The sequence below is a fragment of the Protopterus annectens genome, chromosome 3.part0 (genome assembly GCF_019279795.1).
Source record: "Protopterus annectens isolate FY-2018-M chromosome 3.part0, PAN1.0, whole genome shotgun sequence".
NCBI lineage: Eukaryota > Metazoa > Chordata > Ceratodontiformes > Protopteridae > Protopterus > Protopterus annectens.
In genome coordinates, this window is record NC_056731.1 from 192,500,705 (window position 1) to 192,572,793 (window position 72,089).

The window sequence follows — 72,089 nt, forward strand, 5'->3', positions numbered from 1 at the left end:
ATCTGACCAGTTATTTTTGGCCTTTTCTGGATCTAGATTAGGACTGGCTGTTGCTAAGGTCACATTAGCTAGATGGTTGAAGGAATGTGTGACCTGTATTTACACACAACGTACTATCTCATTGCCTACTACCATAAAAGCTCATTCAACAAGGTCGGTGGCAACTTCTGCTGCCTTCCATGCCAGAGCTTCTTTACATGACATCTGTGCAACTGCAACTTGGGCTACGCCTCATACCTTCATCAATCATTACAAATTGGATTTGTCCTCCAGGGGAAGAGCATCTTTCGGTTCTATGGTGCTCAGGAATGTCCTTCCATGAGAGCCTCCCAGGAATAGAGGTAGCTGGCGACTGTCCCATGCGTAAGGAATGAACGAGGATTAACAGTATCAGATAAAGAAGTTATGTCTTACCATAATGTTCCATCTGTATTGTTGATCCTCGTTCAGTCATTACGACCCTGCCTCCTTCGGTTTCTAGTGTATCTCACCATCCAGTTCTCTTAGGTTATTTGACCAGAGGTAGCCTCTACCTTCTTTAACTTGCAAACTCAATCTGAGGTAACAGGGAGAGGGGAATTGTGGGTAAGAGTTTAGCTCAAGAGTTTGAAGCTGATGCGAGCTTGGAAAATGGCCGGCTCGGTTCCAAGCTCGGAACTGATACCCATGTGTAATGACTGAACGAGGATCAACAATACAGATGGAACGTTCTGGTAAGACATAACTTCTTTTTCCTGCCTTTCCTGTAACTAGTCTAGTCCAGATACAGACTTGCTGTATCCAGAACTGTTGGTAAGCGTCTGAGCCCCCCAATCCTTTCTGTGTTGGAGGGAAGCCTTCTAGCTTATCAGTGGGAGTGGTAAGCACAAGGTAGCCTATCTACCATGGGAAGAGTGGGTTTTGGCCCAGAAATTGTAGTTCATTGGCCGTTTGGGAAGATTTTCCATCTCTTTCAACCTTCTGATTTAAAAGCATGTGTTTGCGCTTGTTTCCTGCCTTTCCTGTTACTAGTCTAGTCCAGGTACAGATTTGCTGTATCCAGGACTTTTTGTAAGCTTCTGAGCCCCCAAGCCTTTCCGTGTTGGAGGGAAGCCTTCTAGAGTATCAGTGGGAGTGGTAAGCATTAGGTAGCCTATCTACCACAAGAGGAGTGGTCTCTGGCCCAGAAATTGTAGCTACTGGCTGTTTGAGCAGTTTTTTGTCCATATCTTTCAACTTTCTGGTTTGAAAGCCACACTTCCGCCTTTCCTATAACTAGCCTAGTCTGGTTACAGAGTTGCTGTAGCCAGGATTGTTAGTAAGCTTCTGAGCCCCCCAAGCCTTTCTGTGTTGGAGGGAAGCCTTCTAGCTTATCAGTGGGAGTGGTAAGCATTAGGTAGCCTATCTACCACAAGAGGAGTTGTTCCTAGCCCAGAAATTGTAGCTATTGGCCTTTTGGCAGTTTTTTTCCATCTCTTTCAACTTTCTGGTTTAAAAGCCACACTTGTGTCCCACCTTTCCTGTAACTAGCCTAGTCCAAATGCAGAGTTGCTGTATCCAGGATTGTTGGTAAGCTTTTGAGCCCCGCAAGCTTTTCTGTGTTTAAGGAAAGCCACCTAGCTTATCACTGGGAGTGGTAAGCATTAGGTAGCCTGTCTACCTCAAGAGGAGTGGTTCTTGGCCCAGAAATTGAAGTTTATTGACCATTTGGACAGTTTGTCCATCTCTTTCAACTTTCTGGTTTAAAAGACCACATCTGCGCTTGTTTCCCATCTTTCCTGTAACTAACCTACTGAGAAGCACTAGAAAGCCATAAACTGATACAAGCCTTCTAGCTTAGAAGAGAGATTTTGGAGTTATTAAGTATCAGTTTTCTGTACTTTCTTGCTGTACTTAACTGTTTTCTGCCTAAATGGCATTTTTCCAGCATTTATTGTGATTCAAAAGCTTGTTTTTTTCACATATTGTACTTATTTGACTGCCTGCACTTTGAAAAAGTCATTTTTTGTTTAAATAATTTAACTGTTGTAGGCTACACACTAAAGTGCAATAGCCTTTTCTGATAGTTTGTAGTCGTTTAAAGCTGTTTTAAGTGTATTTTTCACTGTTTTGCCTTATCTTTTCACAAAACAAACAAAAAAATTCCTTGTTTCCTGCCTTCCTAAGCTAGTATTGTCCAGTTTTCAGGCTAGTGCTGAATTCAGGGCTGTGTTACAAGTTTCCGAGCTGCCCATACCTTACTTGGATAGAAGGAAGTTTCTCTGTTCACCTGTGAGAGAGCAGAGCTTTGAACAGCCTATCTGTCCCTGGAGGAGTGGTTCCAGCACAGAAGTTAGTAGTTTATTGGCCATTTTGGGCTAATTTCTGTCCCTTTCATTACACTGCTATAAAAAACGCAATGACATGGTTTTGTGTGCCGGCAGTGGCGGCTGGTGACTTCAAATCAAAGAGGGGCTGCAGGAGACAACTGAATGGGTGAGGTCAATGGGAAGGGGTGCGGCCAACTAGAAAGGGGGAGGAGCTATGCTCAAAACCACAAAAAACTAACTAAATACACTGCCGTGGGTGCCAAAGCATCATTATGAGAGTCCAATCAAGACAAAATGAAGTGTAGAAGAATAAAAATATTTCAGTGCATTGGCTGCATAACAGCTTACTTAATATCTAGATAGAAACAAAAAGGTTGTGAGGCATGAAAAAATAAATTACTTTTTTAAATACATTAATGGAATGCCAGTCAAAATCAAGTATAAGAAAAACAAGCAGCACTCAACTCAAACCACTTCTTGCACTGCAGTTCTAATTATAATTTATATTCAGCTTTATTAAAGTACCAAGTATCATGCTGAAAGTAGAAATCCCTGATGCCCCCACTTGTAAAAATGTTCCTTATACAAAAAAAGACCTGCTGCCTGACAACTATCTACTTGCTTCATGCGGAAAACATGATCAAAGTAAAAAATTAAAAGCAAACAAGAAATAAGCTCAAGATACATTGCTTAAAAGGATTACTGTACAGGTTATGGACCACACAATTGGCATTCTGTTTAGTTTATGGGTAAAGCCTGCAGAGATGACTGGAAGTCTCCAAGTGTAATGAGCTTCTTAAAATAATGTAATCCTGTCCTTTATTACAAATACTGTCATATGCATTTCAATACCCAAGGCTTATACATTATCTAGTTAAGTATTCTCTACATGGCAACAACAGAAAGGCTTTCAATGTTGGCAGTTATTTAACACTATGCTTATTAAAGCTTACTTGCATCTTACAATCTCATCCAAGCTTACCTGATGGTCATTAAAGTATTGGTACTTAAACACAGAGCAACAGGCACTTTGAGTAATAAGCATAAATCAACAGTACAAAAAATATGACAGAAACCAGACCATTCTGCAAAAATCAAGGACAGATGAAAAGCCACTCTAGTACTTGTGTCTACCTTGGATGGGGGGATACCCTGCACATTTACACTGCATAACTACTCCTTGCCTTGCTTTGACACATCCAGAGTCACTACATGGGGGAGTGGGGTGCAACAAGTATGTCACAATTTGAAATGTCTCTGGCTGACTGATGACCCTGACACATTTGTCATACCTCTCAACCTCAGAGCAAGAAATCTGGACAAAGCCATACAAAGAAGTGGGACAAAGGCCCAAAAACAAGGACAATTTTTAAAAATATTGCTGTTATAAACTTAGAAAGATAATAGAATAGGTCTTGCATTAGTATGAATTTTCTGAATGGTATGAAATCTGAAACTCAAATGTCTGTCATTATTTTCTAACTTCAGTATTTAATGATTTGTCACTAATTTGCCAAAAAAACACAATTTTATGAAAAATGGACCAAAAATGTGATGTCAAAATATAAAATAGCCACACAATACAGCTGGGAACTTGTCAAAGAAGGGACACTTTAATATTAGTACTGCTAACTTGAGCAGCTGACAAAATAAAAGAATCTACATGCATTTCTGAAATAAAAGTAATCTATAACTATGATTACAGTTATTTCTTAATTGTAAACCCTCCATGTTTTCTTCCAAAATTGCTATTTTTCAGAGGGATTATTAGGGGAAGAACAACATTTTAAGCCAAAAATCAGATTTGGCTATGCCTAATTCTATAAAGCAATTTATTTGCATGTACCTCTCAACCTGTTAATGCAATAAATCTGGACAAGGCCAAATATATTGGGGGAACATATAAACAGTACTAAAAATTGCTCTTGTATAAACTGAGACAGTTGATAAAACAAGTCTTACTTTAGCATGCATTGGTTATGAAGTCTGAAACTCAGTGTGTCATTATTTAGTGACTTAATTCCTAAATGATTTGCCACAAACTTTATGAGGAACAAACCAAAAATAAGAAGCAAAAATCTACTCATTCTTTGAAAATCTGGACAGTTGGGAGGTATAGTTCAGCTGGGGCTGTCTAAGTTTGCCACCCTTCCCCCTCACAAAAATCATGGTCGAATGGAGCCTCCTCCTGGAGCCATTCCAATAAACCATTACTTGGCTATTTCACTCCATTTACCATAAACACTAATGTGCATACTGATTTACTTCTATGATGATTTGGACTTCATTTGAAAGTTTTATTTTGCATTTTACAGCACAAACACTAAGACATCTGCTAAACAAACATAGCATTAAAACTCACATTCATTGAAACAGCATTGAAACCCACATTCAAAAAAAATGCATTTTACCAGTGGCAGATAAAGATTAATTATGGGCTGTTTTCAAATAATAGGCCCCTTGCATATGAAACATATATATGCTCTTTGATATATTGTTTTGAACATTTTTCCAGTAAACAATGAAACAAAATGCATGCGCCAATAATGGCAAAACTGCCCAATTCAGAACATTTCCATCATAAAAGTCTACTCAAACTTCTACAGCCAACCATTATCAGTAAATATGCACAAGTCTACAGTCCACCATTATCAGTAAATATGCACAATCTCTGAAGTATAAAAAAGTCATCTAAATAATTCCACATTAAATAAATCTGTAACTAATGAAGAGGTTGCTGCTAGCAAAAACCTTTATATTTCATGGTTTCATCGAAAAATAGTGTCTGATGCCCCTGAGGAAAAAATTTGCCTATATTACATTAAAAATGATAAGCTAGTAATATTGCAATAGGAAATGGATGGCAAATAGATAACAGGCTGATAGTATCTTAACTTTTTCAGTACAGCAGCATTCACCCCTTGTGGGAGTAGAACCAACAACCTTCTGCATCAGAAGCAAATACACAACCTGTTGTGCTATTAACATTGCAAGCTGACTTTCCATAAGCAGCACTAAACTTCTCTTCCCCTGCAGCCTTGTAAAATCTACTCAATACTCAACTGCATCTCAACTTCGCAGCACAAGAAATCTGGAAAAAGCCAAATTTATTGGGGGGGGGCTCAATGGCCAAAAAACAGGGACACATTAAACATTGCTTGTATAATCTTGGAAAGTTGTAGAAAATGCTGTGTTACCGCCATACATTTTACTGCCAAGGTCCATGTGCAAAAGAGTCGGAGCAACATACCACTATGCCAAATCACCTGCTTTGTGAAAGAAAAATGCTGTGTTACCACCATACATTTTACTGCCAAGGTCCCTGTGCAAAACAGTCAGAGCAATATACTACGCCATATCAGCTGCTTTGTGAAAGAGAGGAAAATTGAAACTTAAATGGCTATCATTTAATGAATTCAGTTCTCACCATAGCTGTCAACCTCTTAGCACAAAACACCTGGACAAACCCAGTAATGAGGGAATACAGCCCTCAGACATATTCAGTGAATTCAGTTCTTGCCATAGTTGTCAACCTTAGCACAAAAAACCTGGACAAAGCCAATAAGGGGGTAATACATTCCCAAAAATAAAGACAAATTTCAAATATTCATCTTATAAACTTAGAAAATTGCTAGAATAAAAGGTTGTGTTACTATGTATTTTCTGAAGAATATGAAGTCTGAAATTCAAATGCCTGTCAATTTTATTTAACATTTGTTAATCAGGACAATCTGACTTGGAACAAAAAAACAATTTTCAGCAGAGGCCCAGGAAGAAATAATGCAGACATGTCTTTATAACATGGGAGGACACAAAAGCAAACCCACACAAACACAGGGAGAAGATGCAGACCCCACACAGAAGGCACCCCAGCCAAGAATCAAACCCGAGAACCTGCAGCCATAAAGCAACAATACTACCACTGCACCATCAAATATCAAGCATTGTAGTATTTAGAAACCACAGATGATATGAGGAACAGATCAGATCAAATATGAGGCAAAAATCTGCAATTTTTTTTACAAATGGTGGTGGGTAGGGAATTCAGGTCCTTAACACCTGCATACAAGGTACAGGGTTCAAGCCTGAGTATCTCTACCCAACACCATTTGTTCTCTAGCCACCAGTATATAGTAACTGGGGCATTTTACACACACACACACACACAGCTCCATCCACCCGATGATGCTCTAAATAAATACATGCACACCTGAAATACCTAGCCCTTACACAAATGTTATGAGGAACGTATAAAAATATGATGCAAAATCAGAGACAGTCTGCAAATGTGTGTACAGCTCAACACACACGATCTGACCATCATACATCTGAATCTCTTTGCATTAAAAATCATAGCACTGACCTTTAAGAATTATTGTAGGCTATCAGAAAGAGTAGTACTTTCTTAGTTTTCACAATACAAGTTCTTCCTGTAGAGGATCCTATATAGAAAGTGATGGGGAATCTGTGTATAGGCTAGATTTATTTATTTAATAGGGTATATCCTCATAATCAGGTCTAACTTTAGAAGAAAATCAGTGAATCTAGCAAGAGCAAGCCTCAATATGAGGGCCAAAATCATAGCACTATGCCTAAATCTAAGCACTTGAGAGGTATGTTGACCACCAATCAACAATTACATCAAGAGGTGCAGCCAGCTAGTCTTGTGTCTGGTACCATCCTCTTATCTGGCAACCCTTAACTATCTCAACCAAAAAAAAAAGATATCTTCTCCTTTTAAACTGCTTCGGTTTATGCATGCACAGAGTGCGACAGTCTTTCAATTAGGACTGCGAATGCTGTATCAGTATTTGATTCCGGTAATGTACTGCAGACTGATTAGGATCTGCTGATTGTGCCCTCTAACACTTTGTGCCTGGAGTGGCTCCCCCTTTACCCCACCTTAGCTACACCTCTGATTACAGCTGTCTGAATGGCAAAAACTGTACACTTCAGAAGTTTTACTCCATTCAAATGAATGCATAAATACATAAACAACTTCCACACAGGAATGTATCTTCTCAGCTATACCTCATATCAATTGTTAAGAACTACTTGGAATATTATGTTTTACTGAATGCTAAGATTTTTCTGGTAGAGTTTCAAAATAAAGTATGGTCAACCAATTAATGGAAAGTTTTTAGCATTACATTCAGTAGGTGTTACAGACATTAAAGTACAAAATTATGGTGAGAGGGTGCATGCACAGTGTGTTCAGGAGTTACACTGAGTTAAAAATGTTAAAAAACATGAAAAAGGCTAGTTTTGGTGGTGTTTACATTATGTTAAGAGAAAAAATCAAGTACTGTGGAGATTATATGGCAACCACAGCAGTGGCTGGTGAAGGGTGGCTAAATATCCAGTATTTGTAGAGCTTGAGTATTTCAATGAATTTAGAGCACTGAATGCAATTAATTGAAGCAAAGAGGGAGTATATATAAAGAAAGAAAAATTAAATTAAAGCTTTCCTTTCCTATGATGTTAAAAAGGGTACTAGAATGGCAAAATGATGACTTTGATAATCCAGATAAGGCTATCCAGCAAACTGAGAAATCAAATTTGGGACAATAAAAAATAAAATGTATAAACATACCACCAAGAAGAAAACTCTCAGTACTGTACTCTGTTCTTCTTCTTCTAATAACTTATTGTTCTACTTTCTTTCTTCACTTTTCTTCTTCAGCAATCACTCAGCACACAGCTGTCAAAAATTAATATAGTTTAGGCCGCCCAAATATATAAAAATAGGTAAATCCTCCTTATACTTTTTGAGTTTGACCTTCCGACTCAGTCACGATCACGAATCACAACTGAAACTGCTTGATTCTCACTCTTTTCCCAGCAAATAAAGCCCGGGAAGGGAGCGACAACCAATCAGCAGCATTTAGCCCAAGCACGTCATGTACGTGCCTGCGGACGTCGCAGTCCGAACCCCTTCCAATTCTATGCGGTTTGGAACGGCATAGACTGCTGGGCAGCACACTGATGCCTTAATTAGTTCACCGGGCTGCAACAAAAACAAAAAAAAAAGTCTTTATTTAAAACCACAGCAACCCAAGGCGGTTAAAGTGCACATGCGCGCACTTGCCGAGGCAGGAAGGAATTTGCCGAGTCGCGGACTCGGAGACAAAGTAAACAAAAAAAAAATACTGTCACTACTTCTACACAACAAAACACAAGGTACTTTTTCTTTTTTTTGCTGAGGGGGCTGCAGTCAGGCAGTCCGATGCCACGAGCTGCCCCTGTGTGCCGGGCAGTACCAGTTAGCCAGAGTTAAATTATTCCCAGCGCCACTAAGTCTCCTCTTCAGTTTTTCCCTTGAAACTAGTCTAACTCTCAACCTAAGCACTCAGAAAACATCCTACAGCCCAGCACTTGCTCAGACCTAATAGCAAGCACTAATATACGCTGACACTTGATTTCACCCCTCACCCACCAAGCAGCTCACCCTACTATTCAGGCATCACCAAAGGGCAATTTTAGGTGTACTCTCCAGTCCAGTTGGTGAATCTGGGTATCCTGAGGCAATGTTACAACTGCCTCATGTACACAGACAACCCTCTCCTCCTACCACAAAGCACTAACATATGCGAGAGATGCAATTATATAGCCAAACTGGAGGCTAAGCTGTCTCCACCCAAGACTGGAACAGACAGTCAAGAGGAGAAGGTTAACACTTGCAGCACATCTCCAGCCACACGCAGACCTACTAAACCAGCACTGGCAAAAAAATACACAAAATCATACTCAGCTCTAAATAAAAACCTGCAAAAGCAAACATCCTGCACCTCCTGTCACAAACCAGACAACACACAAAACACAAAATCAGTGTGCCACACAATCACAGCCCTTAAGGCAAAATAACATACCTAACACACTAGTAATAGTTGACTCTATAGTCATGCACACTGACGTCCCACTCACTAGGCTGGACAAGCAGAAGGTTACTGTTAGCTGCCTGTTGGGAGCCAGAATCTGCCACATAACACAAGCACTCAGGTCACTCCAGAACAAGTACAAATATGACTGTCATTGTTCATGTTGGTGTGAATGACCTGAGATGTACCTCCCTGGACTACATGAAAGGAGACATGGAAGAGCTCTCTGATCATGTAGCCCAGGCTGGTATGACCCTGAGCAACATCATGCCCTCACCAAGAATGATACCTCAGTATAAAGAAAAAAATATCAATTTCAACAATTATCTAAGCTTCTGGTATCATTCAAAGGGGATCCAGTGTCTGTCAGCCTGGGATGACATGCTCGACAAGCCACATTGCTTCGCAAGAGATGGCTTGCAGCTGTCACCCCTAGGCTTTTGAATACTGGCCAAGGATCTCGCTCCCCCCATAGTGCCTTTTTTAGGCAAGGCTCAAAAGTTAAACCCACCTCCGTAAACAGCACAATTAACAAAAAAACTGAGGGTTATGCTATTCAATGCCAGGAGTTAAATCTCAAAATGCACACACACGAAGCACTCCTCAGTATGGAGAACGTCAACATCTATGCAGTAACTGAAACCTGGTTCAGGACCCCAGAGAGCACCCCAGCACTACCGGGCTACAACTCGTACCACACGTTTTGGCCACAGAACATGGACCGAAACACAAAAGGAGGCGGTGTATCCATATTCATCAAGGATACCTACACCTCCAGGTTAGTGGCGCAGCATGATACCTCTGAGATCATCCATGTGCAACTAACATCAGGCAAATCTGCAGTGCAAATTGTGGCCTGCTACAGACCACCCTCCATGACCCAGGACCACCATTCCATCTTTCTGGAGACACTGGAAAACATGAAGGTCCTATCGAATACACTTTTATTGGGCGATTTCAATTACTCTGCCATTAACTGGGAAAACTACTCGAGTACAAACTCCCAGGCCCTGCGCTTCCTGGAATTCATCAACTCAAATGCCCTGGATCAGCTAGTAAACTCCCCTACCAGAGCTGAAAACATATTGGACCTGGTCATCACAAACATGGGCAACAGGTGTTCCACACTGGAGGTCAACCCGTCACTAGTCAGATCAGACCATAAACTAATCACTCTGGATGTCCACACCCCACCACCGCCCCCAACTAAGGAAACCACAGTAAAAACCTTTTCTAAAGCAAACTTTGCCTTACTTAAGACAGAGGCAGTAAAATTTGCAGCCCCCACGCTAAAGGATAACATTGCCCAAGATGCAGAAACCTTTAAAAATGCACTCTATGAGCACCTACAAGCATGCATGGATCGTGCCATCCCTAGCACAACCAAGACTCATTCCTCTAAGAGAAGGAAACCAATCTGGTGGACCCCTGCCATAAACAGGCTATACAATCGAAGGAGGAAACTAGTTCAGGAAAAAAAGCAAATCTCAAGAAGGAAAGACATCCCTGATCAGTATCAGTAAGAAGCTCAGGTCCCTCCTAAAATCATCCAAGGCTAACTTTGAAAGAATAATAGCCAAGAATTCAAAAGATAACCACAAAGACTTCTTTAGCTATGTTAAGAGTCTAAGTGGCCATTCGCAGATATACACTGAACTAGTGCAAAATAGCACAAAATGTACTGAACCTACTGATATTGCCAACATCCTGGCAGATAGATTCAGTGCAAACTTCACCCCCAAAAGAGCCCACAACAATACCGGAAAAGTGTAGTGTCCCAAAAATCACAGACGCATCAGTGAAAATAGCCCTTTCAAAAGCCAAAAACACAGTGTCAGTGGGGCCAGATGGTGTCCCTGGCTGCTTCTTGCATGAACTACAGAATGAACTAACCCCCCACCTTAACACGCTGTTCAACCTCAGCCTCACCACAGGCTACATGCCCATAGAATGGCCCACAGCAACGGTTATTCCACTCCACAAAGGAGGGGCCACAACTGACCCTGGTAACTATCGCCCCATAAGGCTGACTAGCCTGGTCTGTAAGGCTATGGAGCGCATCATCATGGAACTCATTAACAAAGACATTGGGAACCTCCAAATGCTTGACCCGACCCAGTTTGGCTTTGTTAAGGGCAGATCATGCCTACTAAACCTGGTTGTTTTCTTCGAGGCAGTCACCAAGGCCATAGACGAGGGAAAGGTTGTTCACACAGCCAACCTTGACCTCCCCAAGGCTTTCAACACCATTCCCCACTCATGTATTACAGAAAAGTTCACCAGCCTGAACATAAACCCCTATGTCACGAGATGGGTTGCCAACTGGCTTACAGATAGAACTCACACGGTAAGAATAGCAGGCTTCAGGTCCAACTCTAAACCAGTCACAAGTAATCTTTCCTTTGACAATCATATTGCCAAAGTAGTTAGGAAATCCTTCTATGTGGCCCATCTAATTACTAAAGGGCTCGCATCTAGAAATAAAGAGGTTATAGTGCCCCTCTACTCGTCACTCATCAGACCCATCATAGACTACAATGCCCCATTTGGGTTGTACCTCACTAGATACTTCCAACAGCTGGAGAGACCAAAAAAGTACCTTACCAAGAGGATTACTGGCCTCAAACATATGTCCTATGCAGCCCGACTGAAAAAACTCCGGCTATACTCAGTGGCATATTGCTTACTCAGAGGTGATCTCTGCCTGACTTACAAAGCCATGTCCAACTCAGAATTGATGGACATGCTCCACCTAAAGAAATCCAAGTCAATGCGAGCCACATGCTCTAGTGAGCTAAACCTCACCACAACAATAAATAGAACATTCTGGAGAGATAGATTCCTGTCACAGAGATGCCCCATACTCTGGAACAAAATTCCAAACTACATTAGGCAGAGCTCCTCACTAACACTCTTCAAGAGAAACCTTGACGAGTGGATGGGTAATAGAAAATACACCCTGGGATCACTTCATTGGCTTTGCTTGACAGAGGATCAGTTAATAAATCAATGGGGTGGCGAAAGCTGACCCACTCTGTCTAGGCTTATAAATGCCCTCGGGTAGATAGCCTAGTACCTACCTATGAACCTATATGGGAGAAATGGGGTCCAATATCATGTCCCATAGGCTATGCAAGGCATTCCTAAAAGGAACTACCCTCTTAACACCTCCAATAAGAGAACCTCTCCCCCCGGGATCTAAATTTAGATGCTCTGATTCTTGCCCCATTTGAACCATTTTCTTGTCATGTCAAATTTCTGACTTGGAAGACCCTTTTCTTGGTTGCATTTACCTCAGCCAGAGGATTTCAGAATTACAGACCTTATCTATTCGTCCCCCATAGTTGTTTTTCCATAAAGATTGGGTTTATTTCAGAAGCAACCCCTCTTTCTTACCCAGGGTATGTTCTGACTACAGTTTGAATCAATCCATAGAGCTCCCTGTTTTCTTCCCCAATCATGGCAACAAGGCAGAGTCTAAGCTTCATCAATCAGATGTTCATAGAGAGTTAAGTTTCTATTTTCACAGGACCAAGGACTTTAGAAAATCTGACCAATTGTTCTTATACTTTGCAGACAATAAGATAGGTTGTGCAGTCTCAAATGTGACTCTAAGTGGCTTTCAGACACTACAAAATATATCTACGATTTTCATAAACAAAAACTTCCAGGAAAAATTAAAGGACACTCAACAAGGGCTTTGGCTACCTCTACTGCTTTTAAACCCAGACTACCTTTGGATTCGATCTGTGCTGCAGCTATATGGGCTATCCATCATACCTTTATCACTCATTACAAAGTAGATGTGGCCTCCCGGAACAGGGCATCCCGTGGTTCCACGGTCCTGAAGAATTTTTCCAGTGAGCCACCCAAGAATCAGGTGCTGGGGACACTGGCCCAAACAGCAAGAATGAAGGCAAGATATGGACAACCATAACATAAAGAAGTTATGTACTCACCATAACGTTCCATGTTTGTTGTCCTTGATCTCGCCTTCATTCTTGCATCCCACCCTCCTTCCCCCTTCCTGGAAGATCGAGAGGAATCCCTTGTTTTTATTGGTTATACTGGCTGGGTTTCCTTTTTACCATACATTTTGGTTAGTCCTACTCTCCCCTTCTTACTCTTGTGGATGGGGTTACAGCTTTTTATGCAGGTGTCATCTGTTATGTAGAATCAAGAGTATATCTTTTTTTTATTTGTATGGTCTAGTACTGGGTTTTCACAAACGAGGTCTGGGTAACTACCGCTAGGCATGCTGGGATAGGGGCTAGCCTTAAGCCAGTAAAAGCTCTTGAGCTATAGTATACATCCGAGTCAGAGCCGAAGATCGGCCCTGAATTCAAACAGTAAGAAGAAAGGCGAGATCAAGGACAACAAACATGGAACATTATGGTGAGTACATAACTTCTTTTTTCCTGTCTGTTTTCTGTTTGGGACTGTGACGCCCATGCCCTGGCCCAGCAATCAAGGAGCCTCAATCCTCACCACTAACACCAGAGAGGGCATCTCATATGAGAGAAAAGAATAACAAATATGCACAGTAAAATGCAATTTCCCTTAAGAGCACACAGGGATCACAATCAGTCCGGGGCTTGTCACTCCCTTGCTCCCCAGGTCCCCAATTAGACTCCCCACTGGCACAGCTATAGGGTCAAGATCTCAGCCAGCTGGGCAAGCTAAAATCACCAGCACCCTCTCTGTCCAACCAGTGCTTCATGTCCCTACCCAAGTAGCTGACACACACACACACAGACACTTTGAGATGAGTTTATACAACCACACAGACACTTCTGGGGAAGGCTGGCACAGGTTCTCCAGCTGCACCCCTTTTACCCGGACTATATGGTAGAAATCACTGCCACCACCCAGCTAATAATTATCAGCTGCTCAAAGGCCCTTAAAAGGGTGTCCAATTATTACTGTGCAATATTATTATCCAATTGGTAGTCTTGCCCATGGCTAAAGCTATAGGAGTGGCTTTGTACAATTTTACCAAAGGCATACAAGTACTCTAAAGATCTTAAATTATCTCTACACAAACCAGCCACAGTTTAAAAGGTTTTAAAATATTTAATAAATAAAACCACAAGACAATACTTTCTACTACAGTGCTAGTCAAAAGAGTTCAGAGATCACACAGAAATACTTAAAATAGATCAGTAGTACAGTTCTGACATCACAGAAAAACAGTCTAATCTTTCTAATTTTCTAGCTATTGCTAAAAGAAAACGTACTTCTAAAATAACTTACTCACATAGAGTAACAAGCAGAGTGCTGAGTTGGATAGTCAAACAAAAATGCTTTCTGGTTCTCACTGTTTAAATTGAAACTGCAGTTCTGATAAACATTACATCATCTTTTACATTTTCCTGGTGTTCTCAGGCTGACACATTAACTACATTTACATTCTTAACATTTCCCTTTTGTTATCTTGCAGCTGGTCAGGAACAGAGCAATAAAAATACATTTGCATGTTTAAGTCTGGCAATTTAACTCTTGGTTAAAACATTAGAAATAATTTCTTCATCTAGACTTTTCGGCACCACTGTTTACTTGAAAGGGTCACCACAGGCTTTGCTTTGGTGAGTAGAGTGCACTGTTGTCACATTTATTTCCAGTTCCACATGTAACAGTATTTCTTTACATTTAAGACAACAAGCCTGTGATTCACATTCATATTTACAAATGATAGAATTATGTATAAAAGTCTATCTGGCTAGCCAAGCAGCATTCACCCATCTTTAACAGTCTTCACCCCCCCCTTGAAAACTCAAGCTAGTTTTTCAAGTGACCCTTGAGAAACGCCGCTTGAGAAGGTTAGGTCTATCTGAGTGTACCTCACCCCATTCCCTGTCTTGAGAGCCCATCTGCATTGGCATTGCTAATCCCACTGTGGTGCTGCACTGACATATATGCTTGCAACACCAGGCTCCATCTTAGCAACTTGGCATTTTGCTGACTGGCTCTGTTTAACCAGGTTATAGGGTTGTGATCTGTCATAACAGTGAATTTTCTTCATACAGATAAGGCTGAAGTTTCTGCAGTGCCCACACTATGGTTAGACATTCCTTTTCTACAGCTGCATAGCATTCCTCCCTGGGTTGGATCCTACGACTGAGATAAACAATTGGGTGCTCTTCCCCATCTGAAGAAATCTGGCTAAGTACAGCCCCCACCCCATGGTTTGAAGCATCCACCTGCACTACAAATGCTTTGCTGTAATCCGGACTGGCTAACACAGGGGGTGCTCCCAAAGCTTCTTTAAGCTTCTGGAATGCCTGCTCACATGCTGGGGTCCACACTACCTTATCTGGCCTGTTCTTCCTTGTCAGGCCTGTGAAGGGAGAAGCTATGGTACTATAACTGGGGACGAACTTTCTGTAGTACCCTGCTCTCCCTAAAAATGCCCTCACCTGCTTTTTAGTAACAGGTCCAGGCCATACCTGAATGGCTTCCACTTTGGCAGGTTCTGGCCTTATCTTACCACTCCCCACTCCATGTCCTAGGTAGGAGACCTCTGCCATACCCACGTGACATTTGCTCGGCTTAATGGTCAACCCTGCCCTCTGTAGTCTGCTCAGCATCTCCTTGGCATGCTGAAGGTGCTCTGGCCAGGAATGGCTGTAGATGGCAAAATCATCCAGATAAGCAAGGGCAAACCCTCCTGCTCCTGCTAGGATATGATCTACCAGCCTCTGGAAAGTCACTGGGGCATTCTTCATCCTAAAGGGCATCTTTGTGAACTCATACAAGCCAAAAGGAGTCACAATGGCCGACTTCTCTCTAGCTCTGGGAGTCAAGGTCAACTGGCAGTAACCCTTGGTAAGATCAATGGTTGTAAGATACTTAGCCCCACCCAGCTGCTCTATGGCCTCATCTGTCCTAGGCATGGGGTAAGCATCCAACTCCGTGTGACTATTTAATTTCCTATAGTCCACACAGAACCTGGCGCTGCCATCCTTCTTTGGGACTAGCACCACTGGGGAGGCCCAGGGACTGTTGGACTCTTGAGCCACCCCTAGTTCCAACATCTCCTGTACCTCCTCCCTCAGGGTCTGTCTGACTCTCTCATGCACCCTATAAGGGGCCTGCCTAATAGCCCTTTTGTGTCCTGTATCCACCTGGTGCTGCACTAAGTGAGTGCACCCTGGTTTCCCAGTGAACATGTCCCCAAATTCCTGCAACACTGCTCGGATTTCTCGAACCTGGGTAGGAGATAGCTGCTGGGACATTGCTATCCCTTCAGCCGAGGTGTCAGCCCAAGCCTCACTGAAGAGATCAGTTCCCAGATCTCCCTCAGACTCCTCCTGCAATCTACTGCAAATGCTCAGCACAAGGGCCTCCCTATCATGGTAAGATTTCATCATGTTAACATGGTACAATTTGTTCCCCTGCTGTCTGCCTAGCAGTTCCACTATGTAGTTAACATCACTTACCTTTTTTACCACCTTGTAGGGACCCTCCCAAGCTGCTTGCAGCTTGCTGTGTCTGACAGGAATGAGAACCATTACCTGCTGCCCCACAGCATACTCTCTAGCTCAAGCATTCCTGTCATACCACACCTTTTTCTGTTGTTGGGCTTCTGCCAGGTTCTCCTGGGCCAAGCCCATGATTTCCCTGAGCCTTTTCCTGAGGTTTAGGACGTATGCCACAACAGACTCCTTGTGACACTTGCACTCACCTTCCCACTCATATCAAATTAAATCTAGAAGTCCCCTAATCTTATGCCCATACAGCAACTCATAGGGTGAAAACCTGTAAATTCCTGGGGAACCTCTCTGTAAGCAAACAATAAATGGGGCAAATATTTGTCCCACTCCTTCTTAAACTGATCTGCAAATGTCTGTAGCATGGACTTAATTGTAGAGTTTAACCTCTCAACAAGACCATTAGTCTGGGGATGGTGGGGGGGGGGGTCTTCATGTGCTTCACTCCACAGGACTTCCACAGACAAGCCAGCAGGTCTGACATGAAATCGGCACCTCTGTCAGACAGTACTTCATTTATAAACCTACCCTGCTGAAAATCACTAACAAAGCATTTGCCATCTTCTCTCCCTCAATGGAGGACAAAGCTACTGCCTCAGGATATTGTGTAGCATAATTCACTACCACTAGGATATACTTTTTCCCTGTGGAACGTGAGGTACTCAGAGGATCCACAATATCCATAGCTACCCTCTGAAATGGCTCCTCAATCACAGGCAAAGGCATGAAAGGAGCTCTCACCTTGTCTACCTTTTGGCACTGCTCACAGGTCCTGCAGTACCCTGTTACATCTCTGGAAATTCCAGGCCAATTGAAGTTTCGCATAATATGCCTCTTTGTACATTTTATGCCCATATGACCTGCAAAGGGAATATCATGGACTATGGCTTGAAGCACCAGATGGTAGGTTCTAGGCACTACCAACTGCTGTACTCTCTAACCTTCTAGCTCTCTCTCAGGGGTCCACTGTTTGTATAATAATCCTTTGTCCCAGTATACAAATTCCCCCCTTTCCTTGAGAATCAGGTGCCCCCCCTAGCTACCTGCCTCAGGCCTTGCAATGTAGGGTCTGTGAGCTGAGCCTGTCTCAACTCCCTCCTTGTAACCCTTCCCAGCTCCCATTTCACAGGAATTCTGGCATCATCTGACAGTGGTGCCTCACTATCAGCCTGGGTACCACTACTCACCTCTACCTTTGCAGTCACTCTGTCCAAGGGACCATCAGTACCCCCAAGCAGCTGTGGCTCACCTTCAATTTCACTGTTAGAGAGTAGCTCCCTCCCTGAAGTAACCACCTCGCCAGTTTTGGCTGCAAGTATGCAGTCTGTCAGGGTCTCCCCAAGGCTACCAGACCCACATGCTTGTCTCCTAGCCTGACTGCGTGTAACTGCATAAGCACATGGTACTGCCTCATCCAAATTCTTCCCTCTCAGGACATCTGCAGGATGGTAGTTCGGTACCCCTGTTGTCTCAAGACAACTTACTGTTGGCATTTTGTCTTTCCCACTTACTGGCTCCCTCACCTTTTGTTCCCCACCTTGCCTCCATGGACAACTGTATGCCACATGGCCCCACTGGTTGCATTCAAAACATTTAACCCTAGCTCCTGGATGTGTACTTGGACTAGTGGCTTCCCCTGCTACTGGCAGATTTTGTTGGGGCAGTCTGTGCTGCCCACCGTGGGTTCCTTTAGACCCATGAGCAGTAATGGGGGTCCCCTTCCTGTGCAGGGCTGCCCTGCTTGCCAGGTATAGGTCTCTCTCCTTCCCCAACTCATCTGAAGTAGCACATTGTCTATCAGCTAACCAGATCCTCATGTCCTCAGGCAAAGTGCTAAGGGCTTGTTCCCCTCACCAAAAGGTCTGCCAGCCCTTCAAAAGTGGTGACCTGACATCCACTCACCCACCTATGGAAATAAGTGCTCAGTTCAGCAACATATTCACACACTTTCATCTGCCTTGTATCTATGCTCACAAAACTTTTTTCCTATACGTTTCAGGTGTTAGCTTAAACAGTTCTAAAAGACATTTCTTTACAGCAGTATAATCAAAACATGCAACGTCAGACATTTTGGAAAGAACCGTTACAGCTTTGGAGTAAGGGGGTCAGGAACCGTACCCAGAGCCGTTGGTCAACTTTATACTGTTTACATTACCCTCAAAATATGAATGAAACTATCAAAATTATCCCCCCCTTTAAACTGCAGAAGAAATTTACTGACCTTTTGTGCTTCTGGGGTCCAGTTACTCCCTTCCCCATTGCCTCCACGACTCTGGCGAAGAGTCAGCATCTCCTTCTCATGCTTCCTCTGCTTTTCTTGTTCTTCTGCTTGCAGACATAACAGTTTCTCATTCTCCTCAGCCTGCAAATGTCGCAGTCTCTCATTTGCTTCTAATTCCACACTCCTGGCCTCCAACTCAAGTATCTTTAGCTCAAGCTGGATTTTTAAGTCCACTGCAGAAAGGTTGAGCTGTCCATTTTCGAGGGAATTATATCTCCACTGCCAGTCTGATTGTCCTCCTGGTTGCTGTTTTCTGATGCAGATGTAACCAAGGCTGCAATCAGGTCTGCTTTAGTCAGGTTTCCATGCACCAGTCCCCTTGCTTGGCACCTCTGCCAGCTGGCTACTTGTCAGATTTTCATACTCATCTGCTGACATGCTGCCTGCTCACCCTGACTAACTAAGCTAGCAAAAGAAATAAAACAATTGTGATCTGAACTCTGAGTATTCAGTGCGTGGCTGTTTTAGAGTACAAAAACACCTTCAAAGTTCGCTGTACACAAGCTACAGGATTCACTCTACCCACACCACTACAGGTCAGTTAGTATTTGCCAACTAATTAATATGTAATGTGGATATCCCACCACTGCCAAACAATATGTGATGCCTGTGCCCTGACCTAGCAATCAAGGAGCCTCAATCCTCACCACTAACACCAGAGAGGGCGTCTCATATGAGAGGAAAGGATAACAAATACACACAGTAAAGTGCAATTTCACTTAAGAGCACACAGAGATCACAGTCAGTCCAGGGCTGGTCGCTGTCTTGCTCCCCAGGTCCCCAGTAAGACTCTCCACTGGCACAGCTATAGGGTCCAGATCTCAGCCAGCTGTGCAAGGTAAAATCTCCAGCACACTCTCTGTCCGAGTGCTTCGTGTCACTGCCCATGTAGCTGACACACACACACTTTGAGATAAGAGTTTATACAACCACACAGACACTTCTGAGGAAGGCTGGCATAGGTCCTCCAGCTGCGCCCCTTTTACCCAGACTATATGGTAGAAATCACTGCCACCACCCAGCTAATAATTATCAGCTACTCAAAGGCCCTTAAAAGGGTGTCCAATTATTACTGTACGATATTATTATCCAATTGGTAGTCTAGCCCACAGCTAAAGCTATAGGAGTGGCTTTGTACAATTTTACCAAAGGCATACAAGTACTCTAAAGAACTTAAATTATCTCTACACAAGCCAGCCACAGTTAAAAGGTTTTAAAATATTTAATAATAAATAATTAAAACCACAAGACAATACGTTCTACTACACAGTGCTAGTCAAAAGAGTTCAGAGATCGCACATAAATACTTAAAATAAATGAGTAGTACAGTTCTGACATCACAGAAAAACACAGTCTAATCTTTCTAATTTTCTAGCTATTGCTAAAAGAAAACACACTTCTAAAATAACTTATTCACATAGAGCAACAGGCAGAGTGCTGAGTTGGGTAGTCAGACAAAAATGCTTAATAACCTCTGGTTCTCACTGTTTAAATTGAAACTGCAATTCTGATAAACATTACATCATCTTTTAAACTTTCCTGGTGTTCCCAGGCTTAACCATTAACTACATTTGCATTCTTAACATCTCCCTTTTGTTATCTTGCAGCTGGTCAGGAACAGAGCAATAAAAATACATTTGCATGTTTAAGTCTAGCAATTTAACTCTTGGTTAAAACAATAGAAAGAATTTCTTCATCTAGACTTTTCGGCACAATTGTTTACTTGAAAGGGTCACCACAGGCTTTGCTTTGGTAAGTAGAGTGCACTGTTGTCACATTTATTTCCAGTTCCACATGTAGCAGTATTTCTTTACATTTAAGACAACAAGCCTGTGATTCACATTCTTATTTACAAATGATAGAATTATGTATAAAATTCTATCTGGCTAGGCTGGCAGCCTTCACCCATCTCTATCACTCTTCACAGGGACTGCTATTTTTTTAGTCCCAATTTAGGAGCTTACTTGATATAGAAATGTACTTGTGCAAACTTTTTATTTTATTTTTAATAAATGCTTGTGTACATCAGTGATTCATTTGGGCAGGGACAGCAGGACACGTAATGTTTGTGTTCCTGCTCTGACAACTTACCTGCCTTTTATTCTTACAGATACTACTACTTTAAAGGGGTTTCAGACAATGTATTAATGTAATGCTTGTGAATTCACAGGGCATATAGTGCTTGTGTTTGCATTGTGACAACTTACCTGATATTTATTTTGTCAAGACTAATGTTACTTCGAACTAGCTTCTGACAGGATTTTAATGTACTGCTTGTGCATTACTGTGTTTTGGGAACTTTGTATGAGTAAGTGTGCTGCTCTGCTTGTGTCTTCTTTTGAGAACTTACCTTCCAACCAACTAGCTCCAGAGATCCAAACAGTATCTGATGCATCCTCGGTCTCAGCATTGAAACGAACCCTGCTCCTGCTAGTTCATCTTTCTGCAGTTCTTAGAAAACAACTTAAGAGCACTTGTCTACTACACGGGCTCATTGTGTGCCTTAGCTGATGGGTGAACCTGCAATGGCCATCTCTTATTCCTCAGACTGTTCACTCACCTTTCCTGCTTGCACTGATGTAGTCCTTCTGGTCACCATGAACCGGGATCAACCATGTCCTCTTCCTGTGCCCAAACCTGGCATGGGAGAACCATCTTTACTAAGAGAGTTTCACCAGGGATGCTACTGGATGTGTCTGGAGAAGAGACCTTGAAGGGGCCACAGGTTCCTCTCCTATTTGGGCACAGAAGATAACTGTTAAGTAAAAACAAAAAGGTGAAACACTGTTCACCTAAAGACACAGTATCTATAAGTAAAGATGTTGTCTTTCTGTAACTAAGAAATTGTTAGTCACTCCTGATACACAACCTTGAGTACCCATTAAGCAGGTCAATTGTGAAATGTCACTAAGAAGACAGAGACTGGGCTTCATCTGCTATAGATTCTCAAGCCCATTATTCTGATGCTGAGGAAAACTGGTCTTCGCAATCCTCTTGGGAGGTGATTTCCTTTCTCTAATTGTTGCCAGGATGAGTGGTGTGCTTTTATGGGAACTAATGTATATTTTCACTGCACTGAGGAGATTTTGAATAAGTTGTAAGTGGATTTGTCTCGTTTTGCTCTGTTTTTCTCCTCTAGTGATAGCCTTGGAGGTATATTATGCTGTCTGTAATAACCCTGATTCACAATCTTTAGTCCGAATAAAAGCAATTATGCTTTACAAAAAAATGTCTCCATAGTTTATCCCCCTGTGAGCATAGAGGGGAAGGTTTTGGAACAGATTTGGTATTAGAATTTTTTTTATTCAGCAATTTGGTCATGTATCAGTCTCATAGGTCATGCTTATCTCAATATTATTGTTTTTCACATCTAAACTTTTTATTTTATTTATTTATTTTATTTATTTAACATTTGTTTATCCGGGAAAGTCCGACTGGACACACGTCCTTTTTCAGCAGAGGCCCGGGAAAAAAGGCTCCATGAGTAACAGTAAATTTTCATGCACACATTACAATAATCAAAAAAGTATAAAGTAAACAAAATGTAGTATACATAAGAACATACAAATTTGTTACACCTTGACAACAAAACCTAGCGTTTGAACATAGCTAGTACTATTTGTAGGTATGACTTATGTCAAGATATAAGGTTAAGACAGGTCAGTAGAAACAAAGGATTAAACACCTGGGGAGAAGTTGGATATGTTTTGGGTATAATGTGATGCATCAGAGCACTCATGAGGGGTTAGTACAGGAACATAGCCACTTATTTTTTTAGATAAACTTTAAGTAATGGCTTAAAGTGGTTGGTGGATGAGATTGAGAGAATGGAGTTAGGAAAGGAGTTCCATATACGAGATATATAGTTGGAAAATAAAGATTCTCCTGCAGTGTTGTTGACCTTAGTGACAGTGAGTAAGTTCTTGTTAGAGTGAAGTGGTCTGCTGGAACTGTAAGGAAGGATGAGATTTTGTAGTGCAGAGGTTCTAGTTGGCTGTGTTACAATTTTGTGAGTTAGAGAGTTGGTTGTAAAGCATAATGTTTGGAAGCTCAAGCCAGTCTAGTATTCTTAAAGCTGTACAATAATGTGTTGTATATGGGCACTCAGATGCAAACTTAGCAATTTTATTATAACATGCTTCTAGCTTAGATACATCAATAAGGAAAGAAAAATGAGTGCTATTCAGTCTGCTATAAGCTATGACTGGAGCTAGTATAAAAGTATGTATGATTATGCAAACACTGTGTCTAGGGCCTTTGCTTCTACTGTTGTTGGAAGAGATATGCCTGGGAATGAATTCAATAGTTTTCTGTTGAAAAAAATCAAATTTTTTTAATTCAACTTTAGCGAAAATGATTTTTAACTCATCTGCTAACTCCAGTCCGCAGACAATTTGATAAAAAAGGGAAATTAGGGAGTTTCTAATATTTTCCAGCCCCCCTTTAAAAATCACGCAAATCTTCTTTCACACATTGGAAACAGAGATAGCAGAAGGGTGAACAATAACAAATAAGAACCTTTCAAATTAAGGGACAGTATACAACTTCCGGATGGCTATGCTACCATGCCTCCCCCCGCCCTATTCTCTTAAAACATGTCCTATCTCTGTTCATTCCCCTTTAACAACAGATTGTGAAAGACTGAGTTACAGATGATTCATGATACAGTTGGCACTGTAGTAAAAAAAAAAAATTTTCAGGGTAGCTCCTCCTCACCCTGTAAACCAAACAGAATTCTTTGTTAGATTCTTCAGAAACCAAACAGAATTCTTTGTTAGAGTCTTCAGCTTTTATCCCCCTAGGAGTTATAGAACCAGTGCCATTTATTCAAGGGGCAAAGGCTTCCTTTCTAAAATGCTTCTCAAGACCAGTTTTAAATCTTTTCTTGCTATTTCAGTATGGGGAAGATCCATTTTTAAAAATGTTGACACTTCATAGTCTTGTTGCATCTTATTCCCCAGGGATGTTTTTTGATAACATGGAACCTAAAAGATCTCTGAACTTATGGATTTGGGTCAAATGTTCAGTTCTCTGCATTACCCTTTGGGTTATCTGCTGCTTCAAGCATGTTTACAAAGTTCTAGCTCCGGTCATAGCTTATAGCAGACTGAATAACACTCATTTTTCTTTCCTTATTTGGATGACTTTATCTTTGTAGAGTCTTCTCCCAGATGTCTAGAGTCCTTAACGTGGGATCTGATGTCATTTTCATTCATTCCTCAATGAATGGGTCTTAGATCTTACGCTGCTGCTTTTGCCTAGATTCTTGACTCCGACTCTTGAGTTTCTCCCTTTACCCATAATGCCACTACCTTCTGTATTACCTCAGATCTCATTTGCCACTCTAACAATTCAGTTGAGATTGCATTCTGTCATACTCAGGGATAGTTATTTTGTCAGATTTTGTGAGTAATAAGAATAGAATTTATTTTTCTTTACTACTATATTACTTCTGATAGTTAACCCTTTCTCTCTTTACTCGCTTATTGTTAGTCTTTTATGCTTTATTTTTCCTTACCCATTGTGAGTGTGTTAGTGTTACCATAGTTACCATAACCTCCTGTGTCTTTTACCTTATTTGTTAAGGTAACTTGTTTATCATTGTTGGTAAAGTTTTGTTTTCTGCTTCTCCTTAAAAAAGAAAATATATATATATATATATATATATATATATATATATATATATATATATATATATTTTTATTTATTTATTTAATATAGGATTTCTCCTTTCACTTGCTCTTGGTAGTGGCTGTTATGGCTGAAAACATTGCTGGTTTTAAGAAGTGCACTTCCTGTGGGCATATTCTTTTGCCCACAGAGAGTGCATTTGTTTAGGCCCCACTCATCTGGATTCTACCTGTGAGATTTGTGCTGGGTTCATTTCCAGAGCCATTAGTGACAGGCACAATAAATTATTACTCAAGGGCCTTCTTCCTGCTTCAACATCTTCTTCAGCTTCTGCTTCAGAGGCTCAAACGTTCTCAGAAAAGACTAAGCCTATGGATCCCAGGGAGCATAGGAAGCCACTCTCCAATTTCTCCAAGGCTCAAATATCCCTTTTTTTCAGGGGACTCCAAGAAAACCATCTCAACAGCCATCTATTTCTTTGGTCAGGTCCTCCCGAGGTCCTTCCATAGCAGATGTGAACAAGATGATGAGGAAATTTCTCAGAGCCCAAATCCAGATAGAGGTTTTACTGTCTCCATCTCCCATCAGATCTGTAAGCCTTAAACCTTCTTTATATCCTATCATCTCTCCTTCTCTGATCTGACCTATGGTTTCAGAGTCCTTGGATCCAAGAGCCCCGAAAGTCAAAGTGTCAGATCTAAAGATGCCTTATTCCTTGACTCCGACTGTCTCCCTGATCTTTTTCAGTGCAGTCCCACCTTGAGCAGGACGAATCTCAGAGCCAAAGCATCTGTGTCAAATCCAGAGGGATGAACTCAACTCCCAGACTTTCAGAACCATCACTTCCCCTCAGAGCCTCAGCACTAGACAGCTCAGGTCCAACCCCCACCTAGGAATGGAGGCCCAGAATGGACCGAGGCTTAACTGATCCAAGAGTTTTGGCTTCGTTGAGCTTGACTTCAATGTCTTCCAGTCTCTCTGCCTTTGAGGTGGTGGAGAGAGCTTTCTCCCATCCGAAAGCTATTTTGACTCTCACTTTCTCAGATCCTATCTCCGTTCCTCCCTTGGATCCAGTCTCTTAGCCTCATCAGCCTTGTCTATAGGGACAGGCAGCCCGTAAGAGTTTCCAGGCTGTTCCAGTTCAGGAGCTCCCCATTTCTTCCAACACCTCTCCAAAGCATCCCACTGAAGAGGTTCCCTGGAAGAGATTGTGCAAAAGGAGGCACCTAGATTTCCCTCAGGAGTCTTTGATTGAAGAGACAGGTTTTGTTGAAGGAGAAGAGGCCTCAAGATCACCACCAGAAGACATCTTCAGAGGTATTCTAGAGATCCTTCACCAAAAAGGTGATTGGTTCCCCCAAATCCCTCCCAGGAGGAATCAGTGTTCCTAGAAGCCTTTGGGTCTGGCCCATCTATGTCTTGAGTTACTCTTCCAGTGGGATGAGCTTATAGACCTTTTCTTCCACCAGGCTTAGGAGCAGCCGGATAACATAGAACCTATTCCCAGGCATCCATACCAAATCCTAGGTGCAGCAAACAATAGGCAGTTTTGGAGTAAGTGAATCCCTGTAGATGCCAAAAAGGAGCTGGCCGAACCGAGCTCCACTGTCCATTCCCCCTAACAGAGTCTAGGGTGTTAGAGATGCATGTAAAGTGTGTGTACACTTCAGAGATCTTTGCCTTACGGTCACTTAATTATTTGGCACACTTTACTTTGTTACTAAGGGACTTGATTAAGGAACTCTCTAAGTCTATCCCTGGGTCCTTGACAACAGAGGAAGAGAAGGCTTATTCCTTGCAACTGGCCACACTACAATTGATATTGAATGCATCCATGAGCCTAATCTCTCATGCAGCTGAAGGCTAATCACAGACTGCAGGTTCAGGCATAGCCATCAGGAGACATGCCTAGATGTAGTATGTGATTTTTGGGAAACCCTTTAAATTTTCATTCATCAATGGTCCCCTTTGATAGATCTTCTTTGTTTCGGCCAACAATTAGACACTTTCTCACAGTGAGCAAGATGGAAAGACCTTGTCTGCCATGAGAATCTGTTTTTCTACCCAGCATAGAACTTTTTCCAGGAATCAATAGGGTGGTAAGAAGATGTGGTTCCAAATGTCTCCAGGACTTTTTCAAGACTCGTGGGGAATTTTCTCCCAGAGGCAGAGGAAGAAATAGTGGAAGACACCATCTACTCAGCAGGTGGGTCCACAAAACCAAGGGTTCTGAGACTCCTCAGAGAGACACTTTCAGCATTCCTGAAAGTTTGCCAGACTTTTCTCTGGATGCAGTCAGGGGTGCTTGTCATTGCACCCAGATGCCTGGACAGTCATCACAAGAGATTCTTAGTTGTAAAAGATCGTATTCAGAGGATATCTCATTCCCTTTTTACAAATTCCCTCACAAAAAAGAAAACGCCTCCCCGATGTTCCATCTAATCAGCAGGAGTTAGGAGCTCTAGAAGTTCAAAAGCTGCTAGACTAAAGAGTCATCCAGGAGGTGCCACCAGACCAAAAAGGATCCAGAATTTACTCAAGGTTCTTTTTTGTGCCAAAGAAAACAGGGGACCGGAGACCTATTTTGGATCTCAGTTATCTAAATCAGTTTGTAAAGAACTCCAAGTTCCAGATGGTCATGGTTCAGTCCATTCTATCTTTTCTACTGAAGAATGACTGGATGAGCTCTATAGATCTCCTAGACATGTACAATCCCATCAAAATGAACTGGCACTCTTGAAGATTCTCATGCTTTCAGTTGGGAGCCAGTCATTACCAGTTCAGAGCCCTGTCCTTTGGTCTTACCACAGCCCCTATGGTGTTCACCAAATGGATAGTAATGGTAGCAGCTCATCTCAGACCATACAGATTCAGAGTGTTTCCTTATCTGGAGAACTGGCTTCTCACTGCACCAACCAGGCCTCTCCTAGAAAAAGCCAGGGATTACTTGCTCCAATTGTGTCTGCTCCTGGGGATCACAGACAGTCTTCCCAAGTCATATCGTCAACCAGTTTGAATCTTGGAGTTTATAAGGAAGCACCTAGGTACAGTCAATTGGCTAGCTCTTTTACCACAAATCAGGATTCAAATCTCAATTTCTTCCCTGTTCTCCAGCAAAATTGGTTCTTTAAGTTTTCGGTTTGATGGCTGAGCAAACAATTTGATACCTACTGCTCACCTTTACATGCAAATTCTCCAGCGGACTCCAGCAATACAATGGTCGATTCTTCGTCAACCCTTGAACCACCCTATAAAACTATCTAGAGCCTGCAGACACTCCCTGCTCTGGTGGATTCAATCCAATGAAGTTTGTCAGGGATGTTCCTTTATTCTTCCTCCTCCAAAGGCCACGTTGACTATGGATCCCTCCCAGTTGGGGTGGGGAGGAGCTTTTCCTGGTTTGTAAACGTCTTAGAGATGACAATGGTCCTTTTAGGGTTGCAGGCCTTTCAGAACTGTCTTCATCCAGGGTCAGTTGCTATCCAGACAGACAATATGTCAGTGGTTTGGTACATCAACAAACAAGGGGGACCCGGATCTTACCCCCTTTGCAGTGAAGCAGTGAGAATCTGGCAGTGGGTGATCTCTTCCAACTGCTTTCTTGTAGCAATGCACATACTGGGGAAATCCAATGTTCAAGCCAACAATCTCTGCAGGACTATCATTATCCTTCACAAGTGGTCTCTCAGCTATGCAGTGGCAGAAATAATCTTTTGCCAATTGGGTCAACCTTGCTGTTATCTGTTTGCCTCCCATCAACAACAAGTGCAGCAAGTTGTTTGCCCTAATCCCACCTCAGGGGGAATCACCGAAAGATGCTCTGCTCCATGCTTGGCCCTCCGGTCTCACATATGCTTACCCTTCCCTACCTCTAATTCCCAAATTTCTTTAAAAAAGCACTCCAGTTGAAGAGCAAAGTAATCCTCATTGCCCCTTTTGGCCTTGGCAAGTTTGATTCCCCTTCCTGTGGTCTCACCTACTATTGTCCTCCTTGGACACTGGACCACAGTCCAGATCTACTATCATATTCATCAGGGATGATTCACCCAGACATTCCAGGCCTCTGACTGACCACATGGTTTCTCCAACTCCAATGATGGCTAGACAGTCCAGGCTTTTCTCTTCTGTTCACCAAATCTTTTCATCCCACAAACCTTATACGAGAAAAAATTATAAAAGTAAATGGAAGAGATTTTACTTTTAGGCACAACAGAAAGAGTTGGATTGCTTCACAGCTCTAATTTCTGTTGTTTTAGATTTTCTTGCTTCAATTTTTCAAAGTGGTGCTAGTTCCTCCACCATCAAAGTCCAACTATCAGCCATCTCTAACTACCACATAGGAGATGATGCTTCCCAGGTAACTTAATCCAAGTTATGTAAAGCATTCCTTAAAGGTACCTTTCTGCTTAGACCTTTAACAAAGGATCTACTCCTCCTCAGGATCTTTCTATTGTATTACAGAGCTTGGTCCAATCTACCTTTGAGCCCTTGACTAAGTCAGGTCTCAAATTTCTTTCTTGGAAGACAGTCCTCCTTGTGGCTATTACTTCTGTGAGGCAAGTTTCTGAAATTTAAGGCCCGTCTTAAAAAAAACACCTTATTTCATTTTCCATAAATATAGAGTTTCCTTATGTACTAACCCCTCATTTCTACCCAAAATTGCATCAGAAACAAACATCAAGCAAGTTATCAATTTGCCAGCCTTCTCTCCAAATTTTAACAATAATGGAGAATACATGCTTCACCTTTTAGATGTACATAGGCAGCTTCATTTTTATCTTCATAAAACAAAGGAATTTAGAAAAACTGCTCAACATTTTGTTTCTTTTTCCAGTAACAAATTGGGAGAACCGTTGTCCAAGGTTACTTTAGCCAAATGGATAAAAGATTGCATTTCTTAATGTTTACTGTTTAAGAGGTTTATCCTTACCAAGACCTACAAAAGTGCATTCAACTAGATTCATGGCTACATCATGGACTTTCTGGGCCAGAGCATCCATTGATGATATTTGTGCAGCTGCCACTTGGTCTAATCCTCATGCCTTTATTGCTCATTATAATTTGGATATAATCTCCAGAAACAGAGCTGCATTTAGTTCTGCGGTGCTTCAGAACATTTTTCCCTGAGGGCCACCCAAGGTTATCATAGCTGTGGACTGTGTCCCATTCATTGAGGAAAGAATGAAAATGACAACATCAGATATAAAACTCCAGTATAAACAGTTCTGTTAAATATTCTAGGTATGGTATGTTGGATGGTTAAAGGGGTGAAACTTGTTTGTCTAAATGTGTTTTGAATATGTTCAGACCTATTTTAATGTTTTATAAAAATGTTATGCATGTTGTTGCCTGTAGAGTCAAGGTTAATTTTAAAGTAATCAGTGTAACATACTGCACGCTCTTTCCCTTAGTGTGTGTGTGAATGTGTGTGTGTGTGTGTGTGTGTGTGTGTGTGTGTGTGTGTGTGTGTGTGTGTGTGTGTGTGTGTGTGTATATATATATATATATATATATAATAATAATAATAATAATATCACATACATCTATTGTCTGTGACCGAAGTTCAATCATACACAACAGTGAACACAAACAAAACTGAAAACAATATCAACAGAGGAAAACTGTTACCTCTCCCAATATATAAACTAAAATCCCCATAACACTAACTTCAAATTTGTCTGCATAGTTGCATGTTATGGGAAGGATTTAATGATGTTAGGGTTAGCACCCATTACTAAAGAGGGCAGGGGGACTGTACTTCCCTGCACCACCTTAGTAATTGGTGCTAACCCTAACTCTAATGCTGCCCCTTCCCTCACCCTAACCCTACACCTTAACATCATTAAAACCTTTTCTGCAACACTGCCACTACACAAGACATTCTCAGACACACAAACATTCACAAACACACACAAACAACACTACATTTACTCCATAACATAACCCTTACACTAACATACACAAATTTGTACACAACACCCATTCTTCACTCATCCACGATCTTAACTCTGACTCTGTCTCACACACACACATAAACACACACACACACACACACACACACACACACACACACACACACACACACACACTCTTACCCCCCCAACCCCACTTACTTGTATCAACATTCCATACCATCGATACATCCACCCTTTGGCCATCCATGCAGTCGACATTAAATTACACCACTGCATTTGTCAGACAAATGTAGTCTCTCTAAAACGCAGGGGAACCATATATAGACAGTGACATATATATATAGGTTAGCAATGCAAACATAAATAGTACGCATGAGTGAGAAAAATCCTATCTGTATGTAAAACAAACATGAAAAAAAAGACAAAAACATTGTTTTGTTTTTTTTGTATGGGGGCAAGCCCACCTGAACCATGCTAATTATATATACCAACTCTTAGATTGCACAGTTCCAGGGGAAAGAGCATATTCTCCAACCCTGGAGGCTGTTTGTCTTGCACAGCTGTTGAACATTTGCTTTGTCAACCAAAGTATGTCAGTAAAACAGATGTTAACATTGGAAGTTTCGACCAAAGTAACCACTTCGAAATATATACATGAGAGGGTTGTGTGTGTATATGTATATAAGATGTGAGCAGTGTCAACGACTGAACAGGTAACAAACTTGGATGTGCATTGCCAACTCACGTTTTGCCTAAAGAGTGGATGAATTCTATAAGGTAGAACAAGTGTTTGTCTCCTTTGCTCAGGGTAAGGAGGGGATTTTAGTGGCTAAACATTCTTTCCAAGTGGATCAGTAACTGTTTTTTGTCATCAAGCTACCTATTGTAAACTGCTGTTTTCAGAATCCAGTCCAATAGGGTATGTCTAATTCCACTAAAATGCACCCATTGTGGACACTTTTGCCAAGGACACTTGGTCATTCAGTGATGGTGCCATCTCCATACATTAATACTTGACCTTCTGAGCCCTTACCTTGACTTAGGCTTCCCAGAGGTATTTAAGTTTTTTCCAATACTTCCACCCACAGATGGCCTTCAAATCTACAATTTTATATATATATATATATATATATATATATATATATATATATATAGAAACACTTTATAACCTCTAATTACTGAAATGTCGAATTTCCGTATCTCGAGACTATAAAGCCGAATGTTAAAAATAGCGAAAGGTCATAATCGTGAACTTGAATATATGTCAGATTCATGGTTACGACCTTATGCTGCGTAATGTCCGGGATTGTGTTTTGATGGTGCGCGGTGCCGTGTGTGGATGTAGGTGTTATGTCAGGTAAGTGTTTTCTAAGGGTTTTGAGTGGGAGTTAGAGTGTATGTGAGTGTGCTGATGTGTTTGACGTGTGTGTGAGGGGTCGAAGAATGTGCTTGTGTGAGTTGGCTTTTGTTTTGTGTTTGTGCAATTTCGGAGTTAGTATATATAAGTAGGGGGGGGTGGGGAGTGCAGGGGGGCTTGCCCCCTGCTTATGTGTGTATGAGTTGTGTATGTGTGTAGTTTTATTTGTTTATGTTGTGATGTGGGTGTTGTGGTGCATGTGTGGTATAGTGTGTGCGGTGTTTTCGGTGGTGTGAATTTCGCATTTTTTTTGTGTCGGTGTTTTGTGGATTCGGTTTTATAGTCTCGAGATACTGAAATTCGATATTTCAGTATTTCGAGGTTATAAAGTGAATCCATATATATATATATATATATATATATATATATATATATATATATGTGTGTGTGTGTGTGTATATACAGCACTCATCAGTTGATTTGTGAGGTATTTTAAGGGGAGTCCATATTTCCCTTCCTCCTTTCTACTTCATTCAGCTTGCATGAATTTTTTTCTGTTGATTAGTCAACTAAGAGTATAATTTTCCCTCTTTACCTTTTAGGATATGGCTTGCTCAGAAGGTCTCAGAGTCTGAAAGTGCCATTTTGATGTGTGACACATCAACTTGCAGCAACTGGAGACATGCATGTCTTGAACATGCAAGGTAACAATGATTTTGGAAAATGAAAAGCTGGGGCTAGAAGAGTGAATCCAAATCATTACTCACTGCAAATGGCCTTTCCACAGTCCAACTGATGCAATGAATTAATGTCTTTTTTTGTCTACACTTAGATATTGGAAACATATTGCAAAAACGTGCCCTGTGTAGAGAACAGCTGCAATTGAACCAGTAGTCTTCTATTGAAAAAAAAACAGTATTGGCAGCTCTTATGGTCCAAGCAGAATACTATAGTGTATTTTCAGGCAGAGGCATTTTATAGACTAAGAGGTAATTCTTCTAAAGTCAGTGGCAGCTGGTGACTTCAAATTAAAGGAGGGCTGCAGGAGACAGCTGAATGGGTGGGGCCAATGGGAAGGGGTGTGGCCAATTGGAAAGGGGTGGAGCTATGCTCAAAACCACAACAACTGGAACTTTAATTAAATACGCTGCCCTGTGTGCCACACGGTCATTACGAGAGACCAATCAAGACAAAATGAAGTGTAGAAGAAAAAATATTTCAATGCATTGGCTACATGACAACTTACTTAATATCCAGATGGAAACAGGTTGTGAGGCATGAAAAAATAAATTACTTTTTAAATACATTACTGGAATGTCAGTCAAAATCAAGTGTAAAAAAAACAAGCAGCGCTCAACTCAAACCACTACTCCTTGCACTGCAGTTCTAATTATAATTTATATTCAGCTTAATAAAATTACCAAGTAACATGCTGAAAGTAGCAATCTCTGTGATACCCCCACTTGTAAAAATGTTTCTTATCCAAAAAAGGCCTGCTGCCTGACACAACTATCTACTTGTTTCATGGGGAAGACATGATCAAAGTAAAAAATGAACAGCAAACACGAAACAAGCTCAAGATAAATTGCTTAAAGGATTCCTGCACAAGTTATGGACCACACATGATAGATTGGCATTCTGTTTAGTTTACGGGTAAAGCCTGCAAAGATGACTGCAAGTCTCCAACAAATGTAATGAGCTTCTGAAAATACTGTAATCCTGTCCTTTTATTACAAATACTGTCATATGCATTTTAATACCCAAGGCTTATACATTATCTAGTTATGTAAATATTCTCTGCATGGCAACAACGAAAAGGCTTTCAATGCTGGTAATTCTTTAACAGTATGCTTATTAATGCTTACTTGCATCTTACAATCTCCGACAAACTTATCTGATGATCATTAAATCATTGCTACTTAAACAGAGCAACAGGGCACTGTGACAGCATGCATTTCCTTAATAATAAGAAGCATAAATCAACAGTATAAAAATATGACAGAAAACCAGAACATTCTGCAAAATCAAGGACAGATGTAAAGCCACGGTCGCACTTGCGGTCTACCTTGGATGGGGGAATACTTTGCACACTTACACTGCATAACTGCTCCTTGCCTTCCTTGGACACATCCAGAGCCACTACAATAGGGAGTGGGGTGCAACAAGTATGTCACAATTTGAAATGTCTCTGGCTGACAGTGATGGCTCTGACACTCATACCTCTCAACTTCAGAGCAAGAAATCTGGACAAAGCCATACATAGAACTAGAAGTGGGACACAGGCACAAAAATAAGGACAATTTTTAAATATTGCTCTTGTTAACTTAGATAATAGAACAGTAGTAGGTCTTGCATTAGTACGAATTTTCTGAAGGGTATGAAATCTGAAACTCAAATGTCTGCCATTATTTTCTAACTTCAATCTTTAATGACTTGCCACTAGTTTGCCAGAAAACCACAATTTTATAAAAAACAGACCAGAAATGTGATGCAAAAATATAAAGTTGCCACACAATACAGCTGGGAATCTGTCAAAAAAGGGACACCTTTTTAATATTAACACTGTTAACTTGAGCAGCTAACAAAATAAGAGCATCTACATGCATTTCTGAAATAAAAGTAATATATAACTCTGATCATTACAGTTATATATAATTGTAAACCCTCCATGTTTTCTTCCAAAATTGCCATTTTGAGGAGGGATTATTAGGGGAGAGCAACATTTTGAGCCACAATTGGGGACAATTGAGAGGTTTGGATATCCCTAATTCTACAAAACGATTTGCACGTACCTCTCAACTTCTTAATGCAGGACATCTGGACAAGGCTAAATATATTGGAGGAACATACAAACACTACTAAAAATTGCTCTTGTATAAACTTACGACAGTTGATAGAATAACAGGTCTTGTTTTAGCGTGCATTTTTCTGAAGGTTATGACATCTGAAACTCAATGTCTGTCATTTAGTGACTTCATTCCTAAATGATTTGCTAGAAAACCACAAATTTTATGAGGAACAAACCAAAAATAAGAAGCAAATATCTATTCATTCTGCAAAAATATGGACAACTGAGAGGTATAGTTCAACCGGGGCTGTCTGAGTTTGCTACCCCCCCTCACAAAATCATGGTCGAATGGAGCCTCCCCCCTGCAGCCATTCCAATGTCCCATTCCTTGGTTATTTTGCCCCATTTACCATAAACACCGTAATGTGCATACTGTTTTACTTCTGCGATGATTTAGATTTCATTTGAAAGTTTTATTTTGCATTTTACAGCACAAACCCTAATAGATATCTGTTAAACAAAGCATTGCAGTCTCACAATGAAAATAGACTGAGCATTAAAACTTCTCTGCCCTTGAAACTCACATGCATTGAAACAGCATTGAAACCCACATTCAAAGAAAATACATTTTGCCAGTGGCAGATAAAGATTAACTTTGGGCTGATTTCAAAATCATAGGCCCCTTGAACATGAAACATACACATGCTCTTTGATACACCTTACTGACTGTATTACATTATATTCCTTGTACAATGCAGTACAGGTGTTAGAGGGCATTTTAAATTTATTGTTTTGAACATTTTTCCAGTAAACAGTGAAACAAAATGCATGCACCAATGACAAAACTGCCCAATTCAGAACATTTCCATCATAAAAAGTCTACTCAACCTTCTATAGTCCACCAATATCAGTAAATATGCACAATCTCTGAAGTAGTAAAATCCACATTAAAGAAATCTGTAACTAATAAAAAGGTTGCTGCTAGCAAACAACTTTATGTGTCATTGTTTCATCTACAAATAAAGTGCCTGTTGCCCTTGAAGAATAAATTGCCTATATTGCATGCATTAAAAAAATGATACGCTAGTAATGCTGCAGTAGGGAATGGATGGCAAACTGATAGGTTCATAGTTACTAAGTATCTTTGCCAAAAAGGACTGCAGCATCCACCCACTTTACAACACAGTACAGTATCAGCAATGCATCTACCTACTGTGGGAGTAGAACCCACAGCATTCTGCATCAAAAGCAAGTACACTACCTGTTGTGCTATTAACAATGCAAGCAGACTTAGCATAAGCAACACTAATCTTTTGTTCCCCTGCAGCTCTCAGCTCCTTGTAAAATCTACTCGACACTCAGCTGTATCTCTGAACTTTGCAGCACAAGAAATCTGGAAAAAGCCAAATTTTATTGGGGGGGGGGGGGACAAAAGCCCAAAAACCAAGGACACATTTTAAACATTGCTTGCATAATGTTGGAAAGTTGCTAGAATAAAATGCTGTGTTACCACCATACATTTCACTGCCACATCTTGAACCCAGGGGACCCTGTGCAAAACAGTGAGAGAAACATACCACTATGCTAAATCAGCTGAAACAGAGGAAGACAAACTTTAATGGCTATCATTTAGTGAATTCAGTTCTCACCATAGCTGTCAACCTCTTAACAAAAAACACCTGAAAAAAGCCAATAATGAGGGAATACAGCTGCCAAACATATTCATTGAATTCAGTTCTCACCATAGCTCTCAACCTCTTAGCAAAAAACACGTGGACAAAGCCAGTAATGGGGGGAATACAGCCCCCAAACATTCAGTGAATTCAGTTCTCACCATAGCACAAAATACCCGGACGAGGCCAATAATGGGGGAATACAGTCCCAAAAATATGGGCAAATTTCAAATATCCATGTTACAAACTTAGACAATTGCTAGAATAAAAGGTTTTGTGTTACCATGTACTTTCTGAAGAATATGAAGTCTGAAATTCAAATGCCTGTTATTTTTTAAACATTTGTTAACCAGGAAACTAGTCTGACTTGGAAAAAAACAAAGCCAGTTTTCAGCAGAGCAGGGAGAAACACTCCAGATACATCTTTATAAGGGATGGGAGGACATGCAGACTCCACACAGAAGGCACCCCAGCCAATAATCAAACCAGAGAACCCGTAGCTGTAAGGCAACAATGCTACCAGTGCACCACTGCACTACAAAGCTTTGCAAGGAAAAATGAAGATACAGAAACCACAGATTTTATGAGGAACAGAACAAATATGAGGCAAAAATCTGCAATTTTTTTATAAATAGTGGTGGGTTGGGAATTCAGGTCCTTGCCACCTGCATCCAAGGTACAGGGTTCAAACCTGAGTATCTCTACCCACCACTATGTGTTAACAGGGGCATTTCACACACACACACACACACACACACACACACATCTGGGCTGCTGACTCAGGCAGTCAGAGTTTGCACAGATTCCTGGGCATCTGTGGGGCAGTCTGAATGTGTCCATGCATGTGTGGAAGTTCTGGTACTTGTAAAAAAATAAATTGTTTGTTTTTTTTAATTTTAGGTTCATAGATTCATACTAGGCTATCTGCCCTGGGGCAATTATAAGCCTAGCCCAATTCTGTATGGCTTACGCCACCCCTTGATTTGAGTATACTGTGCCCTTTTTTAAGGTTTAGTTTTCTGTGCCTCTCTCTAATAGTGACATGGGAGTAATCCCTGGGACAAACCTACGATCCCCCATCCACTTATCGAGATTCTTCTTGAAGAGATTCAGTGAGGTGCACTGCCTCACATGAACTGGAATTCTATTCCAGAGTGAAGGGAGCCTCTGGGTTATGAACCTGTCCCTCCAGCAAGTTCTATTTATTTCTGTGCTGAGGTTCAAGTCCCTTGAGCGTGTGGCTCTAAGGGATTTAGATTTACTGAGGTGGAGCATGTCCATTAATTCTGGATTTGACATAGCTTTGTATGTCAGGCATAGATCGCCTCGAAGTAGGCGGTATGCAACTGAGTAGAGCTGGAGTTTTTTTAACCGAGCAGTATATGGCATCTGTTTGAGACCCTTGATCCTCTTGGTGAGATACTTTTGGGGTCTTTCTAATTGCTGCAGGTGTCGGGTAAGGTACATCCCAAAGGGGCATTGTATTCTATGATGGGCCTGATGAGGGATGAATAAAGGGGCACGATTACCTCTCTTGATCTAGATGTGAAACCCTTCATGATGAGGTGGGCTATGTAGAAGGTCTTTCTAACCACTTTGGCAATGTGGTTTTCAAAGGAGAGATTGCTATCAACTTGGGTCCCCAGGTCCCTAATAACTTTCTCTGTACTTAATGGGTTTTCGCCTATGTTGTAATTTGTGGGCACATTGTTTTTGCCAAAGGGTATGACTATACATTTTTTGGCATTTAGCTTTAAACCATGGCGCTGGCACCAGTTATCTGTCTCTGTGAGACCTTTTTGAAGGATGTTTGTGTCAGCTGGAGAGTTGATTATGGCGCCCAGTTTGCAGTCGTCTGTGAACTTGTTGAGCCATAGTCCTCCCACGTTTGTCTGTACCTCGGAAAAGTATATACCAAACAAGAATGGTCCCAGGACAGAACCCTGTGGGATGCCACTTTTGACCGGTTTTGAGTCTGACATTGCTCCAGAAACTCTCACTCTGTGAGTTCTGTCTTTGAGCCAGTTTGCGACCCATCTTGTGACATAGGGGTTTATATTTAAGCTGGATAGCTTATCTATGATGTCCAAGTGGGGTATTGTGTCAAATGCCTTTGCAAGGTCCAGATAGGCTGTGTGGACTAACTTCCCTTCATCTATGGCTTTGGTGACTGTTTCAAAGAAGTCAACCAGGTTCAAAAGGCAGGATCTGCCCTTGACAAAGCCGAACTGGGTAGGATCTAGTGTCTGTAGGTCCCCAATGTATTTGTTTATGAGCTCCATGATGATCCTCTCCATAGCCTTGCAGACTAAGCTAGTCAGGCTTATGGGGTGATAGTTTCCAGGGTCCGTAGAGGCTCCACCTTTGTGGAGTGGGACCACTGTTGCTGTACGCCATTCTGTGTGCACATATCCTGTAGTGAGGCTGAGATTGTATAGCTGTTTTATTTGGAGGATTAGTTCCTCTTGTAGTTCATGTAGGACGCAACCTGGGATGCCATCTGGTCCCATGGAAGCAGTGTTTTTTGCTTTGGAGAGGGCAGCCTTCACCTGAGCATCTGAGATGTTTGGGAGGCAGCCCTCTGCCGGGATAGATATTTGCTCTTTTGGGGGGGAGGGGGTGGAGAAGTTTGCACTGAACCTGTGTGCCAGGATATTGGCGATGTCTGTGGGTTCAGTGTATTTTTTGTCATTTAGAATCAACTCAGAACAAGTCTGGGAGTTGCATCCCAGGTTTCTAACATAACTGAAAAAAGCCTTATGATTGTTTTTGGTGTCCTGTGCAATTTTTCTCTCGAAGCTGGCCTTGGAGAATTTTATGAGGGATCGTAATTTTTTGCTAGTACTGATCAGAGATGCCTTCCCTATTAGGGATTTTGCTCTATCATGTATTAGCTTCCTCCTTCTGTTGTACAGTTTATTTATGGCAGGGGTCCACCAGACTGGACGCCTGCCTTTGGATGATTGGGTCTTGGTTTTGTTTGGGATAGCATGATCCATGCATTCCTGGAGATGTCCGTAGAATGCATTTATATAGGATTCTGCAGTTTGGGCTGTAGTTTCCACTGGCCCTGGGGCCTTGAAGGATTCCACTTCGGATTTGAGAAGTGAGAAGTTCGCTTTTGAGAAGTTTTTCACTGTTGTTTTCTGGGCTGGGGGTGGGGTCGGGATGTGGACATCCAGTGAAATTAATTTATGGTCTGATCTTACCAATGAGGGATATACTTCTGGTGTGGAGCATAGAGTCTCCATGTTGGTAATGATCAGGTCTAGTATGTTGTCCCCTCTTGTGGGAGTGGTGACTAGTTGTTCCATAGCATTTGAGTTTATAATTTCCAGGAATCTTTGGGCTAAGGTGCTGGTGCTTGAGTAGTGCTTTCAGTCAATGTTTGGGTAGTTGAAGTCGCCCAATATAATGGTGTTCGGAGAGATCTTCATGTTCTCCAATGTTTTCAGGAAAGCCGAATGGGATTTCTGACTTTGAGAGGGTGGTCTGTAGGATGCTATAAACTGAAAAGCAGTCTTGCCCACTGTTAGTTGCACATGGATGGTCTCCGATACTTCGTGCAATGCCACTAACCTGGAAGCGTGGATATCCTTGATTCACATTTTTATTTCTTTTGTTTCTAGGTGGAAAGGCTGCAGTCCTATAGCACGAGCTGCCCCTGTCAAAAGTACAGGTCCTTGATCAGCCCATACCTTGAATACTGCTTGCAGTTCTGGAGATCATATAAGGAAAAGAGGATGAGACTGCTACAAAGAATTCTGAGGAAAGCTGCCATGAAGATCCATAGGGTAGAGGGGAAAGCAAATAAACCAGAAAAGAAGTGGGATATTATACTTGTCGAACACATTGCTTTACAAACGTATCCAAAGTCTTTATCAACATCATATTATAATCGTACTTAATTTACTTCATGAGCTTTTTAATATTTCAAATGTGACTTTCTTTCAACCACTAAAATTGCATGCATTCACCACTCTTATTTTTGCTCTATTTTAAATTCTCCCAGCAGTCCTTTTTTCATTGCAAAGGTAATGGTCCAACACATTCTAAGCAACTTGTTCTTTGCTTTAGTTACAAACCCCACCCCCAGCTGCCTTATTTCTTTTATAATGCCTCACATATCTTCCACAATCTGTGTAACCCTTGAGTTCCACTTTCTGGTTATCAATTTTTTTGGTTGCTTACATAATCAAAGTTAGTACGTTAGTAAGGCCTGATGCTGCTAAATTAGAATAGGGAAGGTTGACACAGCAGCTTCCATAAGATAGTAAGGCCTGGTACTACTGAGTTAGAGTAGGGAGGGAAGACATTCTAGCTTATGTAAGATAGTAAGGCCTGATACTACTAAGAGTGGGCAAGGAAGACATTCTAGCTGCAATAAGTTTGTAAACCTGGTGCTACTAAGTTGGAGTAGGGAAGATAGGCATTCTAGCTTCCTCACTCCAACTCAGCAGCATTATTTCTGTAGTAACCTCCACATGTTCACTGAGCATGTGCTTTAGAGGATTTCACAAACCATCTCTGCATTCCGTGAATTTTGCATACACCCAAAAAACATACACCCATTTGCCTCTTTTTTTTTTTTTTTCTCTCACCACACACTGCCAACAGTTACCATGAGCCTAATGGAAGACCTTTTGTAATCTACTAGGGATATAAACATAACTGTGTAAGCATTTCTATACAACTATCCTAAACTGTCTTGATCTAGTTATATATTATGAAGCCCTACTCACTTCTCTCCCAATCCTGTTTGAGTTCCCGATTGATTTTTTTTTAATTATTATATATAATGTTATATCCACTACTAATTATTATCCTGTTTCTACAGCCCTATCTGTTCTTATTTCCATCAAATATTTCCCAGGGTTGCCACTTACCAAGCTGTCTTCTTTCTTTCTTTCTTTGTCTGACATTCTGTTATTATTTTCTGGTATGGAAACCCATCCCTACAATGTAATCCAAACAATTATATCTCTTCCTTCCAGTCTCTTAATTTCTATCACCCCCCCACCCTGTGTAACTTGCTGCCAATACCGCAGTTGTTTGACCACGTTCCCCCAGTTATGTCCCACGAGTTGTTGCATAATCCCTATTCCATTATTTTGGGAACCCTATCAGCTAAATTTCCGTATTCTGTCCCAGAGTAGATTATTTTTCAGTGTACTATCTACCACTTCACATACAGAATGTTTTACTTGGTTGTTTTTGTACTCCCCAACACCTTCCAATAGAGCAATCTCTTACTGTCATAATTCTATGTCTTTTCATCATATCTTTTCATTTTGGTTTTTAAAGCGCGCGCGTGTGTGTGTGTGTTTTCCCTTAAATTGAGCAATCCCATGAACCCTTGTCACATAGCTCGGAGTTTCTTATCCCTCAACCCCAGGCTTCTTTCCTTCTCAAATAAAGTTCTTCAGTTCCTTATTGATTTTCATGTCATAATGTATAATCTGGTTAATAGAAAAAACCTGGCCATTATATAGAATCAAGGGCACCTAACACATTTCACTGCCAGTATCTTACTGTCCGGATAATAATCAAGAACTTCCACTCTTCTTCTTCTTCTTTTGGCTTTTCCCGGTTAGGGGTTGCCACAGTGAATCACCTGTCCACTCATGATTGACAGTGGAGTTTTACAGTGTTGAGTTGCCAGCCCGGTGCCCAATCTTCCACAGAAGGCACACACACACAGACATTCACACCTAGGGCCAATTTAATGTTCCAATCCACCTACAGCATGCCTTTGGGATGTAGGAGGAAACTGGAGCACCTGGAGGAAATCCACGCAGCCGCAGGGAGGACATGCAGGCTACACACAAGAGGCACCCCAGCCGAGGATTGAACCGGAGAACCTCTTGCTGTGAGGTGGCAGCACTAACCACTGCACCACCATGGCCGCCCTAAGAACTTCCACTCTTACCTTTTTGAATTTTCTTTTGATTAGTTTCCTTCCACATCTCCTTTGCCTCTACTGCTGAGTCTTTGTTAAGCCATATTCCTGGGTACTTCATTTGTATCACCCCTCACAAAAAAGTATAGGCATTGCACCCCTAATTCATACATGGTGCATAGTTTGCAGGTATGTTTTTTGTTTTAGCAAAATGTATTTTATAACATGGAAACATTTGGAACAGTCTCAATATTTCACAATACAGAAATAAATCAGGAAAAGCTATGGGCAGTGATAAGAATTATCTAGCACAATGACTCAGGCAACAGAAAGTAATTGCAGGAAGCCTAACACAAGAAAAACAACTAGAGTTCCTATACAGGTATTACAGATATTTCAGAAGTGTTATGAACATTTTTATAAAGTGGGAGGAAGGGGGACATGGAAGAGCACAAATGGAAATATTTATGAAAAATTTAATTAAATGAAGGTGTACTCAATCAGCAGGGAATTGTCCAAGAAGAGAGAATAGTATCCCTGTGAAAATTAGGAGGGGAGAAAATTATGCAGATCTGGAAGGTTTTGTTTATTTTCTTTTTTAAAATGGGGGGAGCAGAGTACCAGCATGTTGGAAGAAATCAGTGTATTGTCTGCATTATACAAAGAGGGTTAAGACCTTTTATATAGACCCATTTCAAATAAAAACTGGGATTGTATCTATACTAGATAAGGGAACAGCAATGTTTTTGCAAAAGTTGATAACTATTGATCATCAATGTGGTTTTGTTGGGGGGGTTGCAAACATTTGTTATTAAAAGAAAATGATCCAGAGAGAAGCAAAGTGTAAGAAAATGCCACTATTGTTGGCAGGACTTGATGCAGAGAAGGCATTCAACAGAGTCAGCTGAAATATTATAAGTATGATAATGGTAGCCTTTGCATTCCCCGAGTAGAATAATAGGGTTAATAAGAAAGATATATGATGGTTAGAGTTAAGAATTAAGATAGGAGAGAGATCCTCTCTGACAATCTGTGTTTTTGAACAGCAGAACCAGGAAGAGATGGCCTCTTTCCCATTTGTTTTTTGCTTTATATTTAGAAACATTAACAAAGTAAATAAGGGATTCACAAATTCAAGGAAGTCATTCTAAAGGTGTATTAATTCTGGTTTAAGCACTTGGGCTTGAGGCCAGTTATTTTACATTAAGAGGGTTCGTGTTCTGCACTCTTGTGGGAGGAGAGGCTGGACTCTGTCCTTCTGAGCTGGGAATTTCTGGTTAAAGGCTTATAGTGCCTGCATATTTGAACTGCTTCTTACTGAAATTGATACACCTTGTTTGCTGTAGCATAGACTAGATCCAGGCCTGCTGAATCTAGCTTTATTTGTATAACTTGAGCACTAATCCAGGCATTCTTTAAAGTATTCAGTTGTATTTATTACTGCTGGTAGTAACTTGATTAAAGTGTAGCTATCATTTCTAAGTCTTTTGGATTAAGCACTTGGGCTTCAGACCAGTTGTTTTACATTAGGAAGGTTTGTGGCCCGCACTGTGGTGGCAGGACAGGTAGCTTACATCCTTCTAAGTTGGGAACTGCTGATTGAGAGCTCAGTGTCTGTTATTCTAAAAGTGTATTAGTTCTGGTTTAAGCACTTGGGCTTCAGGCCAGTTATTTTACGTTAAGAAGGATTGCGGTCTGCACTCTTGTGGGAGGAGAGGCTGGACTCTGCCCTTCTGAGCAGGGAATTTATGGTTAAAGGCTTATAGTGCCTGCATATTCTAACTGTTTCTTACTGAAATTGGTATACCTTGTTTGCTGTAGCATAGACTAGATCCAGGCCTTCTGAATCTAGCTTTGTTTGTATGCTTGTTTGTTTATTTCCCTGAAACGCTAATTCCACCTAAAACGCGGCCTTTTAGCACTTCTGTGGATCCCTAGTGATATCTGCATTGCTTACTGTACTTATTTCCTTCTTTCACTTGAAAGAAAGTTACTGTTTGTCGTTTTTGCATTTAAGTTACCTGTAACACATTGCATTTAAGTTACCTGGCACTTGCTCACTAAAGCAATTATATAAGTCAGCTCTAAAAAATTAAAAGCACTACACCCTCACAAACTCCCCTTGAGTACCTTGTTCCCCATTGGCCCTTTTTTTCAATTATAAAGGAATTTCCAATACTATTCCAGCATGTCCAAAGGTCAGTTGTCCATCTCCTCTCCGGTCCAGCTGGTGAATCTGGGAATCTTGAGGCAATGTTACAACTGCCTCATGTACACAGACAACCCACTCCTCCTCCCAACAAATTCCAACACATGTGAGAGATGCAACCATATAGCCAAACTGGAGGCTAAGCTCTCTCAACTCAGTACTGGCGTAACCAGTCAGGAGGAGAAGGAAACCACACTCACTACAATTCCAGTCTCACATAGACCTACCACGACAACAAACCAAACACATAAACACACAAAAACATACTCAGAGGCTCTAAATAAAAATCTGCCTAAGCAGCAGAGACCTCCAAAGCAGACACCCAAGCAACCGCTACCCCAAAACAAAACACGTGCAACACTTAGCTCACAAAGCCAGTGTGCCAAACAGTCACAGTCCTTAAGGCTAAACAACACACCTGATACACTTGTAATAGGTGACTCTATCATCAGGCACACTGATGTCCCGCTCACCAGGCTGAACAAGGAGAAGGTCATGGTAAGCTGCCTGTCGGGCACTAGGATCCGCCACATAAAACAAGCACTCAGGTCACTCCAAGGCAAGTGCAAATATGACTCAGTCATTGTCCATGCTGGTGTGAATGACCTGAGACGTACCTCCCTGGACTACATGAAAAGAGACATAGAGGAGCTCTCTGAACATGTAGCCCAGGCCGGTATGACCCTGACCTTGAGTAGCATCTTACCCTCACCAAGAATGATGCCACAATATGAAGACAAGATGATCAATTTCAACAATTGGCTTAAGTGTTGGTGTCATTCAAAGGGGATCCAATGCCTGTCAGCCTGGGATGACATGCTTGACAAGCCACGATGCTTCGCTAGGGACGGCTTGCACCTGTCACCCCTGGGCTTTTGGATATTGGCAAAGGCTCTTGCTACCCCCATAGTGCCTTTTTTAGGCAAGGCTCAAAAGACAAACCCACCTCCATGGGTATCACAAGGGATAAGAAACTAAGAGTAATGCTACTCAACGCCAGAAGTCTAAACCTCAAGATGCACTTTTCGAAACTCTCCTTAGCATGGAGAACATCGATATCTGTGCAGTAACAGAAACCTGGTTCAAGGCTCCCGAGAGCACCCCAGCACTACCGGGTTATACCTCATATCATGCTTTTCGGCCCCAAAACTTGGACCGAACCGCAAAAGGAGGGGGAGTATCGATATTCGTCAAAGATACCCACACCTCCAGGTTGGTGGCACAGCACGAAGCATCAGAGACTATCCATGTGCAACTAACTGTGGGTAAAACTGCCTTCCAGTTTATAGCCTGCTACAGATCACCCTCCCAAACACAGGAACCCCACTCAGCCTTCCTGAGAATACTGGAAAATATGAAGGTCTCTCCAAACACCATTATATTGGGCGACTTCAACTACTCAAACATAGACTGAGAGCATTACTCTAGCTCCAACACCCTAGCCCAAAGGTTCCAAGAATTTATAAACTCAAATGCTATGGAACAACTTGTTACCACTCCCACAAGAGGGGAAAACATACTGGACCTGATCATCACCAACATGGGGACACTATGCTCCAGACCAGAAGTGTATCCCTCACTGGTAAGATCAGACCATAAACTAATCTCACTGGATATTCACATCCCGACCCCACCCCCTGCCCAGAAAACCACAGTGAAAAACTTCTCTAAAGCAAATTTCACATGCCTCAAAACCGAGGCGAAGTCCTTCAAAGCCCCCGGGCCTGTGGAAAATACAGCCCAGACCACAGAATCCTTTATAAACGCATTCTATGAACACCTTCAGGAATGCATGGATCATGCAATCCCAAATAAAACCAAGACCCAATCCTCCAAAGGCAGGCGTCCTGTCTGGTGTACCCCAGCCATAAACAAACTATACAATAGAAGGAGGAAGCTACTACATGATAGAGCAAAATCCCAAAAAGGGAAGGCATCTCTGATCAGTATTAGCAAAAAACTACGGGCATTCATAAAATCGTCTAAGGCCAGCTTCGAGAGAAAAATTGCACAGGACACTAAGAATAATCACAAGGCTTTCTTTAGTTATGTTAGGAACCTGGGTGGGAATTCCCAGATATGCTCAGAATTAGTCCAAAATGACAAAAAAATACACTGAGCCCACAGACATTGCTAAGATCCTAGCTGACAGGTTCAGTGCAAACTCCCCCCCCCCACCAAAAGGGCAAATATCTATCCCAACAGAGTGCTGCCCCCCTGACATCTCAGATGCTCAGGTAAGAGCCGCCCTCTCCAAAGCAAAAAACACAGCATCAATGGGACCAGATGGTGTCCCGGGCTGTGTCCTACATGAACTCCAAGAAGTGCTAAACCCAAACATAAAACTACTGTTCAATCTTAGCCTTACTACAGGATACGTACCCAAAGAGTGGCGTACAGCAACAGTGGTCCCTCTCCACAAAGGTGGTGCCTCAATGGATCCTGGAAACTATCGCCCCATAAGCCTGGTCTGCAAAGCTATGGAAAGGATCATCATGGACCTCATAAATAAAGATATTGGGGACCTACAGACACTGGATCCTACCCAGTTTGGCTTTGTTAAGGGCAGACCCTGCCTCTTAAACCTGGTCGATTTCTTTGAAACAGTCACCAAGGCCATTGACAAGGGGAAGATGGTCCACACAGCCTACCTGGACCTCGCAAAAGCCTTCAATACAATACCCCACTCGGGCATTATAGATAAGCTCACCAGCTTAAATATAAACCCCTATGTCACTAGATGGGTTGCAAACTGGCTCAAGGACAGAACCCACATGGTTAGAAATGCTGGAGCCATGTCAGACTCCAAACCAGTTACAAGTGGCGTCCCACAAGGCTCAGTCCTGGGACCTCTCTTGTTCGGTATATATTTCTCGGCAGTACAGGCCAACATGGAAGGACTGTGGCTGACCAAGTTCGCAGATGACTGCAAACTGGGCGCCATAATCAACTCTCCAGCCGACACAAGCATCATCCGAAAGGGCCTCATAGAAACAGACAACTTGTGCCAGAGCCATGGCCTCAAGCTAAACGCCAAAAAGTGTATAGTCATTCCCTTTGGCAAAAACAAAGTGCCCACAAATTACCACGTAGGTGGTAATTCATTAAGTACAGAAGAAGTCATTAGGGACCTGGGGACCCAAGTTGATAGCAATCTCTCATTTGACAACCACGTGGCCAAAGTGGTTAGAAAAACATTTTATATAGCCCACCTAATCATGAAGGGATTCACATCTAGATCAGGGGAGGTCATCGTGCCTCTTTACTCATCCCTCATCAGGCTCATAATTGAGTACAATGCCCCTTTTGGGATGTACCTTACCAGACACCTGCAGCAACTGGAAAGACCCCAAAAGTACCTCACCAAGAGGATCAAAGGGCTCAAACAGATGCCATATGCTGCCCGGTTAAAGAAACTCCAGCTCTACTCAGTGGCATACCGCCTGCTCAGAGGCGATCTGTGCTTGACGTATAAAGCCATGTCTAACCCGGAATTAATGGACATGCTGCACCTCAGAAAATCCAAATCCCATCGAGCTACGTGCTCGAGAGACTTGAACCTCAGCACTGAAATAAATAGGACATGCTGGAGGGACAGATTCATAACCCAGAGGCTCCCTTCACTCTGGAATAAAATCCCAGTCCAGGTTAGGCAGAGTCCCACATTGACTCTCTTCAAGAGGAATCTTGATGAGTGGATGGGAGATCGTAGGTTTACCCTGGCTATCACTTCTGTGTCACTGTTAGACAGAGGCACAGTATACTAACCTCAAAAAAAGGCATAGCAAAATTAATTTAAAATGGGTGGTGAAAGCCAAACACACTCTGGCTAGGCTTATAAATGCCCCAGGGCAGATAGCCTAGTATGAACCTATGAACCTATGAACCTATAATTGTGGTGGTAATCAAGAACATTTAACTTTATGTGCAATTGATATTATTTTGTACCCAATACATGCAGAAAAAGGTCATTTCGATGCTGTGGAACATTTTGAGACAGTAAATTTTTTTTAAGTATAAAATACATGAAGATAAAACAAAGGCTATACCTGTAAACTATGTAGCCATGCATGAGTTGGCTAAGCAGTACCTGTACTTATGGGGACATGATAAGATGAAGTACTTAGGTGTACGGATTGTAAAGGATTCTGTACTGGTAGCTAAGGCTATATTGGAAGAGGCTAATCAAAAGATAATGCAAAAATCTGAAACCTGAAGCTCTTGATTATGGATATGGATAATATGGTAAAAAGAATGAAAATATTTTCAGTCCCTTTAGTCTTATATGTAAGTCTAGAATATTTTATTAAGTTGAGGAGAAGTTGTTGATGATATTTAAGGTCTGAAGGAATTAGTGAGGGAAAGAGTTAGTGACTATCAGTGAAAACTAAAATGAAAAGGATTGGGCTGCTCTGTGTCATGCAGGCTGACACAGATTCCCTTCTGAATCAATAAAACATACGAAATGTTTTAAACACGCACAGACACACACACACACACACATTTAGGCAAGTCTTTTACTTAATAATATATGCATGCTTATCTAAGACATTTAAATGTTCAAATTATGCACATATTATTGAAACCGTGACATTCTTTGCAATATAATATGTGGCACGGTGGTGGTGCTGCGGAAGCGTTGTCGCCTCACAATTAGACTTTGCCCATTTGATTCTCAGTTAGAGCGTCTTCTGTGTGTCGACATGTGTGAATGGGCGTTCCTTCGTTGAAAGTTGTGCGTTAGGCCTGGCAAGCCAGCACGTGAAACTTTACTGCCAATCATTAGCGGACCGGAGTTCCGCTGTGGCGACCCCTAACCGGGAAAAGCCGAAAGACACAAACATAAGCTATAATAATATAACATTACAGAATACAATATTAAGCTTCTTAAACTAAAACTGATCAAGGTAAATGATACAAGAATTTGTATTTTAATAGGTTTAGTCGACCCTCTTTCACATTTTCATAAATCTAATACTGTGAGTTTATTAAACAATTTTAAGCTGCACATGAGGACAGTGACAGCTATGGACATGTCCTTTAGGTCTTGGAAGTAATCACATCTTTCTAAAGCACAGGCTCCCTCATGTTGCTTGTGTTTTTTGAAATGCTGAAAAAAGTTGAACACTCAAGTGTAAATCATGAAGTTTAATGAACTTACAGAATCATTAACTCACGTTTGCCAATTAAATAATGAAATAGAAAAGGTATCAGTTGTATTCAACAAAATTTAAAGCTGGCGTTTATATTGTTGCAGTTCCTAGAAAAAATATTGATACTTACGTATTATCGCAACCAAGTTGCAAACATGTCACAGCTGAACATGCACTGCTGAAAAACTACAATGAACAGGTTGCAGATAATGTAAGTCCCGAAATCTGTAGTAATAAACAAAGTGAAACTTAACAGATTTCTTTTGTGTGAAACAAGTTTACTGGAGACTTCATAGATGTACAAACAAGCAGCAAAGGTTCAGAGAGTAAAATGGTCATCATCTTCTAAGCCCCTTATTCCCAGTTTCCACTGAGTAGCATACGTTTTCTTCAAGAACTACTCAAATCCAGATTTTAAGGATCGCAGCCTGAAAAATAACACTTGTCTATTTTAAGGTGTTGCTCTCTAAATGGTGTTTTGGATGCAATGTTTTGTGATCATTGCAGGACATCCCCATACCAATCAACCTCTTAGCACAAAAAATCTGGACAAAGCCCCAAAAATAGGGACCAATTTTAAACAGTGTTCTCTTCAACTTGGAAAGTTGCTAGAATGAAAGGTTTAGTGTTACCATGCATTTTTCTGAAGGAAATGGTGTGAAACTCAAAATATCTGTCACTATTTAGTGAATTCATTCCTCAGTGATTTTCTCCAAAAAGCCACACACATTTTTATGAGGAACAGATCAAAAATATGAGGCAAAAATGTTCCCATTCTGTGATAATTTGGACAGTTCATAGGTTCATTTGAGAGGTATTGATGTGGAACTGCCATCCACTTTCCACAAGAGTCCGCTTCTGTACCCACAAACACAATTTAAGGGCCATTGCATTAAATTACACTTCAGAAGCAGAGCAACTCCAGGGAGAATTCAAAGTGATTATATTTCTCAGTGGAAGTCCCCCCCCCCCCAAAAAAAAAAAAAAAAAACTGTTAGCAGGCCAACAGAAAGGCAGTAAAACCATGAAGTAAGGGCCATGGGTGCAATGGATCCTCACACGTACTTAAACAAACCTAAGATTCAGTGTGGTTGCGATAATACGCAAGTACCAAAATATCTTCCAGGGTTATTTATTTGGACTCTTTCTAATGCTCCAAGCATGTTTCCTTATTCTCTTCTTCCATTATGTTTGCACTTAGTTTGACCTACATAAATATTTCCGCAATAGTATTTAAGGCATTTTATATCACCTTACAATGTGGACCAGATTCTAAACTGAGTTATGCCTCATGTAGAATACAGCTGCAAGCAGTGTTTCAATGTTCAAGTGCACAAAAAGATCTGCGGTTTTCCAGCAGTGTAGGCTAATGACACAGGAATCAGTCTTGCTTTGCTTTATGACATAGAATTTTATACTGGCTTCAGTGCAGTGCAAAATAAGTAAGTAGTGGCAATGCCATTTCAAATGTATGGGTCTTTCTACTGCAGGTGGTGCTCCATTTTTATGGTGGTGTTAATACTGAAGGTAAGTATATGTTGGAAAGCATGTAGCCTGCAGTACCAGTATTGGGATATAGATTGTGCTGTACTGACAGATGGCCTTGAGGAATGCTTCACCTCCATGTCAAAACTGTTTTTTCAGGCATTTCACAAGGACTACATTGAATGTTTTTAACAATGACAGTCTCACATTCATGTGGAAGAGTGGGGGTATCCTGCTTTAGGTGTACATCAGGAGCATTCACTTACATACACAGATAGTAAATCCCATCACTTCTTTCCAGCATAGAGTTTATCCAATAGCCCTTGCAGGATCAGTAGTGTTACATAATCTTTGTAATTCTCTGTCTGCTGATATGATGTCCTACTGGGACGAGGCAGACAAAATGGTTTAGGGGTAGCATTGTTTGATGGTGGAAGCTGTCCACAATGCAACTCAATGTTTTTTTGGACTCCATGAGACCAGTTATACTATCAGGACAAAATGATCTGTAAAAGAACTAAAAGCAAAAAGCACTGAAAAAAAGGCATTTTCTCCTCTGAAATCTAGAACTGGTGTCAAAAAACATTTTGAGGGAAGATGTGGATGTACTTATGTATATATCTAGTTTTAAAATTTCATTTTAATATATGCATTCATTAATGCTTTTTTTTTTTTTTGCAGACACTTGCAAGATTCCTTTTATTTGCTTATTACAACCTTTATGAAACTAAAGGATTTAAAGTTTAACATAACTTTTGGTCATGCAAAGTGATGAAATAATTGAATTTACTACCATTTACACATATATTTAAAAGCTAATCTTCATTAGATAATTATTAATGACATTGTCAACATCTGTTTACTATCCACATTAATTATGTGCATTTAAATATCAGTAGCCTCTTTTTAAGGTTGCACGCTGAGCAGTGATTATGGGTTACTTAAAACAACAGACTGCACAAGTCAGAAATCCCAGCATGGTTGTGTAAGTTTTAAAGAAATATTTATTGCAGTTTGATGAGATACATTATTAAAAAGGACACTTTTTATTGTACCTTATTCCAGATAAATTGAAATACAGAGCTCATTTTATTTCATCTGCAAGAAACATCAGCCTTATATCCCTACAAGAACACATCAACAGCTCACCTTGTTTTATACAAAGCAGAGTTGTGTGTCTCCAGTTTAAATATTGTTTACAGTCATACTGAGTGACTCAAACTTGCTCTGCATGCAGGTTGTACTCAGTGCATTAGAGGTTTAATATTTAAATACAAGACTTGTAGGGAAACCAGTATTTTTCTGCTTATACAGCTGCAGTGTAAAAACACATTCATGGATATTGTAGTAGTTTTATCAATTATTACACTATGGAATAGTATTTTACTAGTTTTACAACAATATATTTTTAGATATGTTTCTGGTTCTCTACACTTTCTGTAATGTTTTTTTTGGTAATTTATTTACAACTCTTAATCCCTTTCTTCTACAGTAAGAGTAAAAGTCAAAAAAATATTGAAATGATAAAAAGACAAAACAGAGTAACACACACACACACACACACACACACACACACACACACACACACACACACACACACACACACACGTCTAACAGTCTACGTTGTATACAAATGACTTTACATAGCAAGACCATTATAATATTTCAAAACTACCTCTAAATTAAATGACAGTGAACATTATTGATAAAGTGAATAAGTGACATTATGGGCCTAACTTGCTCTAGTGTATACTTGGTCTTGGTGTAAGTGAATTACTCTGGTGTGAAAGGATTCTTCATGCTATGGATATTCATAGGCAGTGCAGGTAGGGTCTATATCACATGGTCGAAAGCTAATAATAGTGAACAACCACAACTTCGAAAACACTGGAACTCGAAGTTGCAATTGTGGGAGGCTGTGCTCCCCACACCCTCCCACTAAATATATATATACCAACTCTGAGATTGCACTACAGTGAAGAAAGGGCAAATACCCCTATCTACACTGTAGTGTGACACCACAATAAAAACTTTGAGTTCCAGTGTTTTCGAAGTTGTGGTCGTTCACTATTATTAGCTTCTGACCACGTGATATAGACCCGCGTAAGTATTATCTTGTCAGAACTAAATCTTTCAAGAGAACTGAACAGCTGCTTATTTTCCAGTTATGCAAGAAAAAAAGGGCAATGCACGTCAAAGCAGATAATTGCTAGGTGGTTGTCCCTTGCTATTTATTTTTATTATTCCCACCATAATAAGATACTTCCAGACAGGGTCAAAACTCCATCTACTATGACCATAGCCTTTTCTGTTGTTTTGGAAAGGGGTGGCTTCTAAAAGTATTCTAGAAGCCACTGCATGGTCCTCTGTATATACTTTTACAATGTACTACAAACTAGGCTCATTTTCCATGTCTAGAACATGCTTTGCTAGGACCATTCTCCAGGGGCTCTTGGGCCCTCATCCTTCCTCCTGCCAGTCTGTGTAAGCCCTGGTATTTTACCCAATAGTATTGCAGCAGTGATTTATGAATGAATATTTATTAATCCTTTTTTTGACTGGGTTAGTCCCACTAAGCTAGTTGCTTCATTCAGGGGAGACCCGAGGTAGTATTTATATAATTAGGGGAATTTGGCAAGGCATTGAGGAACATCCCCTAATCTTTTTGAACATTGCCATGGGATCTTTTGCTTCCACCTGAACTACAAAGCATGTCAGGCAGATGGGGTCTCAGTTTAATGTCTCATCTTAAAGACAGCACACTCAGGAGTGCAGCATCCCCCTTATGCTGTGCTGCAGAGTCAGGAATTCATCTACTTGGTGTGGGAATAGAACCCACTGCCTTCTGCACCAAAGGTGAGTGTGCAACCTATTGTGCCACTGACACTGTATAATATACAACATACAACATTTGTGTAGGTAACCAAACCATAACAGTAGATGTTCGATTAGTCACTTACACTGAGAGCAAGTCTTCTGGAATTTGGACACTGGTGCAAGTCTGCCTTATAGATAGGCCCTACACCAGAGTAAGTCACTGACCAAGAGAGCGAGCCTTTTGGAATTTGGCCCATAGTGGGTACATATGTCTGCTATTCTCAAGGAAATTAAAGCTCCTTCCAGCCCCTTATTCTCCCATCACCTAAATTGCAATCTATTCAGTGCCAACTATATTCAGCAGCTGATGTAATTCTTTAGGAGAAGCAGTTAAGGCGAATTTCAAGCAGCAGTGCAGTGAAAGTAGGCAATGAAACAGAGAAAAATGATTAAATGATGATTATGATGAGTAAAAAAATTGTCTCCTGACTGATAGTTGTCTGAACACACACAGGTTGATTACAGTGAGATTAAAACCCCTGCCTACCTACTTACACAGGTTGGAGAAGACAGTACTTGGCACTAGTGCCACGGCACAAGTCTGACTTTTATATTGTAAGACAACACTTTATAGCAGATGACATCATCAGTGTATGATGAGAAAATTATGTTGGGAGGGCTGTATGAAATTGTTGTGTAGTCATTTACCACTGTAAAATTGTGTTCTGAATGAGACTTGAGTGAGGACATTAGGACATAAATTCATGTTCTTCTGACTATGCACATACTCATTTAGACATTCAGGAACACACAAGTTGACTGTTGTGCAATTCAAACTCCATCTATTTAGTTAGTCCAGCTGGAGAACACAGCATTTAACATTTACACCATCACAGAAGTTTGATATCATTGTCATAGTGGTCTTTGTAGAGGATGACATCATAATGTTGCAGGTAATGTGCTGTTATGAGACTCTTGTGCAAAAGCTGGACTTCAGATTTGCTTTTGTGATTGCAATGTGAAATAAGATATCGTCATGAATGCATGTTGAAGAACTGAGAAATACATGTACCTATTTCTCAGTATGTTATTTAGTCACACACACACACACACACACACACACACACACACACACACACACACACACACACACACACACACACACACACACACACACACACACACACAGAGTTTGGAAACAGCAGTACTGCAATTGTTGAAGTATGTGTGTTCATATTTTGACGGATTAATGTCCACCGTACTTGATTTTTCCGAAAATATCAATCTGATTTGAACAGTGATGACCAATGTTCAGTGTCGGTATAGATCCATAACAAATGTAACAATGCAATTGTGCTCTTTATTTCTGTAGTATACTTGACAGTGGACTAATTACTGAGAAATAATTTGCAAGTGCATCACTGCAGGGCACACATGATTCTGAATAATAAGTATGACTTCAGTGAAGAACATGTCCCTTCCCTTCTTTTGTGTTTATGAATGCCTTTTTATGTGATTGAGGATAACTGGACAATTACCATAGTAAAACATGCCAAACACCAGTTTACACAGTGCATCACAGTGAAATTGATTTGTGTGAGTGATGGCAAAGTCTTAGTCCACATGAGATTCCCATTTAATTAATACAGCTTGAACTTGTAAAGTAGTTAGGAAGATGTGTTATGGGGGAAATAGTTGACAGTACTATGGTTTTCATACTGTTGTTTATATTGGAAATGTGTCATAACTTTTATTACATTAAGAATTGCTGCTATTGCCTTCCCTGTTTGTGCAGAGTTAAGTGATGAGCAAACACAGTTCTCTGCTTAAATGGACAAAAATAGTAATATTTCAATTGGTTTGCCTCACTCTGCGCAAACAAGCTAAGTGGCGATGCACAGCTGTCAGCACTCTGGACAGTACTGAGTGTAAAAAATACACCTGCTGCCTAACATTCCCTATGGCACCAGGTGTAAGAACAGTGAGCTCCTGGTCAGAGGACAAATGAGACAAGGTTCAAATTCAGGTCATTCTCTTTTTTACAGATGGTGTCAGGATGGCATTAGCTAAGTAAAGGTGATCATAACTGCAAATGTGACAATGACTACAGTAAAGTATGCATTTTCCACAATTTTTATCACTAGTGCCTACCTCTATACAGTTGTACAAGTATTAGCTGCTTTGCAGGCTTCACTGAAAATCACATTTTAATTGTGCGTACAGCTTTCTAGAAATGACAAGGGGTGGAACATCTTTTGAAATGATTATTTATGACTCAAAAGAGATGCTAACTATTTGTGTCTGGCTATACACCCTGAAAAGTGTGTGCAGTATGCTTTGTCACAGTAAGGACAGTCCACATCACATTAGATGAAGATTTCAACTATTGTCACCTGAACATGCCACAAACATAATCCTACAGATGATTTAAAAACATCCCACAGTGCATGAGCACTGGTAAACTATTCACTTAAGGTAACATGTTAGCATTATCCATCAGCACAGTCAAGTCAGTATGCAGACACCATCCATCAAGTTAATACATATACACATGCAAACAGGAATTGTAGTGGTGGGATGAATACAAGGTGAGATGAAAATATGCCTAACAGTGTTTTGTTTACTGGATACATTAATGTTCATTTTTTGTTCTGTTGTCATTATTAACATTACATGCTATGTAGCATTATGTGAGTGACATAAGGGTAGAGAAGGCTTCGGAGAGGGACAACAGGCTTATGACAAGTAGAAGAAGGTTAGCTAAATATGTGATAGCAGTGGGGATAGATTTTACTTCAGATATACATTTTGGGGAAGTAATATATCTCCCAGAGAAATCATAACTGTAGCAAATTTTAATATGTGAATAATTAAATATATCATACACATATCATCACACTAAGAAATAATAAGAGATGCATTTGGTAATGAACATTTGAAGCTATTGTAAAAAAAAATAAAACTTCAGTTAGGTGATTTATGTCAACACTCCACATAGGAATCTAGATTTTGTTATATTCAGCATTCTAAATAACTGTTTAAGTACTGCCATTACTCTGCTTTAACACCGTGTTCCTTTAGCATAGTGAGTTTAAGCAGAATTGCTTAGAGATAACTGGACTAATGGGGCTGATGGCAAAAACTCACCAGCTTTTGACAAAGGACATAGAGCCATTTACTCCCACTTGTCATTGGTGTGTGATGCAAAACGCAGTGCAAATGCAGAGGACAAAAAGTAAAGGCTTTATTGTGGGCCATTTCTGGCCACGTGTATTGTATGTGATTCTATTTTTTGACCAGATTAAAGGTGTGAAAATGTGGTAGATAGGAAAGTGGTAAAATGGTGAGCAAGAAGGGGGAAGAACAAAGGAGAAGCAATGAAGGAATCTGCAGGAGGGAATGAAGAAAGAACCACAGATATCCACTTCTTTAACATTGTAATGTGAACATATATAGAAAATTGGATGAATTTGGACTGTCACCACAACTCAGATGGGTGACAACAATGCAATCATGTTGTATAGCCAAATGGACTTAATCAAATGTGTCAAGAAGACAAATATGTATATATGTGGAGTGGAGAGCTATATATGGGCCAAATTTATTTTGTGGGCCAGGTACCCAATTTTTGTTTTGCAGTTCAGAAAGAGAGGAATGTTGGGGAAGGGACATAGGAATGTCAGGATCAAGTAGGTAGGGTGGGTTAGGAAGCAGTCGACAAATAGGACAAACAAGACTGACACAGAGATGGTGATTGACACAAACGTTTGGAGGACACCGTGATTGGGAATAGGTAGGGGACATTGGAGGCACATGCCCAGCAAGCATGGGAACAGTGAGAATCTAGTCATCACACTCAGAACTATCATCATTGTCCCCTTCCTCAGTTCCCTGTGAGATTGCTTGAAGATGGGGTCTTTTATGAATTCTAAGGAGCAACCTCTCTAAACAGCTGAGGTGGCCACCAATGGTAGCTTCTATTACATCATGCACCATCCCTGGCAGCTCCTGGTGGGTGATATAATCCATGCCTCCACCAGTACTCCCAGAGGGTTCCAATGCACCAGCAGCCAGGATAACGCTATCTGATTTGGATGTGCCAGGTAGTGCAGGGACTGTGGAGGCAGTACTGCCAGATAGCATCCCAGAGGTTCTTGGTGTCAGTGTGGCAAGCGGTGGAGGGTTGGCAGGCTCAGCCATGGCAGGCGGCCTACCTACCTTTGCTGAAAAGCATTTTGTTTTTTTTGCCAGAAAAGTATGACATCAGAATGGTGTGCTCCCATTTATATATAAAAAAGGAGATAAGGGTAGGGTGAGACAAAATGAACAAATGATTAGACCAATTATATATCACATTCAAATGCTTTACTACAATAACTATATTTTTTATTATTATATTAGTTATACAGCTTTCTCAGTAGAAAATAGGATTGTGAATTGTAACAGGTAATCCTTGAAATATGCCAATATTGTATATATGCTTTTAAATACAATGCAGATTAAATTAACAACATGGCATTAAAGTCAATCTTTCTGGAATTAAAATTAAAAATGATATTTTTGTAATTTGAAAGTATTTATTACTTGTGAGAATTGAACTCACTAAATCTGAATAAGTTGCACTTGCATATATGTTTGTGTTTGTTTATCTGAAGTAGGGCCAGATTTAGTTCAGCATTAGTGAATTGGGGAATGGGTTTAGTATAGGGGTAACTGAAAGGGAGGAGGAGTAGAGAAGTGCTACCCCACCACCTTTATTATGGGTCCTGTCTTTTCTAATGATATTATAGTTGGGAGGGATAATTTTGGAGTCTTTAATATGGGGTTTTAGCCAGGTTTCCGAGATAGACAGGATATCTGGTTGATTGTGAAGAAGCCAAGCATGGAAGTTAGGGATTTTGTTACATAAACTTTGAGCTTTTATTATAGTGAAAGTAAAGGGTTTTCTGGCTGAGGGGGAGGTGTGTGGGTGTGTCTGTAAATTCTGAGGAGAAGAGGGGCCACGATTGGGGTGGATGTCACCCGAGAGAAGGGTGGTAATGTGGTGACAGATGTGGGAGAAGAGGTATTTGGAGTGCTTTGAGTTTAGTTTGAGAGTCAGGTAGTGAGTTACAGTAGGTTTGCTTGAGACTGGAGAAGAGTAGCTGTGAATGGATATATGTTTGTAGGGAAAAAGGAAGATGTTGTTGAAGAAGTAAAGGAAGGGGATATGAGGGTAGTGGGGTGTTTGTCATTGATGGGGAATGGGTGGGTTGTATGAAATGGAGAAGAGTGGTTAGTATTTGGAGGAATTGTGAGAAGGGTAAGGCAGGATAGGGAGAGGAGAAGTAATATTAGGCCTATAAAGGAGACAGGCTTTATAGGCATTGTTGTTTATCAGAGTTTCAAGCTGTGGATGGATATACAGTAGGGTGGAAAGTTGAAAGGGATGGTTACAATGTTAGTAATTGTTATGGGCAGGTGGGTTTGCTGAGAGAAGAAGGAAGGGTAAGGGTGAGTTTGTGTGATGTAAGCAAGGCTTCTATGATTGGTTTGTGCTAATGTGGGAGTGATGTAATGGGTATAAGAGTAGAGGTAGTGAGAGTTAGTGGAATATGGGGGCAGGCTAGGGGAGCTGAGTGAGGCCAAAGGGTGAACAGAGTGGGTAGAGCTGAGGTGAGGAAGAGACTTACCAGAAACAATCAGTGAGGTTAGGGAAGACATGGAGCTAGAGAGAAAACTTGGAGGTAAGGGGATTTAGGGATACAAGCTGGGCCAAGTCTAAAACAGGAGGGCTAAACAGCGGATTTACTGGGAGAAGAACTAAAAACTTGACCCAATAAAAGCTGGGCCAAGTATAAAACAGGAGGGCTAAACAGAGGATTTACTGGGAATAGAACTAACAGAGGGGAGGCTTACTGTAGATACAGAGTTGAACGAGGGAGTAGAGGAACAGAGCCATCTAGTGGCCAAAGTGAGATATGAGATCCAGAAATAGTCAAGGGAGTGAAAAGGGGGTCGGGGATAGAAGAGGGGGGTGTAGACCACGGTAGGCTGCTGGCGAGCGCGTGGTGGGAAACTGTACTTAGTACTTTATTGGTAATGGCAGTAACAGTTAGACTAAGCACTACAGTAGTTGTACATACACGCTATTAATCCAGAGAGGAGTCTGTAAGGTTGTAGAGCACTTCAGCAGTCCTGTTTAGCTGTTCTTGTAGGGCGAGATGCAGGGAGATAAGTAATGCAGTAGGAGACACCTGAAAGGATAGAGATGCAACTACCAAGACACTATTAATCCAGAGGGGAGTCTGTAAGGTTGTAGAGCACTTCAGCAGTCCCATTTAGGTGTTCTTGAAGGGTGAGATGCAGGGAGATAAGTAATGCAGTGGGAGACACCTGAGAGGATAGAGACGCAGCTAGCAAGACTTTATTAATCCAAAGGGGAGTCTGTAAGGTTGTAGACCATTTCAGCAGTCCCGTTTAGGTGTTCTTGAAGGGGGAGATGCAGGGAGATATGTAATGCAGTGGGAGACACCTGAGAGGATAGAAATGCAACTAGCAAGTGACGAGCAAAGCCAGCAGCCCACAGCAGGACAGAAACGGGATTTCCATACCTCCTGGAGACAACATCCCTATTCTTGAGGATATCCTCTCCTGGTTCTACTCTAACATTTGCAATGAAACCATAATCCTTGGTGATGTTAATATCAACTGGACCTCCATTCATACTACCACAAGCTCCCTAAACCTCAACCTTTACAACTTCTCACAACTAATTAACTCTATTACTAGGCCCTCCAAGGACTGCTCCTCTGGTAGCACCCTTGACTGGATTCTAGTTTTTCACCCTCAATATATTTCTGACAGCGGTACCCTACTCAACTCTCTTAGTGATCACCTCCCATGTTTCACTCATCGCCTTCCTTCCTCCTTACATCTATCCCATGCTTACATATCTACATGCTCCGTTAAGAACTTCAGCCCTGAAAAAATTTCTAACCCTCTAAAACACACAAACTGGACCCCTCTAAAAACCCTCTCCTTAGACAATGCTGTTACCTACTTCAATACAACATTTTTAAACCTATTAAATACTTTTGCCCCCTCCAAAATCAAAAGAATAAAAAGTAATACTGCCCCTTGGTTAACCAAAGAAACCATATTCTTGATGCGTCTATGAGATAAAGCCTGGAAACACTACCAGAAACACAAAACTCCCTCCTCCCTCAATGAATTTAAAGCACTTCATAAAAAGTCAAAAGACTTATCACATCCGATCGCAAAACCTATTTTGCCATACTCCAAAATAACCACAACACAAACCCAAAAAAATTCTGGAATGATATCACCAACCTTTTCAACCCTGACAAGAAGGACAATCCTTCCCCCGACCCAAATGCCTCTGACTTAGCCACCCAATTTAATTCCTTCTTTATAGATACCATAGCCAAACTAACAACATCCTTCACTAACAAGGTTTTATCTTCACCCTCTCCTATCCCTTCCTCTACTTACATAACCATCTCTCAGCGACCCCACTTCACTATCAAACATCAAAAACAAAACTTATGATATTTACTCCCTCCAAAAATACTGTTATTGACAAGAACTCTTTTACTATAACTAGCCAAAACAATACTTCTCTCGAGATAGTATCCCATACCAAACTCTTAGGTGTTCTCATCGATGAACACTTTAAGTTTGATATCCACCTACGAATGAATATTAAAAAAACTCATCAGAAACTCGGTATGCTATACCGCCACAAACACTTTCTCACTCTCTTTACTAAGTTTGTTCTCTCTACTACATACCTCATTCCTTCCCTCCTATATGGTGCCCCACTTCCTCACTCTCTCTACTAAGTTTGTTCTCTCTACTACATACCTCATTTCTTCCCTCCTATATGGTGCCCCACTACTTACTAACCTTCAATCTTCCCTAAAGGCTAAACTCTTTTCCTGTTACAATAAAATATCCAACTTGCCACTGGTTACAAATCCTCCACCCTCCACTGCAATGCCCTCCACAAACTCAGTTGGCTAGAGCTCCCCAACCATCTTACTTATATCACACTCCCTCATGCCCACAAGCTTATCATCCATCCATCTCTCTGCCCCTCTCTAGCCTCTTCACTAAAAATGCATCTACCTGACAGACTTCTGAGGTCCATCAACCAGAATCTGATTGAATTACACAAGCCTACTCATCCTCCAGGTAAACAGCTACTATCCTTTTCTCTAGCACAACTCTGGAATGCCCTACCACCTCTCATTCGCACCACCCATAACCCCTCTACCTTTAAGACCTTGCTTCATTCCCATCTCATATCCCTCTGGGAATGTTCCTACTCTCACCCTACATAACTATCTTCAACATTATACCCTGTTTCTCACTTTTCCTCCTGCTCTCTCCTCCTTCCTCTGACTAACCTAACTCTACCTTTACCCTCCTTTTTTCCCACCTCTTTTACCCCTCATATACCACCACTTCTTACTATTCTCTCTCTTCTTACTTTACACTTAATCTCTTTCTATCCCCTCCTTTCTACCACTGCTATAACTCTCATTTGATACCTATGCAAGGCTCCTTTCACTTCTACTTTTATATTCCCCACTGTATAAACTAAGGTATTTCGAAAATACTTTCTGACTTTCTGGTTTTGTAAATATTTAGTGAAATGTTGTTTTCATCTGCAAACTGTATACTGTATTACAGATTTTTAATGATTTGTCTAAATTTGTATAAAATCTTATGGAGCTTTTCTCCCCGAGACTCCATTGAAAACGGACTCTTCTCGGCCCAATGGACTATCCCATTAAACAAACTGTAAAATAAAAAAAATAAATAAATAATACAATTACCAAGAGCTACAGAAGAAAGCATGCATGCTTGCATTTATAGTCAAGATCTCCATGCTTAAGTTGCTAGTAATGTATAGAAGAGGAATAATTTTAATAAGTTATGTTCATTCATGCTGCATACATACTCCTTGCCTCTCTGAGTCTTTCTCATCTTTCAGTATGCACCTCCATGCCCGGTGAAATTTCCTGAGCAGCTATCAAATAAAGGAGTGAAAAAGAGACATGAAAACATTATGCATACCAGTCTTGGATATCTACAGCTGTCCATAACATTTAAAGTTGCTTTATCTGTATACTTACACAGCTCTGGGATGTCAACAGTTCTAAACTCATCCAGCCACTGGTTGAATAGTGCCTGCTAGCACTGTTTCAGGTCATTATAATGGTGTCTACTCTGTTCCCCAGTGTGTGGTATGCCAGTCATACTGGAGACAGCCTTGTCTGGACTGTTCTAAGCCTCAGCTTTATACTGAGACCTGTTATTATCCCCTTGCAGCAGTGTACGACTGTAGCGCTTTACAAGGAGTGCAACAAATATTTTTTACTCCTCCACACCCCACCTTTGTGTCCTGAATTTGGCACCATCCTTCTCACCTCCTGCCATGTCTACACAGATCCTTAAACAATAGTAAAAGTATTTTCCTGCCAAGCCATGATATTGTATTTTATAGCCAGTGCACAAACTTGCACAACCAAGCCAATCATGTTTGCGTAATGTTAATCAGAGAGCAAAATTGCCAAACAAAGAAGAAGGCAGTTAATGAAATAGGAAAGATAATGTGACATTTGGAATTAATTTATGAAATGTATGGTGCTATACCAGAAAACAGTTTGTCCAATGGTTAACACTAATGTGTTAAATGACTTGGCTTTTAAGACCTGAATTTGGGTGGATCAATTTTATGACATGACACACATTTCATGGGGCCTTGCCCACTGATAAAGGTAATTTGTACAGTGCGTGACTCAAACCTATGTAAAAATGAGAATACATATATTTTCGCATAGGTGTTTTTTTCCCCATTGTCACAGAAGAAGTGTTTGTTAAAGATGGTCATTACTGATATATACCTTAAAGAGTGACTGGTGCTATACTTCAATTAACCATGTATATGAGTGATATGACAAGGTCCTGGCTTATGTATTCTCAGGTGTGATGCAAGTGTAAAGCATGACAATATACTGGAAATGTATTACTTTCAGAGTAGATTTTTGTGTTCTGCTTCAGACCACACAATATATTCTATTTTACTGTTGTACTGTGTACTACTGTGTTATGGGAGGTATGTAGATGACTGCCAGTAAACTATGAAGTCCATCCCAGGTCTGAAAATACATTTATAATTACATAATCACCATTGTCATCCTACAGCAGTTACACATGTAATGGATATGATACCATGTATATGATCAATCAACTTGCTATACATCATTATTGCTATGTATAATTATCTTTATATTCTAATTTTTGTGAAAAATTACAGTGAGGCACCCTTAATAAAAAGTGGAGTGTGTTGATTAGAACCCCAGCTCACCTGAGTTCTGGCCATGAACTTATACATTTTGCCACAGGGAAAGCCAGGCAGCAGGTGTATTTTTTTTACACTTAGTACTGTCCAGAGTGCTGACAGCCAGTCATGACTGTTCAGCCTGTTTGTTTAAAGGATGGAGAAGCAAATAAAATGTTCTCTTTTTTCCTTAAGCTGTGAACCGTCTGCACACAGGTGAGCAATGCGCAAATGTAACAGGCAATAGTGAATATATACTACTCCTGTTAAGATTCATAATCCTTCCTTAGTAAAACTAACTACTGTGCAACTCAAACCACAGTTTACCTATCTTATCTTTTGTGTACCTCAATGTATTTACACCTTATGCTACACACAAAGTTGGGTCACAGGTGTAATTTCTGCCATCATAATCATCCAAGTTGCTGACCACCATGCAATGCTACTATGTGGGTTTTTGCTTCTTAAGGCAACTGACAATTTTTAAATCGTTATTCATTTAACAGTATTTGCGCTAAACCACACGCTGCACAAATGTTAAAGACAAAAATAAATAAATAAAATCAAACTTAAATGTTAAACAATTACACAGCCCTGGATTTCCCTATAATACTATACTTCCCATGGTGTATATCATTACTGTATATATGAGTAACATGGTCATTTATAAACCCAAGAAGTATGGGAACTCTGACATAGCACATGCAAAATGTACAGTAAAATATCATATGCTGAAGAATTTCTGAGTCAAGGCACAGCTAGGTTTTTACCTAAATATTTGTGGTAACATTTAATAATATTATAAATTACATTTTGTTACAATTCAGGAATTAAAATTGCAGCTTCTAAAACCATTGTCTCACAAATGAATACAGTTACTATTTGCTTCTTGTCAGCTATACTACTGGAAAAAATGGGCCATTTAATTTACATAAGGTCAATTAAGCTAGATATTTTATTTCTGTATAGACATGCATGTACATTTGTACCTATACATAGATGCATGCATATGTATTTATTTCTGATAAAATGTCTGAACAAACATATATTGCCCATTTTCATAAGTACAGCAGGGCAGTGACAAAACCACATATTTAAAAAAATTTGATAGCTTCATTTTGCGCGCGCACACACACACACACACACACACACACACACATATATATATATATATATATATATATATATATAGATAGATAGATATAGAAGCAGTCACATTTAAGGCAGACACATGCATATACAACATTGTTGGAATTATAGTCATGGTATTGATTAAACTTGATTCTGCAATTTTTCAAAAAATATATTTCTTGAAAGAAAATACCCCAGTGACCTCAGTGATAGTCTTGTAGATGAGGTAGCCCTGCTCTGCACCTCCAAATTCTCCCCATACTCAAATCTGGCTTCCAAGTAAACAACAAAAGCACCGGTGCAAACAATTTTAATTTGAGATTCCCTCTTCCTATCAGTTTAGATATGGTTCCCATCTACAACATCCTTCTCTAGGAACTGGTGCATCATTCAAAATGACAGAGACCTTCACCCCAAACTTGGAGACAAACCTATAGTTTGCTACAAAAAATCACACACCATCAGACACACTCGAAGACACCAAAGAATCTGTCTTCAACCTCACTCACATTGACACCAATTCCCCTTGAGGGATGTTTACTTGTAATAAATGTGTTTCTTGCAAAAGTATTCTCATTTGTAATGAATATCTATTCAAACATGCCAGTTGCAAGATCAAGTTTAATCAATTCCATGACTGTAATTCAAACAATGTTGTATATGCCTGTCTGCCTTAGATGTGACTGCTTCTACATCGGGAAGACTGTCAGAAAGTTTTCCGATAGAATTAATGACACCGCTGCACTACTAAGGATCTAAAGAATGATCTAGCCTGTCATGACGGCAATTGCCCTTCAGAATTCAAGTTCTACATCATTGAAAAAAATCCAGGAATTCGTAGGAGATGTCAGGAACTTACTTGAGACTCATGAACTCAGAAGGCAACTCTTACTAACCATGGATGCCCCTCCTGGCCTTAATGACAGTATTAATATCAAATGCACACTCAAAAGGTGCAAATAAACCTATGGAATAAAACAAGCAATATACTGTTAATGAATAAAAATAACCTTTCCTGCTCACTAAGAAAGCATGTTCTGCTTGCACCAGTTGCTATTCAAATTATATGAAAGGTATTATAACCTGATTGTTCCTTATATTTTTAAGCCTCCGCACTGTTCACAACCAATGGACTGTTTAAAAATGTATCTATTTGCACCAATCCAGTTGAATAAAAAATAACCAATCAAATGCACCATTTGATACTATGTATCAAATCATAACAAAAAAAAAGATTTTCTTGTCCTCCAAAAAAAACTATTCTAAATAGCCTAATACAGCTTTGTTATTAAAATAATTTTCTGATGTTCTACTAAAATAAAGTGCTTAATTTTCACGCATCTTGCCTCTGTTTTACGTCCACCATAGCCTTGGAAGTTTTGTATTTTATATATATATATATATATATATATATATATATATGTGTGTGTGTGTGTGTGTGTGTATATATATATATATATATATATATATATATATATATATATATATATATATAGGTCTACGTTGAAACCAAATGAAAACCCATTTCAGAGAAGGACCTGAGCAAAGAAGATCTTCCCAGGGTAAGTAATCACTCATCCAAAAAGTCACAAAACCTAAACCACACCATCCCTAACCCACCCAGGTGGGGGGCTGCACCCCCCCCCCAAACTAAATATAGCAACAGTTATAGCACACTACAGTTGGGAAAAGGGCAAAGTTCACCTTGTCAGACAACAGGTTACTTACCCTGGGAAGATCTTCGTTGCTCCAGTCTTTTGCTGAAATGGGTTTTTCATCTCCATGATGTAGTTTTTGATGATCAGGAGTTTTGATGATCTGAAGGGGACATATATATATATATATATATATATATATATATATATATATATATATATATATATATATGGATCTACTTTATATTGTCGAAATGAAATTCAAAATGTTGAGACCACTCAATTTCACTCCAGGAAATTAATCAGTGGGCCACCATGGTGAACTTTGCCCTTTTCTCCACTATTATGCACTCTCAGAGTTGGTATATTTAGTTACGGAGGTGTGGGGGCACAGCTAACCACATGGGTGGTTTTAATTTGCTTCAGTTTGTGTTTTCTACATTGGTGGACAAGTGGTTAGTTTCCTGGAGTGAAACTGCAATGTTTTGGGTGTTCGATAACATGAAGTTTTGGTAAAATGGTTTTGAATTTCACGTAAGTGTTTTTTTCGACAATATAAAGTAGATCCATATATATATATATATATATATATATATATATATGTGTGTGTGTGTGTGTGTGTGTGTGTGTGTGTATATATATATATATATATATATATATATATATATATGGTTTACTATCATTTTATTGAAGTGGACTTGGTCAAATCCACTTTATGAGAAGTCTGAAACTTGAACGTTGGCAATGTCCAAGTCTGATATTGCCGAAGTACAAATCTCACCCCTGTCTCAGTCCATGTTAATGCTTGTTCCTTGGTCAAATTCAGAATATATTTTGGCTCTATCAGAACTCAGCAATGTGACTTTTTGCAGACGTGTGTCTATGATATGATCATTCGACTGAGTCCACTTCAATGAAATGATAGTAAGCCCATGTGTGTGTGCATGCATATATATATATATATATATATATATATATATATATACTGCTCAATTTTTATTGTGTGCTTTTGTCTCCAAGTAGCACGAGACTTCATCAGAATAATTAAAAAAAAAAAAAAAAATATATATATATATATATATATATATATAGCTCACATAATTCTGACACGTAGCTAAAATATCCTGGAATGTACATTATTTGAATGTGTCATATACATTACAATATATTGATTGGAGTGAAACAGTATAAGCAGACTTACACCAGTTAATTCTGAATGTACATTACAGTTCAAATTCAACATTGCAGAGCTGGGGATTACATGTTAACTATATGTCAAGGAAATGTGGGTATTAGAAGGTAGACATGAGGATGTGGGATGTAGTAAAATGATTATCTTGGTGAAAATTTTCAAAAGGGAGTAAAGAACAGAAACAGTTATCAGTTATTTATAATCAAGCTGATAGCAGAAGCTAACTAGGTTCTAACCATCTTTCTTCAGGTGTAGTGTGTTTAGATCTGTTATGACATCCTGCAGTTAAGCTACATCAAACAACTTTATGCTCTAACCCACACATGCAGTCCTAGACATTATTGTACGTAGTTTTAATTTATAATAGAAATTCATACACTTACTGTAACACATGTAACAGTCTCAAATACTGAACAAACCTATAAGAAGTAATTGTCATACATATTACAGCAACTGCATGGAAACTGTGGTTAACATCATTGTCAGTCTCTTCACTTTTTTTTTAAAGATAACTTTCTGCCATTAGATTGTATGGTTTTCCTCTTGTAGAGCCATTAAACTCAACACTTTATCAAAAGTGCAATGCCCAATCTGGCAAGTCCCAAATCTTTAAAAAAATAGATTGTCTTTCAATCAGAAAACAGCAATTTCTAGATGTCATTGTTACAATGTGGGGTCTTTAACCTCCTTATCCCCTTATGAAGGGGCTATAGTCATCACACCTTTCATAAACAAACATATACACGTGCACGCGTGCATGCACACACACACACACACACACACACACACACACACACACACACACACACACACACACACACACACACACACACACACACACACACACACTAACTCAAGGGCTGCTGTAACAGAGTAAGCTGGATACCCAAATGTAGCAAAGACTAAGACTAAGACTAAGCTAACATCTTTGCAGATGTAAGAAGCTTGGCATTTTTCACAAATTTCATTATTTTTCTTATTTTTCATGCCAGCTTGCATACAAAAACACTTGTTTATAACCTAAGCCTAGGGCATTAATCTAAACATTCACCCTTGTAAAAAGAAAAAAACAGAGAAAATATCTTAATCAGTGCACATTTACACCTCACTCCCATCAGAAACAACCCAAGATCACAGCTTGGAAACATTAAACTTGGCTTTGCCCAGCCTTACTTCTCTTGTACTATACAGCCTATATTTCTTACAACTAGAAGTAAGTGTTTACTTTAATATAGTTAACATATGCAACTGCTACTGAAAAGATTCCCCTCACATTTAAAGTACCCGTGACTACATACTACACAAAATGCTTTACTATATATAACATGCAGTTTATATCTGAAAATGTTTTATACAAATACTAATAACAATTGTTTTACTTACAGTTATTTTCCCTTTTAGTGTTTTGTTAAACAGTAATGACATAAAGTGTGGGTATGTCCTTTACAGTCCACCCACAAGTTTAACAAAGTTAGCAAAAGTCAAGTCTTTTTCAGACATCTTTTCTTGCAAAGCCATATGTCATAAATGTGATTGATGCTTTATACTCTTCCATTTACTCACCAATTCAGTGTTGCTAGTCTTTTTCCTGTGCATCTCCATCTCCCAACACCAGACTCTGGTTCAAGTCTAAGGCACTCCTGATTATTCTAGTGAAGTCCTGTGCTTTTTCTTTCTCAAGCATTTTCCTTTGGAAAATTGAAAAAGGTTTCACTGGCAAAGTCTATGAGCCTTATTGTCAGAAGAATGAAAACCAGAGTCCCCATCTGTGTGCTGGCTATTTGTTGGGTAAACATTTTTTTCTCCTTAGCCTGTTTTGCATTCACAAATGTCTGATTCTCCAGGAAAAAAATATTGTGGAGACAGTTGAATATAGCAGCTTGAATATCATACCTGCCTCTTGGCATTCACTGATTACTGAAATAACTTTGTTTCTCTTCTGTCTGGTGTACAGTGAATAATCACTTTCCAGATGCACTCTACTGTTTCCAGTTTTTAATACTTTGCCCTTCTGCCACAGTTTTGTTGGGATCAATTCTTTCTGCTTTTATGATTGTGTCTTTACTAATATAGGTCTTGGCAGCTTTCTCACTTGAAAGAAAGTTACTGTTTGTCGTTTTTGCGTTTAGTTATTTGTAACACATTGCACTCAAGTTACCTGGCACTTGCTCACTAAAGCAATTATATAAGTCAGCACTAAAAATTAAAAGCACTACACCCTCACTCCACACTGGCCCTTGTTTTCAATTATTAAGGAATTCCCAATATTATTCTAGCATGTCCAAAGGTCAGTTGTCAATCTCCTCTCCGGTCCAGCTGGTGAATCTGGGAATCTTGAGGCAATGTTATAACTGCCTCATGTACACAGACAACCCTCTCCTCCTCCCACATAACACAAATACTTGCAAGAGATGCAGCTATTTAGCCAAACTGGAGGCTGAGCTCTCTCAACTCAGGACTGGCAAGACCAGACAGGAGGAGAAGGCAACTACACACACCACAAAACCAGCCTCACATAATGCTACCACACCACTGAATCAAACACATAAACACACAAAGACATACTCGAGGCTCTGAGTAAAAATTTACCTAAACAGCAGAGGCCTCCAAAGCAGACACCCAAACAACTGCTACCTCAAGACACCCCACAAGCAACACATAAACCACAAAAGCAGTGTGCAAAGCAGTCACAGCCCTTAAGGCCAAATACAACACCAAACATACTTGTCATAGGTGACTCCATAGTCAGACACACTGACGTCCCACTCACCAGGCTGAACAAGGAGAGGGTCACAGTAAGCTGCCTATCGGGCGCTAGAATCCGCCACATAACACAAGCACTCGGGTCACTCCACGGCAAGTACAAATATGACACAGTCATTGTCCATGCTGGTGTGAACGACCTGAGATGTACCTCCCTGGACTACATGAAAAGAGACATAGAGGAGCTCTCTGATTATGTAGCCCAGGCAGGCATGACCCTGACCCTGAGCAGTATCCTTCCTTCACCAAGAATGATGCCACAATATAGAGACAAGATGATCAGCTTTAACAATTGGCTTAATGTCTGGTGTCATTCAAAGGGGATCCAGTGTCTGTCTGCCTGGGATGACATGCTTGACAAGCCACGCTGCTTTGCAAGGGATGGCTTGCACCTGTCACCCCTGGGATTCCGGATATTGGCTAAGGCTCTTGCCACCTCCATAGTGCCTTTTTTAGGCAAGGCTCAAATTCTAAACCTACCACCCTAGAAAACAAAAATGGGAAGAAACTGAGGGTAATACTGCTCAATGCCAGAAGTCTAAATCTCAAAATGCACGCACTCGAGGCCCTTCTCAGTATGGAGAACATCGATGTCTGTGCTGTAACTGAAACCTGGTTCAAGGCTCCTGGAGCACCCCGGCACTATTAGGTTTTACCTCATATCATGCGTTCCGGCCCCAAAACCCGGACCACACCACAAAAGGAGGGGGTGTATCCATATTCATAAAGGATACCCACACCTCCAGGTTGGTGGCAACGCACAAAGCTTCGGAAACCATCCAGGTGCAACTAACCATAGGCAAAACTGCTCCACAAATTGTAGCATGCTACAGGCCACCCTCTCAAACTCAGGAACCCCACACAGCCTTCCTGAAGACACTGGAGGGTATAAATATATCTCCAAACACCATCATATTGGGTGACTTCAACTACCCGAATATAGACTGGGAACATTACTCCCCTAACTTTCTAGCCCAATGGTTCCTGGAGTTCATAAATTCAAATGCCATGGAACAGCTAGTCACTGTTCCCACGAGAGGAGAAAATATACTAGATCTCATTATCACAAACATGGGGACAAAATGCTCCACACCGGAAGTATATCCCTCATTGGTGAGATCTGATCATAAACT